This window comes from Ictidomys tridecemlineatus, chromosome 10, assembly GCF_052094955.1.
Source record: "Ictidomys tridecemlineatus isolate mIctTri1 chromosome 10, mIctTri1.hap1, whole genome shotgun sequence".
NCBI classification, from domain to species: domain Eukaryota; kingdom Metazoa; phylum Chordata; class Mammalia; order Rodentia; family Sciuridae; genus Ictidomys; species Ictidomys tridecemlineatus.
In genome coordinates, this window is record NC_135486.1 from 46,022,730 (window position 1) to 46,094,818 (window position 72,089).

The 72,089-nt window shown below is 38.6% G+C and overlaps 1 long non-coding RNA gene across 1 annotated transcript; it reads left to right on the forward strand.

Moving 5' to 3' along the window:
- The first annotated feature begins 7,604 nt into the window (after nt 1-7,604).
- LOC144367022 (uncharacterized) lies at nt 7,605-45,899 on the forward strand. Its single transcript, XR_013426231.1, has 3 exons — nt 7,605-7,836; nt 45,228-45,373; nt 45,755-45,899. It is a non-coding gene; the product is annotated as an uncharacterized LOC144367022 (long non-coding RNA).
- Nucleotides 45,900-72,089: the final 26,190 nt, after the last annotated feature.

Sequence of the window (72,089 nt, forward strand, 5' to 3'; positions counted from 1 at the left end):
GAGATCTGGCATTGTAGAAAGTAATTAGGCAGCAGTGTGGATAACTGATTGGAAAGAGGAAAGAATACAATTTGAAGGTAATTTGTGTAATCTAAGAAAATATAAAGACAATATCTGTGCAGAGGAAAAGTGACCTGCATTTCAAAGCAAAATTGTAAAAAGTGATTTATAAATCAGTATTTAATCCACCAGATTTAATCTGGGAAAGAAAAAGGTCATGGTTCCATCCAAGATTTCTACTCTGAGCAACTGGATAATTGCAGCAAGTAACTCAAGAAAGAATTGAGATAAGGACTTCAGGAGCTTTCCAAAGCTGGTCAGAAGTAGGATGAAGAAATTATTACCATAAGAAGACAATTTATGCCCTAGATCCACTGAAGATAACATCACCACTGATTTTTCCTCAGTAATAAGAGTGGTTTGGACAAGAAAGGTTCTTTCCAGGACTAGAAGGTAATGGCTGTGTATCTTAATACCTCAAATGGCCAGGTACATTGATATTCAAATGAATTGCAGTCAATTTCTTGACAAGATAGTCCTGTCCCGCTACAAATTTATGCATTTGGAAGGCAGAAGGAGACATGTTGACTTACCAACTTCTCAGCCCAAAAGTTAAAGGTAACCATGGCTTAGGTCAGTGCACATATACATTTTCAAAAGGAATTATAAAATGTCTCATAACAAAAGGAATCTCGGTTCTCATAAGTTAATCTTGCAGTAAACGAGGAAAGAGTGGCGAGTGCTCAGAAGGATTGTCAACATTTTTTTTCATCCCATTTTTAGAACCACGTCATTCAAAATGATGTTTTCAATTATTCCTGCTCAAATTGAATTTTGCCTGAAAATAAATACACTACACCACTTTTAGTGCGAACACCCTGTAAAAAGCACTGAGAATATGGAATCGATTTTTAGATTGTGCAGGAGGCCTTGTGTTCACCAAATCCCACCACTCCTTTTAAAACAGTCATCTGCTGGGGAGTGTTGCTTCTTTATTATTGATCTCCCTCCAACCAACAGTGCTAACCTGAATCCACCTTTTTCAGAGTTCATTATTAAATAGATCTGTCCCCTTGCCTAGTTTTTTGATGGAATATATTTCTCTACTCTATCCATGTCACTTAGATTAAACTCAACCTGGAGCTTTTCGAAGTTACTACAAATCACATGATATGGTAATATCATCATGACTAATCAACTAGTCATTGTTTATTACTTTCCAAGCAAAATGCAAAAGAGTGAATTATGGCAATCAGAAAGGAAATATTTTCTGTTATGACTTTCTTCTTTTCTTTTCACTTAGAAATTGGGGGTTGCCTTTCTTTTCTCTACCTTGCCCATATAGAGTGGAGGGAAGGTAAGTAACACAGTGACAGAAATGTTCTTGGATTTGGAAGAGCAGAGTTTCAGTCCACACAAGAATGCTTGGTGAGGGGCTATATTCTGGGCTAGTATGAAGGACAAGAAGGCAGTTGAGGGCTGTTATAGGAAAGGAAGGCCTGTAGCACCTTCCAGCAGGTAAAAATAAAGAGCAAAGATGAATACAGGCAAATGAGCAATTAGATTATTGCCTTGGAGAGTCAGACCTAAGACAGATTCTGATGTTATAAAATGGATAATGTTGTAAGAGCTAACACAGTTCCAGAACATTCTGGTTCTCAGATCATTTTGATTAATAGAATTAATGCAAGGAACCACACAGGGAGCTCAGTTCTGGAAACTGTGCAACCAAAAGTAGCTAAGATTTTGATTTTGCATTGACAGTGAGGAAACACAGGCTGCAGTCTCTTGCAAAAGCCTGTGTGTGACTTTTCTCTTTGACTATAATCCCATTTTTCACTAAATGCAACACAAGCCAGTCAGCAGAAGTCTGTTCCCCATATCACTACCGATTTTCCTTTCAGTAGAGGATTCTACATCATTTATTCCATTGCAAAAACTCTGCCTAGGTTTATTTATTCTACAAATGGTAGAATGACTTCTCCTGGGGGAGGGGAAAGGGGTTGGTTTGAAAGAAGAAGGTAGATAATCAATTGATGCCCCACCTCTACAAGACACATAAACACCTAACTATTCCCAACCTGGATTCTTTGTCAATTTATAATCAAATACTCTCTTCTGTAAAGCCCTCAAAAACTTAAGAATTTGCCTCATGTCCTAGCATGTTTTTTAGACTTCAGTAATTTCTCTTTCCAAATTTTTTTTTCCTTCATTTTTTTTTTTTTTTTTGAAGGGGATAGTTTCTCAGTTTCTTTAGAAACCGAGCACAACCTGGCTTCAGATGTCTTGGACTTTCTTCCCGTGAACTTTCTCTCTAGTGCTAGACAAAAGGTGGCCATGTTAGAAAGCTCTGCTTACATAACTCCCTTTGACAAATATGATACAGGCCAAAAAACTTAACATTTCACAATACAAACATTTTTATGAAGCAGCTTTATGTTTCAAACACAATACAGCATTCAAAGAGCATGTGATCATCCAACCACCTCCCCACATCCCAAGGGTACAGTTAAAAATATATGGGAAGAAACAAAGCTCCTCCTCACAACAGCATCCAATCCTCTGTCTCCTCGGATGCCTTCCTCTTCGCTCTTGTGTTCTCCGGGTGGCCAGCCTCATACCCTTGGAGATTCACTTCACCACCCCTCCCAGGGACTGGGGGAAAACCCCTCCTTTGATCTGAGAATGAGTGTACTGAAATTCTTCTCCAGGGCAGCGGTATTGTGACAGAATGGCCATTATCTCAGATGAGATAATGAATGAGAAAATGCTTTGTGAACCATAAAACCTTAACTGTTGGTGATTGTTTTATTATTGTTAGTAATTTATTTATTAGTATTGTTATTACTAGTAATAAAATGAATCACCAGGCTTCCTGCTCTCCGAGTTCCAATTCAGGATACAATGTCTCAGAAAGGTATGGTATGAGAGAAGCCCTGAGAAACACAGGGAAGAAAGATGTTACCCATCACTGTTCCAGTTTCCGGGAAAGAGTTGCCATGTTTATGAGAGACTCTAAAAGTCACATCTCACTGCTGAAAAGATTCCTCCTCGGTATCATCGATGACGTGCCCACGTGTCCAATACTGAAGAAGGATATTTGCTGCTGAGGGCCCCAGTGATTCCACTGTGAAAAATCATCTCTCCAGATCTGGGGGAAAAAAAAAATGGCTTAAGGATATGGCCACCTTCTTCCTCAGTCTCCTGTCCTCTTCCTCATGGCCTTTACTCAGACCTCCCCCTAAAGTTTCCCAACCAACTCCTCATAACTTGGAATCACCCCCAAATTTTTTAAAATAGAGGGGGAAAAAAAAGATTATGATTCAAGTGAAAATCTGAGTAAGCAAACGTATTTGGCACTGAGAGCCATGGAAAGTTCAGTCTGCCGCCAGAGGTGGTTACCCGACTCTGCCCATAATTCTACACAGACAGCTACATGCAGCGATCCTGGTGGGTTCATATGAGAGTAATGGGAAGCACTCTAGAATTTTTACTTTTGAGTATTTTTCAATAAATAAGTCCATTTAAGCTCCAATGGAACAGACTGCCAACTACTTTCTCAACCAGGACTTTAAAAAGAAAGAAATAAAAAAAAAAAAAGAATAGTTTATAATGATCAAAGATAAACTAAAATATTAGTCTGGAAGAAATACAATTTCAGGTTTAGAAGTTGGTTTTATGAGGGAGATAATCCTCCCCTCTTTTTTCCAGGCCTATAAATGCAATTTTTATTTTATTTTTCGCCCCAGCCCTAGGTTTGCTACAAAGACGGAACATGAGGAAGATTATTTCATTTCTTTTCCAGGGGGTACTTGGCAATAACATTTTGCAGACCCACCTTGTGCTATTTAGGAGCATGACTTGGAAACTCCCTGCCAGCTGCTGCTTGTCAGTGGATCTGATCTTCTACTTTTCCAGTCTAATGAAGACCCAGCCTTTCTCTATCTGGGGAAAATCTGAGTTTGGTTAGTATCTGCCATTATGTGTCTTATTCTCATTATCAACAATTAACATAAAGAACAGATAGGATCGTGGCTATTGAAGCTTTGGGGAAAGACTCGTTTTTTTTTTTTTAAATGCCAGTTAGAATATGAAACTTGATACTGAACCACTCATATTAAAATCACAAGCCACTCTGAAACATGTCCAATACAAACAATAAACCTGGTTTACAACATTGTGCTCAAATCTCTCTTTTGCACTTCAGAGGGTCCCATAAGTGACATTCTAGAACAGGAAGAAGGAAGCCACTCAGGTGTTCAGCTTCACCAGGCTATCCACCAATATCAGGAGAGTCCATTTATAAGAATTCTTTATGTAAATATATTGGGCCACATTTTTAACTATGACTGGAAACGATTTTACTGAGTTCCATGGTAGTTAGGTTTAGTTATACAACTTAGATGACCTGCCTTACTGACTAGAAGAATATAAATGAGAAAAAAATGGCACTGCTCATCGACCGCTAAAATTTGCGCATAAAGACATAACTGAGAAGTAGACACAGAGAGATAGGAAGATAATCTTTTATTCTAAATTAGACTGCCAGCTGTTCTGAGAAGCCATAAAAACTCCTAAACAACAAGATTTGATGAGCTTCTTAGATTGGTGATTGTGTCCACGTAGAAGGAGGGTGGACACTCCAACTTCATGGGAACAGAAGCTCCCACACTCCTGGACCCTTCTGCACAGCCTCCTGTCTGTCTCTTCAGCTGATTGGTCATCTGTATCCATTATGCTTTATAATATCCTTTATGTTAAGCTGGTAAATGGAAGTAGATATTTCTTTGAGTTTTATGGTTCTAGCAAATTTATTGAACCCAAGGAGAAGGTTGTAGAAACCCTTGATTTGCTTCTTGTCATTTAGAACCGTAGGTTTCCTGGACTTGCAATTGGCATCTAACAAGGAAATCGTCTCCAGGGACTAAGACTTTAGTCTATGAGTTCTGTGCTAACTCCAGGCAGCAGTGTTAGAACTGAATTGAATTCCAACATATCAAGCTTGTGTCCAGAGATCTGGAGACTTGCTAGGTATCAGGGAATACACACACACACACACACACACACACACACACACACACACACACAGAGAGAGAGAGAGAGAGAGAGAGAGAGAGAGAATACACATTTGGCATCAAAAGTGTTGTGAATAATGGAACAGTTTTCTCAGTGTAGGGCACAATGTTTTCATTGCCTATATTCATTTCTGGTCCTCTTATATGTCTGTAAACAGATTCCAGTAATAAGTTTTTCCAAAGGGTAAGTAACTTGGTGACCCAGAGCATTGAAAAAAACATTGTTGGAGACGTCAACTCCTCCTCCCCCATCTGCCACCAAATAAAGATAGCTAGAGTCTAAGCCAGCCTCCCACCCCTGCTAAAAATGGCAGGTATGTAATCAACCTTTGAGCATTTTTGGCTTCCTTAGAAGGGCCTTTCTAAGAACAGAGACAGGCTCTGAGACATTTTTGCTTGGTAGAGAACCATGCTGCCAACAGACTTTGAGACCAATACTTCCAAGTTAGAATGGTTAACCAAACTATCAAGGGAGAATTCTAGGAGTAGTATCGGAAGTCCATTCCAAGCATGGCTTTTGAGGCAAACAGATCAGGTTCTTAGATCATGCCGCCACTTATTAACTTTTGATCTTGAGCAAAGTGGTTAACTTTTTCTAGCCTCTTTATCCATTTAGTGTGACCATTTGTCACAGTTTTCCTGGGCCTAGGCCATACTAGTTGTCTCCTGATAATTGATAGAAGCTCCTTTATTACTCTAAAAGAACTTTAGTTTGGACAATATATTTCATGGTCACTGCATTCTTCTGTAAAATGAAGATAATAGTCACTTCACAGGGTGATTATAAAAGCTAAACATACTGTATATCAATTGTTACTACAATTTTTAGCACACCAAAAATGCTAAATAAAAACTAGCTTTCTCTTTACCTTTTCGGTCCAGATCTGCCCTGTCCCATACAGTGCATAACTATTGAACACTTGAAATATGGCTAGTTCAAACTGAGACATACTGTAAATGCAAAGCAGAACAGATTTTGAAGATTTAGCACAACAAAGTAACGTCAAATATCTCATTAATAATTTTATGTTAATTACATGTCCAAATATTATTTGTCATATACTAAGTCAAATAAAATATATTATTAAAATTAATTACACCAGTTTTTTTTTACTTTGTATTAGCATGGCTATTTAAAAAATGTAAAAGTCAGAACTGGAGGTATATCTCCATGGTAGAGCATGTGCTTAGCATGCACAAAGCCCTGGCTTTAAGCCCCTGCACCAAAAGATTTTTTAAAATTTAAAATATAAAACTATATATGCAGCTTGCTTTGTATGTGTTTTGGTCAACAGACCCTAGGGGATCTGTTTATGAATCTATTATTCCCTCATATTCATCCCTGATCTTACCACCAGTACCCTCACTTACACTTTTCCCTCAATGAAATTTTTCTTCCAAAAGTCAAAGAAAGAATTGAGTATATTTTTTGTCATAATTGCCATTTTATGTTTAATTTTTTTCGGTATTTGACAGTAAAAGGATAATAAATTAAGGGGCAAAAGAAAATTGATCAGAGCTCTCAGAAATGGTTTCTCCTTAGGGATAGAAACACTGACCTTGAGTACATTAGGAAAGCAGAAAAATATGGGCCAACACTGGAAAATGTCCATATTGGCAAGAAAGAAGGAGCTTGGTTTGCCAAAAGATAACGCAATCTCTCCTGCCATCAGATGTGCTAACTCTGGAGAATGCTTGTGAAACACCTCAGGTCTCAAGTCTGAATAACTGGACCCTTCAGCACCTCCTCAGTGCTGTTTCTATGAAAAGAAGTATTCTCGCTTCAGTTACGGATACAGAATGAAGTATGAGCGAATTCACTTCAAAACAATTTGATTCAATCAATGCCCATGTCATCCAGCTGTAATTAAAGGCCCAAATATTCAATTAAGGAAATACTAACCTGTTGGATGTTTTTACAAATACCTTTATCAAATAACCTCTTCAACACAATATTTTCAGGTATGCAATATTTAAAATATTTAAAATAAAATGGTTGAGGTTGTTGCTCTGACGTCAGTAATCGATACCTGTCAACCCTGCTCTAGAGGTAAAAGAAAAACTGGTTTCCTAGCACCACCCACAACAAGCTTTAATCAATTTGCTGAGTTTTTTTCCACATTTCAGCCAGTTGATTTAATACTGTGCAGATATGAACGTTGACATGGCTCTTCAAAAGGGCACCGTCTTTCCTGACAACCCTATGGTTTAGAAGGAGGGGACTGACAGACAGTATGTGAAGTAAGTGTTGGGCAAATCTCATATTAATGGGTTCCATAAGATGCCTTGTGTCTGAGCTCCACCAGCTCTCATCAGCTAACTCCCTACCCCACCATCAAACAAGCTCCTTCTCTTTGATAAGGAGCCAGCACACTGGGAGAAGCAGTGGTTTGGAACAATAGTATCTGAGGTGGAAGCAAACACACAAGGCCTCTCACTTTCCCCTCTCTAACCACAACAATTGGAGGAGACTTTGGCCTGACCAAAAAAAAAAAAAAAAAATCTATGTGCTACTAAATGGCACCCAGATGGAAATCACAGCTGCTGTCTTGTACCAGCTGTACCTTTGCCCATCCATCTTCAGGACACGCCTGCAGCTGAGGAGGAGAGAGAAATTGAGTTGACAGAGCAGTTAGAGAGCCTCTCTTTTCTTCTGCATACTTTTCCTTTTATCTTTCTCTCTTCAGTTTCAGAGCTTCTTGTTCTCACCTTCATGCTGTGGTAGTGCTGACAAAGAAAACTGCAGCCCTGCAAGCTGCTGGTGAGTAATGGCCCCAGGCCCTGAATACCTAATGCCTATTGTATGTGTGTGTGTGTGGGAGGGAGACCCACAGGGAGGGGAAGAATTTGGTCAGATTGCCTGGGTAGGAACAGAACCTTGCGGTGAGGACCCTGGATGCATCCAGAGAGTATCTAGAGTTTTGATACCTGTCCCTTAATTAAATCCAAGGATCTAATAGGCATGGCCTTTCGGAATGCTTTGTTCAAACAGATTTGATTCCTGCCCAGGGGCTTTTTAAGCCACTGACCACTTTGAACCTAATTAGAAAAAGCAGAGGACACTGGAGACATTTAATAAAAGGCATCAAGTTGCTGCTTCATCTTCATGACCTGGGATTTATAAGGGAATTTCACTGGCTTTGTAGCAATGTAAAATAAATAGACATTAGATGATGACAGGGAAAGCAAAATTGCTGCCAAAGCTAAAAAGAGCTTGGCAAAAGAAGAAAGGCCTACTACATAGTCAGTCATTATTTACTGTACAAACCTTTTCATAAAGCATAGGAGAGAGATACATAGGAATAATGGGCCCCTGCTAAAAGATGAAAAGAGCTTTCTATAGCTCACATCATCCCCTGACTGACAAGGCACTGACGTGTCCCCCTTGTTACACAATCTTATTGTTCTATTCAGCCATTCAGAAAGCTGAATGCGCAGCCCTGCTCTGGACTTTGAAAGGCTGAAATAAATAGTCCACACATTTCCAAAGAAAAGAATAAAACTGTAACGGATGGAAATAACTAATTAATTTGTTAATCCTTGCAGACTGCCACGGTCCACTGCATAGTTTTAGCTGGTTAATTATTCTGTAGCCTGTAAGACTAACATGTAAATAAGTGCAGTTACCTAACCCGTTAGCTCCTGACAAAAGAATCCAACTGTTCATTGTTTTCATTGAAAAGGAGCAAGGCTTTGCTTTTTGTTGGTGGTGCCCATATTGAGAAGTTCATGAACCAATGTGACCTGACAGGCTTCCATTCCTTCACACTTCATAGAAATGGTTTGGTTCCCCAGTATGTGGCCTTTTCTCTACCTCAAAAAGCTGAAACCATGTGACTTCTCTAAGTAACACTGTGTCTACCCAATCCAACAACAGGAAACAATTTTTAGATGTGAATGACAGAAACTGTTTTTATCAACTTTAAAGTGCTCCTACTGTGAATTACTACAACTATAACCCTGGCGTAGATCAGAACAGAGAAGCACACTAGAAAGATTTAAAGGGCCAAGGTACATTATTTAGTAATGTAATTAATAGTCCATTATCCTACTAAATTTTATCTTAGCCTCTAAAATCCATAAATAGACTTATAAATAGATTTATAGGTAAGACTTTCAAAAATGCATATATGTAGATATAGGTGTGTGTGTGTGTGTGTGTGTGTGTGTGTGTGTGTGTGTGTAAGAGATTGGTGGAATAGGGAAGAAAGTGTTCCTACAACATTTGAGAAATATGGAGATAAAAGGCCCCAAAATGTATCCTGCAGAATACACAAGGGACGGTTCTGGGGCCAAGGGTGTGGCTCAGTGGTACAGCCTGTGCTTAGCTTAGGCGAGGCCCTGGGTTTAATCCCCAGCACCACTAAATATGTTTAAAAGGGAACTGTTCTAACAAAGAAGAAAACATGATCCCATAGGCTGTGCTGAGTGATCCCATAGGACTGTACTGAGTGTTCCCACAGGCTGCACTGAGTGCTCCCATAGGCTATACTGAGTGCTCCCATAGGCTATACTGAGTGCTCCCATAGGCTATACTGAATGCTCCCATAGGCTGTACTAATCTCTATTTCAGTACTCAAAACAGACAAACGCCCATCTAACTAGGTTGGTCAGAAAATAGTGGGCTCTTTATAAAACAGCATGGAGTCACCTGACGACCATCAGATGAATGAGTACCTGCCCTGCCTCTGCTTCTTTATGACAGCAGGGCTTCATACAAGTCACTGTCCTTTCTAAGCCACCATCCACTCCCCCAAGAGGAAAATTGAGGAACTGACACCTCCTGCCTCACAGTGCTGTTATCTCCAAGAACAAATAACCATGACATTTAGGATCGTGTGTTCAAAGTCATGAAGTCCCATGAAAATATGGAATTTAATATATTCTAACAGTCATTGCCCATCTAAGCAATAGATTCACCATTTTTAAAGGACATGAAAAAATATCAGAACAATCTTTAAAGATTAAGAATTTTAGAAAGAAGCATCAATGCCTCCCCTCTACTGTGAATGTGAGCATCAATTACAAAAATATTCAAATGAAATATATGACTGAAATTTAAATTTTGATAATAATAATATATGTGGCTATTAGAAATATAACAGTAGTTAGCATATCCCACTATGCCTTCCAACGTCCTCATAGATTGCATAAGAGATCTGATGCATTTATTAAAACCATTAGTCAACTTAGAGGATTCCTATGAGACACTAAATAAGCAGTATGAAAGGGGACAAAGGGACATGGGCTTGGGTAATATCCAGAGAGTCTGACAATGGAAGAAGGACGCTGCTTACTCAAGACACTTTATTTAAGCCTATAGTAATGTCATAATATATTGCCGTCTGCACATATTATAATAGACATAAACATCTTTACTCTTTGGATATGACCGGAACCCTATGAGCTATGGTACCCTTGTACAGTGCATAACCTTCCCAAACAAGTATGGTGACCTGAGATGTTTTACTTTACTCTTTACATCTTCAGTATTTTTTATTACATTTTCTTCAGGATTTGTAAACTATCATTTGAAATTTGTAAGACATCAAATAGAGAACATTAAAAATGTATCACTAGGCCCCCAAGTGAATTTCAATATTAATAAGAAGCCTAAATCCCATGCAGATTTATGAATGTCTGAATTTAAACAGAGTCTCAGAAGCTGTGATTTCTGCCTTGTTTTTCTAAATAGTACTGGGTGACTTTGTTCCCATCACTCAACCCCTTTGCTCCTTCAAACAGCACTTAAATTTTATATCATATTTTATAAAAGTACTAAATACCTACGATGATGGATAAAATGTTTAATCTATAATCCCTAATTTATATACAATAAATCTGCCCTTTGTAGAAGATCTTCATTTTAAATTTTTACTATACTAATTAATTTTTTAAAGTAAAAGCCATCATAATAAATATTTGAATGGTTAGTCAAAATGATTTTCTCTATTCCTGCTTGTTTTCCAGTAGCACCTTCAATGTTTTAAATAAAAATTAAAGTATATTAGCATTGGAAACCATTCAGATGTCCACTAATGGGGAATGAATTATAATGCAGTCATATACAAGAATACTAGAAAGCTATTAAAATGGTGAGGCAAGTGTATATATTGCTTAGTTAAAAAAGTTTGTAAACCATATCCCTGGTATGCTAGTTAGAATGAATGATGATAAAGGATGTATGTATGGGTATTCATATTTATCTGTAGAATAGAAATAAAATGACACATCATACAATATTTCCATGGTGATGGGGAATAGCTTAAATATGGGTGATTTTCATTTTCTGTTGATATATATTTCTGCATTTGCTGAATCCCATGATCAGCACAAATTGTTTCTGTTCAGAATTTTGTTAGAAAAGCCACGCTGGAAAAATCTCTACCTCCCCACAAATAAGTAGGTTGGAGTAAGAGACACCAAACAACCTGGAAGCATATTCAACATCTAATTTAGACAAGTAGCATCTGCTGGGTTCATGCTGGCAGAGCTGTTTAGAACTCGAGTCTTGCTTTCTTTCTGTATGCATTGAGGATAGAGGTTGATTTGTGTGCCTTAATTTAGTTTTTCAGTCATTTACCCCAGGATAAAGGTGTTTTGGTTTTGTGGTGCTGGGGATGGAACCCAGGGCCTCATTTAAGTTAGGAAAGGATACTACCACTGAGCTACGTCCGCAGCCTCAGGATGATGAATGAAAGTTGTGTCTTGGCCTATTGGTTTAGAATGGATAGAAAGAACCCATAGGGAGAAGAAGGATGGATGAAAATCACACCCATCTTCTCTATGTTATTATGGTCCAGTTTAAATATGCTTCTCTGTACCATCTCTTTATTTTCACCCATATCTGTGGAGCGACATCATAGCCAATTACATTCCCAACTCTGTGTTCAACCATGGAAATACAAAGTTGGGAAAGATCCAGGGCTTCCCTCAAAGAGCTTACAATTCATTCTGTGTCCATCCACACCTGGAGTTTCAGGCACAGACTGACAGAATGAGCCAGAAGATCAACTAGTTTCAAAATAAACACTCATTTTACTAAAATCAACAAATAGTCCACCTAATTTACAGGCATCATGGATGACATCCTCTGGAGGCACTGGGAAAACAGTTGACTACTAGTTTGTAAATGAACATGAAATGTGGTGTGTTGGTGGCCTCGTGGGTGTCTGTCTGCCCATCTGCCAATTAGCTGACATAATCTAGGTGTCTGGGAGGTGAGCTGAGAAACAGCAAGGAGTAGGGGCAGCCCTGGGAAGCTAACAGGGACATTGCTTAATGTGGAAGCACTCACAAAAGCATTGACACAGTCACAAAGGGTCATTACAGGATGGTTTATTCATTGAAAATAAATGTTCTTTTCCTCATGAAATGGCTTAATATTGAAAAGCTAAAAATGTGATAAAAGTGCATGCACAGTCGCCAGAGAAACCTCAGCTTTGAAAAACCTTCCAGGAGGGAGAATGTTGGGAATGGATTTGTTGTCTGGCTTCTCACAAAAAATAAATAGATAGATAGATAGATAGACAGACAGACAGACAGACAGACAGATAGATAGAAAATCCACCAAGACACTCCCCAAGGATCTGAATAAAATCAATTTTCTCTCTCTCTTTTTCCCTCCCTCTTCTCCTTCTCTTGAGGTAACACCTGAAAAGGAAACAAACAAAATTAAGAATTTCACACATTCTATACCAAAGAAATAGGGGTATGGGCTGCGGTTGCAGCTCAGCGGTAGAGTGCTTGCCTCCCATGTGCAAGGCCTTGGGTTCAACCCTCAGCATTGCAAAAACAAAGCAAAGGCCAAAGAACTAGGGGTGTGTTATAACACAAAATTAAAACTTAGATCTCTGGTTTCTGAGGCACGTTTATTCCTGTTGTTAAATCAATATCATCAGCATTCAACAACTGTATGCATGAAGTAAATGTGTGCATAAACTTCAGAATAGGTTGTTTAACCTATTTTATTCGCACTCTCAGATCAGGATGCCAATTTGCACATTAAATGTGGCTGCATTTGACATACCTAGCCAATATGCTGACCAAATTCTATGTGAATAAATTTAAATTTGCTTATGGATACTATAGTAAAATGGGTATGGTCCAAGAGACTGCTTTAAGCCTTATCCTTTGATGTTACTATAATTATGATGACAAAATATCATCTGTCCCTGAAATAACATAGTGTTGGGTTCAGACAAAAGCCATAGATACACACAAGAAGCACTATGAGATCTATTATCTCCAAATGTTCTCTCTTCTCCTAGACAGGTATAATTTTGTGACTTGGTGTATGTTCAAGTCAATGAGGCGCTTTATGTCGATAATATTTGTTTGTAAGTGGTATCTAAATGTATAAGAAAGGACTTCATCCTTCCTCTTGATAATTGCTTATGCATCAAGGAAGGGGCAGGAAGGTAGTGTGGTTAAAAACCTATATCACATTTTCCTCTCTTGAGTAAACCAGCTCTCTCTGCATGTCATAAAGGGAAGCATGTTCTGGAAATGACACCTTGCCAAGAAGTCTTCTATTCTTCTGATGTCTGAACAACTTCAATGGTAATAAAGGGTTTTTTTTGTTTTGTTTTGTTTTTCCAATCAAGCATGAGGGCTCTGGAAAATTCTTCCTGAGCAACATACAGAACAACTGAAGGATGTGCTTTTAGTTTCTACAGTCCATTTGTCAGTCCAATGTTAGTCCCCATTTTTTAACTTTTGAAGTCTGTAAGGACATCACTGGGCTTCCAGGGTGAGTTCTCCACAACAGTGAGCCATGAGGTAGATTTTTATTCATTTGTTCCAGCTCTTCCAGTTACTTCTATTTTCTTCTCCGTGCTAACAGAGAGGAAAGTAAATCCTTTGAGGAAAGTTATGGACCTGGCTTGGTGGTTTTAAAAAGATACAAATGACTTGTGAAAAGTGAAAAAGAAAGAGAATATGGAGCTAGGGTAGAAAATGGAATGGGATGAAGAGTCAGAGTGATACCCAGGATGCTGGGGACGTCAAAGCCACCAAGCCACCCAGGGAGCTCACCACAGACAAGCTCAGGTTGCCTCTCTCTGCATTTTATTATGAAGTCACCTGCAATACAGATTATTTTATAAACTTCAAAAGCCAATTACCCACATTCCTAAATTCATACATGAATACACGACCAGTGTAACTCCACCCCGGTTACAACCACACAAATGAGAAATGATACTCCATTAATGTACGATAGGTCAAAATACTTTCTACTGCCATGTATAACTAAAAAGAACAAATTTTTTTTAAAAAAAAAATTGTTAAAGCCAATTACCCTCCCCTCTCACGTTTTAAAACCATAAATGGCATTTACTTTTTGTTTTAAAATAATACATTTTAAACAAAAGATAATGGTCTTTTAAAACGTGCACAAAATCCAAACTGTGAATCCCCTGATGCTAGAAACAAGGTTGGACAACATGAAAAATGGTTCCAACAGCTGTTTCTATATATGAGCTATTCAGGAGAGACTCTCCAGTGTCACTTAACCAGCTGCCACATTGGGAAGAGTGAATGCACTGATTGACGTAATGCTCCTGGGAGGAGGGAGGAGTCCTGGTTCCTTTGAGCAGAGATTCAAGAAGGGTCAAGGGTATGGCTTTAACCTGTGAACAGTGCTTGCATTATTTGGAAAGTTGATTCAGGATCAGACAAAGGCCCCATTATCCCTATTCTCCTGACAAATGGAAACTGCATCATTAGCAGACCTGCAAGGAGAGTTCTGTAGCTCTCTAATGTATGCCAATGTCAAGTTTGATAGCCTGTGCTCCCAACCCCCGCCCCCAGTTCTCTCCCTATTTTGATAGCTGCCTACTATTTAAGCAAAGCACTGGGCTTCCTGACAGCTGATGCCCAGGTGGTCTCAATATCAATCTGAACAAGTTGACATGAAATTGATCTTCCAGTGTTGGGACTAAAGGAGCTGATGTCAACAGAGCATTCCACCTTCAGCAAAGGTAATTCTTTCATCATCAAGCACAAGGTGGGAGAGAAGAGCTGACACAGGTGCTCACAGTGCCCACTTATATTTACTTTTGAAATTCCAATTATGGTGACATCACCATATCAAAGGACCATGTTTGTTAATGTTTATTTATGTAGGTTGTCAGTATATAACTATGCACAATTACAGCTGAGGTCAACATGCTTTATTAAAAAGATGGAAAAATTGAACTACACACACCAAAAAGAAAAAAAAAAACTATTTGGGCAGAGAAATGTTGATGGGAGCAAACAAGTAAAATGCATCCTGAATGGAAATTTCCATAGTTGTAAAAACAATCTGGAAGTGTGGGTGGACTCAGGGTTCAGAAAAACATAGTTGACTCTTAATTGTGCCCATCAAAAAAAAATTCAACTAATAGAATAGCTCATCCAGAAATAATTCTGTATTTAGGTTTTCAAATCAATACATGAAATTTTTAGAAAAAGACGTATTTTGTTAACTATGTTTGGCTTAGGATTCACTTGGCTTGGCGTTGACACTTCATTAATCTTTGAGAACAGGTATAGAAGTTAAAAATAGAAGTCAGAGTCAGAGTGTGTTTGTATGAACCAGGATTGTGGATGGGCAGAAAACAAAAACTCTAGAGAGAAAATAAGTCACATACACAGGTTTAATTTGGTGGCATGAATGGGGCATTTCTTTCTTGAATGTCAGTGAATTGGAAAGGCTGGAAATGAGGCATGAACTAGAGTTGCCAGATGCAAATGATACCAATCCCTTATCTATCAGAACTGTCCTGAGATTAGGCTGATCTTACAATCACCACAGAAACTGATTGGAAAATAAAAAAAACTACATTTAAAAATACTAATTCAAGGGGCTGGGGTCATTGCTCAGTGGTAGACTGCTTGCCTAGAATGTGTGAGGCACTGGGTTCAATTCTCAGAATCTCATATAAATAAATAAAATAAAGATCCATTGACAACTAAGCAATATTTAAAAAAAATACTAATTAAATTCATTCCAGAGCATCCTTTAATGTGGAGCAATGTGAAATTAGAATCAGAAAATAGGAAGAGCTGGTCATTAGTAGTATAAGATCTAAAGAGACACATTATCCCAGGCCTTCTCTATGATCTTATGTGTCCTAAAGTAAACCAGCAAATGTTTGTCTGTGAAATGCAAAGGAAATACTAAAGAGCACTACCAATGTAAGAATCTTGTTAAGATTACTAGGGAAACTGATGGTTCAGCATGTTAAAGAATAAAATAGAGACAGGATTTGATGTCTTGCCCTTATACATAAAAAGAGACTGAATACACACTACTAAACTTGAAATCTAACCCTATATCAGCTAAATCTTTCAAAAATGAGGTGAGAAAACATGTTAGACAAAGGGAACTAAATTCATCTCACTTCTGACCTCTAAACAGGTGGCGCTTTATCCTCTCTACATCAAGTTGCATGAGATTTTTCCACCCCAACCTGGAGTACCAGAAACCATTTTGCTGACCTCCCTAAAAAAAAAATAAGATAATTTCATCGTGCAGTTCTGTTCTGGAGAGATGAAGGGTCTGAGCTCTCAGCACTGTACCTAATTTTTTTTTTCATCTAATCTGTTATCCACAAGAAAATTCAATTTTTCAGAATAGTAAAAGCCCATATAATAAATCACCTTGATGCAGTATTAAATATTTTTCACTGATCACTACTATAAGGAGGACTTGACCCAGAACTGTACTCATTTTAGACCAATGCACTTGCTCTTCACATGTATATAATAAAATGTTAAGATGTCGTTTCTTTGCCTCCACAAAGATATGAAACATGGAATCTAAGGTGACCTTTCAGATAATATACCACTATCTTCTAGAATCTAGTTCACTCCTTGGCAAGTAGTAGATGTTCCAAATAAGTAATTCGAGCTTTGTCTTTTTGGTAGCATGTGTTGTTTTCTCTTCTAATCATTTTTATCACATGCATTTCAATCTTAAGGAGCAGGACATTCTAAATATAATTCCATTTTTTATTGATAAATCAAGTTTCCATGGAATACCTCAATTATTTAATTGTGTATTAAGAGTGATGAGGCCTTCGGAGAAGGGCTGAGGAGGATGAGGCACTCTTTCTCTACTCTGATGGTCCCTTTATAACATCAAGCTCAGGAAGCCTGCTTCCCTTGGGTTCTGTTTCTCTCCATTCATCATCCATTCATTCCACAAACATTTATTGAGTGCCTATCTTGTATTACATCAATGAATAAAGTCCTAAAACTTCTACAACCTTTATTTCTTTAGAGAAAAATGCTTACACTCTATTAGCACATTTTTAAGCACATTTTCCCATGCTGCTCAGAAACTCCTTTAACTTACGTATGATTTTATGCCTACTTCCTAAAATACTGCAGCTTCCAGATTCCCACATTCTAGGTTAGAAGGGCATCACTGAAGTTAATCTTCTCGTTTTCTATCTTTGCATAGTGCTGGCATATTGCCCTCCATCATGTTTTATGTCTTTGTTTCTAATGACCCATAAATCAGGAGACGGCAAAGACACTCCCTTATTTTGTAGTGATCAGCATGGTTGATCTTGAAAGTAGATCTCAAAACTATTTCAGGATGGTAGAAAGTTATAACAGAGTTGGATTTGTATTTTGAAAAGCCTCAGGCTCTGCATTCATATAACTCAAAGAGTAAAAGCCTAGCTCTTTCCAAATCGTCGCTCTGATTTCATTCTCTGTGATGTGTGTCTGCTCAAATCAACGTCGATTTACTGTCACGCTTACACCCAATGCACGCCAGGCCCCAACAGGAGGTGCACGCAACAGTATAGAGGGGCCAGGCAAATTTGAAACAGCCCATTGCCCATTATCTGGTCTTACAAACAACAATGAAACAGGAAATAACAAAGCATGATCCTTGAATTGGTACTTCAGCAAAAATACTCAAGAGTTTTTCCACAGTCTGTAAATTGCTCCAGCTGTGTTTTCACGGTTTATGAAATTGAGAGAGGCAACCTCTGGAGACAAATCAAAACCCTGGATCTGGTCAGAAATGATTTTATAGGAAAGGTGCTCAGTTATATGACATCACCTATAGATGCACACAGAGCTATAAGCCAAGCTCTACTGAAAATACAGTTTACCTTATACAATGTCCACCCAGAGGGATAGGGACTGGCATATATCAAAACACAGATCAACCAAGAGAATAAGGTCTGTTTTATTGCTATGTTTTACCAGGAGAGGATGAGGGTATAATATTTTATTATGAAACAACTAATAGAAGGAACAGAACACATGGAGATGTCCTTACTGTGGACAGGAGTGAACAGTGGGTGAGGAGTGCCACCTTTTGGCTATTGGATGCTTCCACATTCTCTGTGTCAAAATTATTTTGGGCTTAGAAAGTATCAAGCTTTGCAATTCAATTCAGAAAAGACTTCTAAAAGTACTTTCCCAGGTATCTCTGAGTCTCATCCCGCTTGGAACAAGTCTTCTCAGACTTCCTCATGCTCTGCCCAGTCAGTTATTGCCCAAATGGTTGGTGTTAGCTATCATTACTCCCGGGAGTACCAAAGAGTAGCCAGAGAACCAGGAGAATATTGAGATGCAGAGTACATTTTTAAATTGCAATGCATCCGTGGTTGGGTTGGCACAGAAGGAATGAATAGAGAGTCTGATTGATCTAGCACAGTCCTTAGAGTCTAATAGCCCTGAATTTAACCCAAGCCATGACATTTTGGAAGAGATTTATGGTACCTGGTTGGATAAGCATGGAGTTTTCCATAGAAATAAATTAAACATACACATAACACAAATAGCATGCAGGCATTGATGGGAGTCACAGCGACTCCCCACCTCGAGAAAAGGGAAGAATAGCCACACTGGTACCCACGAACTGAAATAAAATGGGAACATTCTGGAAATTAAGAATTGACCAAAGACATGAGCCACCAAGCCATAGAGGGACAAGGAATAAAATTCCATTCTCAAAAAAAACAGGAAAAGAACAAAGTGAAAAAAACAATTCTTACTCTCACCCCCAACAAAGCACAGAGAGTCAAAAGAGCCAAGATTTTTAAAGTCTTCTCTCCAAGAGCTTTTTTTTTCTTGGAAGCTCAGGAGATTTCTATCATCACTAATAGTTTTGTAAGAGGAAGCAACAACTCTTAAGTTTGTTCCCACTGCTCAGGGGGAAATAAAGTCCTGGACTCATCTAAGCAACTATTAGACTATGTTTCCATATATCCTTATCCTCAAGGGCTAAGTTCCTACTGTTGGTCCTAGGTACCTGTCCCTACCGTGTGCCATGAAGAACACAAAATAGTGGCAGTTTCAAAGGTCTGTCCCTGTCTTCCTGTAGGCAGGCAGGCAGAAACAACACAGGAGAAAATCAAAGAATCAAAGAATAAAAACAAAATGGAATTGAGTGCTGAAGTGCTGAATACAGACCCCCCCCCCAAAAAAAAAATAACAAGCTAAGGGACTTAGTCTGGCGTGCAGCATGTATCACACATTAGAAAATGTTAACAGGCTATTCTTTCCTCTCCTCTCTCCCTCCTCTCCTTCCTCCCAGGAACAGTGACTGTCTGTTCCCCCTTTATCTCTGAAGCTTGGCTGCCACACACAGGTCTTTGATGGACAGTTATTGAAAGGCCATCTGAGAATTCTTATCAGGTGACACTGATAAGAGCTTTTTCTGTAAAGTTCCTTAAGTTCAGCCCTCCTCCTAATGATGCTGAGAGGCACTGATAAGCCACAGGAGGCAGCCTACATCACCTTCTGCCCCATTAACTACAAGGAAGTACCCACAGTAATATAACCAAGAAGAGGTAGGCAAATAGTTACCTTTATTCCCAATTCCATTGTGTTTCTACAATGTCCTCTTTCTGACTAAACGGACCCGAAAATGACAAAAAAAAAAAAAAATATGAACGATTTGGCCAGAACTGATCAAGAGGATACATTTGATCTTCTCAATGCCATCCTAATGCCATTCCAATGACCTCCTGTGTTGGCCTATCTCCACACTCATAGGCGGAGGGCATGGCCCCTCTGAGATGGTAAAAAAGTGGGTGAACAATCAGAACCAGGTGAACATGCAGCCCAGAGGGACAGTGTGCCTGGAAATCCATGCACTTATTCCACAAATGAAGGTCCCTATGAGACTGTTCCCTCAAAAGAACCATATCAGTTAATCACCCAAACAACCAAATGTGACAGGCATTACCATTATCCCTATTTGACTAATGAAGAGGCAGAAAGTCAGAAAGATGAAGTCAATATTTTAAATCCAAAAATACACTTCCTTAATGTGTTGACAGAATTGAAGGGGTTGATGAGCAGGAGAAACTTAAACAAAAGAAAGTATAGAAAGATGCCAGGTAGAGGATTGACAGGGGCCAGTGCTGAAAGGGAAGAAGAAATAAAAGCCCAGACACAAGTATTCTAGCTCAGTGAAAAGTCATTCTAAACCTGGTGGCACACACTTGTAACCCCAGCCGCTTGGGAGGCTGAGGCAGGAGGGTTGAGAATTCAAAGCCAGCCTCAGCAAAATCCAGACACAAGAAACTCAGTGAAACCCTGTCTCTAAATGAAAATACAAAATAGGGCTGGGGATGTGGCTCAGTGGTCAAGTGTCCCTAAATTCAATCCCTGGTACACCGGCCCCCACCAAAAAAAAAAAAAAAAAAAAAAGACATTCTAAAACTTCTTCAAAATAAATGATAGGGATTGAGGTGGTGGCTCAGTGGTAGAGCACTTGCCTAATATGTGTGGGGCACTGGGTTTGAGTCTCAGTACTGCATATAAATAAATAAAATAAAGGCCTATTGATAACTATAAAATATTTTTAAAAAATAAATAAAGGGCTGGGGTTGTGGCTCAAGTGGTAGTGTGCTCGCCTAGCATGCGTGAAGCACTGGGTTCGATTCTCGGCACCTCGTAAATGTAAAATAAAGATATTGTGTCCACCTAAAAAAACTAAAAAATAAATATTTAAATATATAAATAAATAAATTGCAAAAAAGGTAATGTGTTACTAACAGAAAATGTTTCTAATCACAATCACCTTCATTTTGTACTTTATGATTTACACAAAATTTTGCATCTTTTACCTTAATTATACCTCTCAACCAAATATGGAAGATGGGTGAGAAAGAGAGCTGGGACAGTCACCATTTTGCTAGTTAAGAAACCAAAGTTTGGGGAAGCTTGAAAGTACTGAGTATGGGTGTGGGGCTCAAAATGAATTCTGCACTTGGATTTCAGTATTTTTATAATATTTATACTTTCTGGAAAAGTCAAGCAAGCTCAAGGTTGCTTTTCTCAGCTAAAATAGATGGTTAAAAGGAGACTTAGCCGGAATGAAGCTAATTTTGTTAACACTCTTAATTTTGTTGTTTTTCCGAAAAACAAAGCACTGAGAGTAGGAGATCAAAGGAGAACAATTGAGTCACAGCCACATGCTAAGGAATCAAAGCCAAAGAATTTTTTTTTTTTGGATGGGATTTGGTTCAGTATCTAAAACATAACAAACTAATTATTAATTTTTATTTCAATTGTAGTTTTTCAATTGACGAGTTTTGTTCCAGAGGAAAATGTGCAATGTAGAAGATACAAAGCTCCATGTAATGATATTATTATTCTCTTAAAAATAAAAAACTTGAGAGATTTTAGACATTTGCTTCAAATGTGCTAGGTTAAAATTATACATAAGTATAGATTGTGGGTCACATCAGAAACAACCTACTCTTCTAGAAGATTGAGACAAGTCTACAATTTTATGACCAAGAGAAAAGAAGAACAGTTTTAGAATAGGTTATAGAAAAAAATGAAAGTTATTGAGAAAAGGGTAATAGAAAGCCTAAAAAATAAGTAGCAGAATCATTAATTATTGCATGGAAAATGAAAGAGTACCTCAAGAGTGAAATATCAAAAATGGAGAAAAAGGTGGTGGAAGAAAAATGACCGTGTATTTCTAAATTTAAAAGGAGTTCTGCTGTTGCTGGTATCAGGAGATTGATAGAACCATCTGGGTAATCATTCTTAGAAAGCTGGTACACTGCCAATTGGAACTGACATTCAAGATACAATAATGTCCTCTGGCTTCCTAACTAATGTAGGCTTAGATCTATTTTTTTTTTTAACTGGACTTTTTTTTTTCTTTTTAGAACAGCTTTACATTTAAAGAAAAGTTGCAAAGATAATGCAAACAATTCCTTTATATTCCACACACAACTTCCTCTTCAATTACTACTTCATGTTAGTATGGCACATTTGTTAAAAGCAACCAATAAGGATGTGTTATTGTTAACGAAAATCCACAATTTAGAGTTTTTAATTTCCCCCCCCCCCCCAGGGTCTTGTTCTGTGACAGGATCCATCTATGATACTGCATGGCATGTAGTTGCCATGTGTCCTTAGGCTCCACTTGACTGGGACCGTTTCTCAGATGTCCCTTGGTGATGGCATGGATGGTTTTGAGTACTGGCCAAGCAGTTGGTCAAACATCCCTCATCAGAGCCTTCTCCTGGGATTCATCTAATGTTCTGGTGATTAGTCTGGGGCATCAGGTTTGCAGGGGAAACCACAGAGGGAAGATACCCCTTTTGTCACCTCACACCGAGGGCACAGGCCACAGTATCACCAAAGCCTGTTAATGTGGACTTTGAACCACATTTGTAACTTGTAAGGTTCTTCTCCTGTCTCTCCTCTTTGCATTCTGTACTCTGTGGAAGGAAGTCACAATAGCCACCCAGGTATACAAAAGAAAGAGTTGTGCTTTCCCATCTGAAAGATAGCATATCTACATAAGTCATTTGAAATTTTTCTACAAAGGAGGTTTATCTCTTCTCTCATAGTTATTTAAGAATTTATTCACTCATTTACTAGTATCAGTATGCACTCATGGATCTTTCTTTTATACTTAATGTTATAATTCAATAATTCATTTTGGATAAAATTATTCTGACTGGTTATTGGAGCTTGATCAATAAGCTTCTGACATAGCCCCAGCAATGTAGGGTATTTTGTTTTGCTTGTGTTTGATTGTTTATTTTAGTAAGTCCTTACTTTCTGGCACTATAAGCTCATTTGGTGTATGTTTTACTGCTTTGGTTTCTATGTCTCTCTAAAAGCAGATGTTAGAAATCGAATCCCCCATGGAATGGTGTTGAAAGACGGAATCTTTAAGAATTTATAAGGCCATGAGGGCTTTGCCCTCATGAATAGATTAATGCCATTATTAAAGGAATGGGCTGATTATTGCAAGACTGGTTCCATTATAAAAGGGCAAATTCAGTCTTCTTTTTCTCCTTCTCTCTCTCTTTCCTCCACTCCCTTCCTCTTCCCTCCTTCCTTGCCTTTCTGCCTTCTACCATGGGATGATGCAGCAAAAAAGGTTCTCACCACATCCCAGCTTTCACTCTTGGTCTTCCTAGCCTCCAAAACCATGAGACTATAGTTTTCTGCTCATTATAAATTATCCTGTATCAAGTGTTCTGTTACAGCAGCTCAGAGACTAAGATAGAAAATTGGTATGGAGAGTGAGGTGTTGCTTTAACAAATACCTGGAGATGTGGAAGCAGCTTTGAAATTGAGATGGCCAGAGGCTGGAATAATTTGGATGATCAGATAAGAAAAAACCCTAAAATGCCTTCAACAAGATATTAGGGGCCATTCTGGTGAGGGTTCAGAAGGAGAGAAGAACAGCAGGGAAAATCTGAACTTCTCAAAGATTACTTCAGGGGTTGTGATCAGAATGTTGGTACATAATGGCAATTCCATTGGGGTCTTAGATGGAAATGAGAAACAAGGAATTGGAAACTGGAGGAAAGGCCATCCATGTTAAAAAGCAGCATGAAAACATGACTGAATTGTCTTCAGGCCCAAAAGTTTTACAGAAGGCCAAATTTAAGACCAATGAACTAGGGTAGCTGGCAGGAGAAATTTCTAAGATCAAAGGAGCTTACATGGCTTTGTAAAACTTCATACAGCTAAATAAGAGAAGGGAGAAATTATTTAAAGATGGGATTTATAATTAAAAGGAAAATAGAATGTAAAAAATTTGGAAAATCCCCAGTTTGGCCATGTAAAGAATAAAAAAAGTTTGTTTGGGAGAGAAAACCAAGAATGTGGCCAAGTGAACATTTGCTGAAGAGATGAACATGGACAGAAAGCAGCCAGGGGCTATTCATCAACACAATGGGAGAACTGACCTCAAAGGCATTTCAGAGATCTTTGAGGCAAACAGAGATCTTGAGGACAGGGATTTTAGAGAGGTGCCTCAGTATTCACTGTCTCAGCATTCACTGCCTTAGCATTCTTTGCTTCTCACCTCAATTCTCTGCTTCCACATTCATCTTCCCCATCCCATCTCCAGCTGTGGCTCCAGTGGGTCCAGACACAGTCCTGCCACTCTTCTTCCCCCACAGTGCTGATTTTGCTTGTAGCAGCTTTCACAAGCTGTGGAGGTATGGTCACTTCTGTCTCTATTTCAAAGGATGTGTTTGGCAGCCTAAAGGCCCAGGCAGAAACCTGATACAGGGGCTGAAGCAGAGCAGAAAGTCCCCACAAGGACAGTGGAGCCACAGGAGTCGAGTTGTCCCTGGGACCCCAGAACTGTAGAGCCACTGCATGCAGCCCCGACCTGGGAGAGCTGCTTTATGAGCTTTGCCTGGCAAAACCACAAAGGGAGAGCTTCCAAAGGCCATGGAACCCAGCCCCCTCCGCAGCACGTCCAGGAGGCAGGACATGGAGTAAAGGGAGATTATTTCAGAGCCTTTAGATTTGATGTTGTTGACACTGTTGGATTTTAGACTTACTTGGGGCCCATTACCCCTTGCCTCTTGCCGATTTCTCCTTTTTGAAATGTGAAGAGCTATTCTATTCCTGTCCCATCACTGTATTTGGGGAGCACATGACTTATTGCATTTCACAGATTGACAACTAGAAAGAAATTATCCTCAGGATGAACCCTGCCTTGTGTAGTCACCATTGGATTGAGATGAGACTCTGGACTTTGGAATTGAGACAGGAATGAGTTAAGACTTTGGGGGCTATCGGCATGGAATGAAGGTATTTTGTAGGTAATAAGGATAATTCAGGCAGGGTGATCTGTATCCTTATTACAGACCTCAACTCTCTGCTTCCACATTTATTTTCACCATCCCATCTCCAGCTGTGGCTCCAGTGGGTCCAGACACAGTTCCTGCCACTCTTCTGGAGGGCATAAGCAATAGCCTTGTTGGCATCCTCTCAGTGATAAGTTTGCAGCAGCACTCACAAGCTGTGGAGGTATGGCCACTTCCACTTCTATTTCAAAGTATGCATTTGGCAGCCGGAAGGCCCAGAATATTGTATATATGGATTATGCTTTCAACTAAACTTCCCTTGCCTTACCTTCCTCCATTACAGCATAAGGCATAAAGACTCTCTTGTTCATTTCTGAAACTTCTTTCAAAGCTAGTGATGACTTGTGCTAGCACAATACTGATCATTTGATAAGGACATGAGTTGGGGAGACAGGGGTGAAATTTATAGTTTGAACATGTCCCTCCAAAAGCCGACTTGGGGAACCTTATGCAAGAGGAGGGACCTTTAAGAGGTGAACAGGACATGAAGGCTTTGTCTTTGAGTGGGTTCATTATCATGGAACTGAGTTACTCATAAAAGGACAGATTTCACTTACCACCTCCCTTGTTCTACTCCTCTTGCCCTTCTGCTTTTCATCATCAAGAGCACAACAAAAAAGTCCTTGCCACAAGATGCCAGATTCTGTCCTCTCAGTCTTGGGTCTCCCAGCCTCCAGAACCATGAACAACAAACTTTTGCTCATTATCAGTTACCCAGGGTCAGGCATTCTATCATAGCATCATGAAATGGACTCAGACACCTACTCATTCCAGGATATAGCCATTCCCAGGATCAGCCTTTTTCACAAAGAGCCTTCCTTCTTTATTTTGGAGAATGATATTAGAAACTGATCTGATATGATCCCAAAGCACAGACAAAAATAGACATATGGGATTATATTCAACCAAAAAAGCTCTGCTTAGCAAACTAGAAGACAATCTATGAAAAGGTAGAAAATACTTGCAAGCTACATATGCAATTAGGGTTAGTATCCAAAATATAGAAGTAACTCAGATGACCAAATAGTAAGCAAATAAACCAATTTAAGAGGAGCAAGATGCCTGAATAGACATTTGTCAAAAGAAGATACATAAATGGCCAAGAGGTACATGAAAAAAAAAAAGCTCATATATATTAAGGAAATGTGAATTCAAACCACAGTGAAATGTCACCTCATGCCTGTTAAAGTGACTATTACCAAAAGGGGAAAAATAAGTGTAGTAAGGTTGTGGATATTGTTGGTGAGAACATAAATTAGTATAGCCATATTATAGAAAACAGTACAGAGGTTCCTCAAACTCATAAACAGAACTATCACATGATCAGACAATCACACTACTGGATATATATCCAAAGATTTGAAATCAGTATGTCAAGGAGATACCTGCAACCCTGTATTCAATGCAGCATCATTCACAATAGCAAGCATCAGGAATCAACATAAATGTTTATAAATGGACAAATTGGGGGGGGGGAGGAAGGAAGGAAGGAAGGAAGGAAGGAAGGAAGGAAGGAAGGAAGGAAGGAAGGAAGGAAGGACCAAGACTTGGAGGCTAAGTTCATGCATTGCTACAGAGGTAGCTTGGCTCTATTTTTAATGATCATGAATTTTTAAAAATGATTTCTGAACATCAATAGGTGTCTGACACCATATTGGACACTCAGCCAGGACTAAGATACCCAGGATTTTCTTTCATGGGGCTTTTATTTGGTTGGGTTTTAAGGGAAAAGGTCAATTAGTTTATTGGAAGTTAATGAGTTCTCAGGGGCACTTAACCATTGAGCTACATCCCCAGGCTTTTGTTTGTTTGTTTATTGTTAAGACAGGGACTTGCTAAGTTCCTCAGGGTCTGCCAAGTTGCTGAGGCTAGCTTTGAACTTAGGACCTCCTGCCTCAGTCTTCCAAGTCACTGGAATTATAGGTGTGCACCACTACACCCTGGCCAGGAAACTACCATTTTAAATACAGTTATCAGGGAGGAGTTCCCCCTGAGGAAGGTAAGGGGATTGAATGCGTTCTACGGGTATTTGGAATACAACATTCCATGAAAGGAAGGAGCTAATGCAAAGGCCCTGAGGCAGGAGTGTGTCTGACATATGCACAAGGAATAAAAAAGAGCTCTGCCTGCCTGAATTAGTGAGAGCAGAGTAGAAAAAAAAAAAAAGAAAGGTGAGATCATAGATGTAATGGGCGGGAGCTGTAAGAGATAGGAAGGAGGTGCAAATCAGGTGAGGCAAGGAGGCCTTGTGAGGCCTTTGGGTTTTGCTCTAAGAAATATGAAAGTGACACTGGAAGATTTAGATCTTCTTAGCTAATTATAAATGGAAAGTGCCATTCAAAATAAAATACCTACATATTTCATTTTGAACCTACACCACGGATTCATGAAAATACATTCTGATGCCAAACCAAAGAACACAACCAAGAAGAGGTTCTATATGTTCCAACAGGGCAGGAACAGAAAAGAGTACCTGTACCTGAGGAGTCCCATGTGGTTCTTTGCCCTGGGGTATTTGGGGAGCTCCCAAAGGCAGGCTGGGGAGCCCCCCTAGTGGAGAATTCCTGGATGCTGTCTTTAAAGTTCTGAAAAATAACAAGCATCCAAAACATTCCCCCAAGCTCCTCCAGGGTCCTCAGAAAAGAGGCTTCATTATCAGCCTTATCATGAGAGTGTTTGGTAAACTGACCTAAGATTAAGAGTGGGTTTAATGGGTGTGGGGAAAGCCACTTGGGAGTGCTAAGTCACTTTTCACATGAGGCAGCAGCTACAACCCAGCCTTTAATCTGCCCTTGCTTGGATGTTTTCCCTTCCTAGCTTTCCTTACTTTTCTCTCACTTTTGCAAGACCACACCTATTCTCTATTAGGCATTTCTAGGGCTACCTAGTTAACCATTAATGAGAGGTAAAAAGAGTTTGGGGTCCTTGATCTATAATAAAACCCTCCATAAATTCTGAAACTAGAATAAGTTTCTCTGCCCTCTTCTTGCCCTCTGTTTCCCTCTATGTCTCTTGGGATGCTCCTAGGAAGGTACTCATTGCTAATAGGAAAGGGGAGAGCAGACTCATTTCCATCACTCAGGGGCTTGTACCCTTGGTTAGGTGACTCAAACTCTTGGGCTCAAACTCCTTAACCACACAATTGAAAGAAAAGGAAAATAAATATCTACTTCAAAGGGTTACTCTATATAATTTAAATGAACCAAAGAATGTACAGTGCCCAGAATATTGTATGTATGGATGATGCTTTCAACTAAACTTTCCTCGCCTTACCTTCCTCCATTACAGTGTAAGGCATAAAGACTATCTTGTTCATTTCTGCAACTTCTTCCAAATCTAGCAATGACTTGTGCTAGTACAGATTCAACAGCCTTTGGCTGGATCCAAGCATGCATTGACACTTATAATCATCACCTCATCCTTGTTTAGGGGAAATCACACCCCCCAAAACCTACTCTCCTTAGCTTTCATGAATCAAGGTGCACCATCATCCACATGTTAGGGACTTAAAAGCTAAGGCTCTTCACAGCTAAGTAACAACTATGAGCTCAATAAATGCTATTGATTGACAGCTCCAAATCCAGGAGAGATGGGGAGCAACTAAGTTCAAGAGTTACCACCTCTGGTTCCTGGAGCCACTGCCTCTGTCCTCACACCAGGACACTAGGAAAAAAACCAAACACTCAGTGTGCGGTTTTGTCAAGGTCACATAGATTTGACCAGGACTCACACTGTGCTGTATTTCTGCCTCATCATGCACTTTTCACCCCCTTCATTAAAGGGGAATTGATTGTGTTGATTGTAAATGGAACAAAGTCGAAATGATGGATGGACTGCCGCTCAGAGAATGGCCACTGTGCAATCATTTGATTGCTCTCTCTTCAAGGGGATTTTCCAAAGGCTGGCTCAATGGCTGGCAGAATGTGGCGGAACAGGGACTGCCTGGGACTACCCACAGCCAGGCTCTCAGTGAGTAGAAACATGGCAAGTTTATTCCTCCTGCTGGATCTACTCTTTCAGTATGATAAGGCAAGGGAAGCACCTCTGAAAGTGGCCCTTAAAGCACAACAAATGAGGCTTCAGACAAGGACTGAGAGGGAGTTGAAAAAAAGCCCTAATGGCTCATAAGAAGTCATCTTGGTCCTGTGGGCAGGGCCCTCACGTGCAGAGATGTGATGCTATCTGCCAGAAAGCACCTTCTCCTGATGACTTCTCCTGGATAAAATCTGGCAGCTGCATTCAGGACAAGGGAAATATTGCCCACCCTGTCTTCATATGAATCTCTGCATTACACATACTTCATGGAAAATCCTTGAGGATTATCAATGTATGTCTGAGTGGTCAAGCCAAGGAAAGCAATCATCAAACTTGGGGGTTTGGGAATATATACCTTCCTAGGAACCGGTTTTGCAATTCGACCAACAACCAAGGTCTGAGCTTGACCTCTTCTGTATTGGCCTTGCTGACTGCTGCCTTTTGGATTTGCAGCATTCCTCCAAAGACCCATGTGATAAAGGCTTAGTCACCAACCTGTGATGCTATTGGGAGGTGGTGGAACCCTTAGGACATGGGGTCTAGTGGGAAGAAGATAGATCATTGCGGTGTGCCCTCAAAGGGGATCTTGGCACTCCTGCTTCTTCCTGTCTGTCTTTGCATCTCAGCCACCATCAAATGAACAGGCTTTCTCAGCCATGCACCCCCACCATGATTTACTGTGCTGCCACAGGCCCAAGGCAATGCGGCTAAACAATCATGGACTGAAACTGTGAGCCAAAACAAACCTTTCCTCCATTTGAATTGTTTATTTCAGGTACATTGTCACAGAGATAAAAAAAAAAAGCTAACTCACTGACAATCAGAAAGAAAAACAGGGAAATAAACAGACCCAGACCAAGAGACAGGAGGTTCGTGGAATGTGAGGGTTAGTAAATCTCATGTTGTTTCCACTAGAGGTTTTTTTTTTTTTAATATTTTTTAGTTGTAGTTGGATACAAAGGTATTGTACCTTTTTTATTTATTTATTTTTATGTGGTGCTGAGGATCGAACCCAGGACCTCACACATGCTAGGGTAGCACTCTACCGCTGAGCCACAACCCCAGACCCACCACTAGAGTGTTTGAACATCCAAAAAATGTCAGTGGCCACGTCCACATCCAATTAAATGAATCTCTAGGGGTGAGTTCAGGTGTCAGCATTTTTTTAAATGTCTCCAGGTGATTCCCAAGTGCAGTCAAGTTGAAGAACCAATGGTCAGGCCTTCAGCATCCACTGGAAAGACAGAGGCAAAAGAAGGGAGCCGGACTCCTGAACCTCCTCAGCTCCAGGCCTGCAGCCATTGAAAGCCAAGTCAACAGGCACCTCTTATCCCAAGGTGGACACACATATATTCCTTCTCCTTCCAGCGTTGCCTGGAGGGATTTCCAAAGAGTACCGTGTCAGTATGCATAAGCGAGAGGCTGCAGTCACATCAGCCGAGTTGATTCTGTTTCAAGACAAGAAACTTTAATAAGAATAGATGAGAATGAGTCTTTGCTCAATTTACAAGGGCAAAAAATCAATTGCCACACAACCACCAGTGTGTGCCTCAAATGCCAAAGGTTTGGTAAAGGCTAGGTTTAATTGTTTCTAAGGAGAACAGGAAATATTTATTTAGGATTAGTGGCAGCTGCTCCAGGGGTACAGCTGGGAATGGAGGAAGATATAATTAAGAAAATTGTGTGAGGGAGGTCTGGAAAGCCACCAGAAGGTTTGGGGCCTTGGTAGAAGTTGTTTGCAGAGGCTTTTTTTTTTTTTTTTGTGGGGGCAGCTGAGCCTTAATAGGCACTTAGAAGGAGAAAAAGATAAATATGCAGTCTAATTAGCAGCTGACTTGAGGTTGCAAGATCAAATACAGGTGGAATCCCATTATAGCCTACACCACAGGTCCTCAAAATTGCTTTGTTGAGTGATTGCATCATAATGAATACCTGCTAGAAATTATCACCCATATCTCCCTGTCTTTTCTCACAATGTTCCCTTGCCTCCCCTTTTAGAAGGGAATGTTCCCTTCTAAAAGAGAAGCATTCGGGAAGGGAGTGGCAGTTAAGTTTATAATCACCATCAAAAATGTGCTAGAACGATCAAAAGTAAAAGAAATGAGCTCTGTAAATAATGAACAGAAGTTACAGTGCTGTTTGTTCTCTGGTCATATAAAGTTTGAATTGTTTCAGCAAGATAAAAAACAAAAAAAAGCATTTCTTTGTCATCCCACGCCATATTGTTTGTAGGTACATTGCCCATTTATTTTATTCTGTCCTGGTTTGTAGTTGCTGTTTTACCTGTGTCCTCGACCCCAGACTGGGAGTAATTGGGAAACACAGAATTTATTTTACCTTTCATGGGACTTTGTTGAGAGTAGCTAAAAAGAGTGAGTGTTCATGATTTGAATTACAATAGCCCCAGTTCTCCCAAGAGGGAAGAATTTTTCTGACTGCCATTTTCTCCTATTTCAACAATACTAATATGTTGTGACACTACATTGTGTACAACCAGAGAAATGAGAAGTTGTGCTGCAATTGTATACAATGAATCAAAAGGCATTCTGTCATTTATACCTAATTAAAATTAATTAATAAATTAATTATACAATAGATACAGAATAGCCTTTAGATCTGCCCACCAGGAAAAATTTAATTACAATGGACAGGTTACCTTCTTTCAAAAGATATTGGGGTTTTAAAGGACCTGGGTTACTCAGCTTTTTATCCCTGTGACCCAAATTCCCAATAAGAACAATTTAGAGGAGGAAGGGTTGATTCAGCTTGCAGTTTCAGATCAGTCCATTTTCAGCTGACTCCATTGCTCTGGGTCAAGGCGAGGCATAACATCATGGCAGAGAGGAGCACTGTTGTGCTTATGGTGGCCAAGAAGAGAACAGGAGGGGCCAGGGACAAAATATATAATCCCCAAGGGCACAACCACAGTGACCCATTTCCTCCACTTATGCTCTTATACCTACAATTACCACCCAGTAACCCATTCAAATTATTAATCCGATGAATTGATCCAACGATTAGGTCACAACTCTCATAATCTAATCATTTCACCTTCTGCATTAACACAGGAGCTTTTGGGAGACACCTCACATCCAAACCATAACAGGACCTTGAAGAAAATGGCCCAGTCCAGTCAAGTGGCTTTTCCATGATACTCAGTAGGTTAGAGCCAACCAAATCTACAACTGGGATTCAAATCCCATGACAAAGAGCCTTTTCTGAGTGTCCTTTACCCCGACTCCTAAGTTAGATGTTAGTCATTCTTAACAGTTGTTCACTGAGTATCTTTGTTCAGTAAATACTCACTTATTAAATTATATGATTTCAAAAATAGCCCAGTTTTCTGTTGTAATTAAAATACAATTATCAGGATCTCCACCTCTATTCTTCCTTTGCTTCTCTGTTAATCATCAATAGTAAAGAGCTATCATATGTACTGGAGCCCTTCTCCTTCCAAAATGGCCAGTAGCAACAGGAAGGCAACCCAAATTCAAATTTGTTAAAATGAAATGAAATTTATAATCCCCTTCCTCACTTTCCATAACTACACTCGAATGCTCAAAAACCACAAAATTAGTGCCACCATATTGGACAACACAGATATTATTTTCAACAATGCATAAAGTGGTTACTAGAGATACTGGACAAGGGAAAGGAACCCTCTAATGAATAAAAGGAAGGATTCTCTTATAATGTGAATCAGTATGACTATATCTGTCTGACTTGTTAAGAGTTCTTTCATTGACATTTTAAGTAAGCAAATTTGTGTGTCAGTTTATGAGTGAATGCCAATAAACCTAAATTTTAGTCTCATAGCATGCCTCATTCAATAAAGACCCATAATTTGCCACAGGAAGACTTTAAGAATTAGTTAGGCAAAGTCTGGAGCTCTCTTGTTGCCTAGAAAAGGGTTATTCCTTGTCAATATCAAACAGTTTATCAGATCAAATTCAGTATTTCCTAAAGCAATTGGTATAGTTTTTGGTCTGAGTCTCTCAGTCCACTATTTTACAGCCAGGGTAAAAGTTATTATTTGAAGTCAATATTTTCCAGTTTCTCCTATGATCCAGGTATAAAGTGTAACTAGATGCCTTTAGTTTGTTGCTTTTAATACTCACCTTGTAGAGGTAAGTATTGTTCATGTTTTATAGGTAAGGAAAATGAGCTTCAGAGGGATTAAATTCCTTAACCATTTTAGGGTTAAACCTAACTATCCTGTTTGCAAAGAACACAGAGATTTTTCCAGCATTTTCCAATGGGAACGTCTTAAGCAAACTGAGATAACCAGTCTCCACATCAGGTCACAACACACATAACCTCAGAACAAATATCCAACTGAAGTCATCCTAGTCCTAAAGTCCAAGTGTGGATACACCTAGAAAAAAAAATTCACATGTGGTTATATAATAAAACTTTCCCTCTCTTACAGACCTTGTAATTTTGTCCTTATTTCCTTCCTCTGTTTCTAGTTATCATAGGATTGCAAATCCAATTTGAAGATTTAGAGTCTACGTGATCAGATTTTCTGTTTTTGTTCATTCCCAGTTTTCTTCCTACATAAATTAAGCTTTGTGTTGACATTCCTGTTATAATAACAATCCCATAGGGTTTCAGGAGTTTTGTTTACTGGCTTGGCAAGAGAGTTTGTTTACTGGTTTGGCACTCCCTTTAATACAATCCAATGGTTCTGACTCATTCCCTCATATGATTTGGCTTATCCTTTAAAAGACTCAGGTGAGCACATTTTTCAGTTCACTTCTCAGAGTTCTGTGCCTTCTTTGTGTGTAGGAGACAAGGAGAGAGAGAGAGAGAGGTGGCAGGCTCCTCCAGAACTAGCTGTCAGTACTGTTAGCATCACCTAAAAACTGGAATGAAAAGCAGATTCATGAATCCCACCCGAGACCCAGAGAATCAGAATGTCTAGTAGTATGGATCAGCAGCCTATGGTTTAACAAGTCCTCCAGGTGATCTGTATGCACAGACAGGTTTGAGAAGCACTGGAATGCACTAGACCAAAGGTTTCCAAACATCGCTGGACTTTAGAATCACCTGGAAATGGGATAGGGGTATAGCTCAGTGGTGGAACACATGTTTAGTATATCAAGGTCCTGAATGCAATCCCCAGCACCAAAAACAAATGAATAACTTGGGGAGATATTAAAAATTCTAATGCCCCACCGCACATGGACCAATAATATCAGCCTTTGTGGGCTTAAAACCCAGAAATGAACATAAATTTTAAAAAATTTTCCCAGATGACTCCAACATGAATCCCATGTATTATCTTTTGGAATGATAATGAACAAGGAAGATAATAGCAAATTGTCACACCTTTGAAATTTTGAGTGAATAAAAGTCTCTTCCAGGAGTGGTAAATACCCCAACACAAAAGTTGGGTTCATAATAAGTTTCAGTCTTTTCAACAAATGAATAAACCAATGGCACCATAGGCCGAATATTTTCTTCCTAAGGTCCAGTGAGATGACAAGGATAAGTTGGCAATCAAAGGAATGACTTTTTGATATCTGTTTTCTATTACTCTAATTATGGAAAGTGATGATAGTCCATTTGCTATTAGTGTTTCTACAACTCTGGGATTTGTGGCCAAATATTGAAATTTACTTGATGGTGTGGTGATTTTAAGTGGAGCCAAATGATCAGAGATAAAGGGAAAGTGTTGAAATGGGCCATTTTTTGCAACCCTGGGAGAGCACCGCTCTCCTCTTTGGCAGTTGTAAGTGATAGTGTAACCATGACAGCCCGAGGCTGTATTCATAAGCCCAATCAGCTTGACAGTATTTGATTGAATGAATAACTGGCCAATTCATTCAGCCAATCAATTTGCTTGAAGTTAAATTTGATGAAAATAAATTTAATCAAATCCATTCTCCCAATTGACCAGTCTGTTTGTTTTGTTTTGTTGTTTAACTTGAAGGATAATGTGCTTCTTACAATTAGAAAGATGATGTAAAGATCATCGCGATTCAATTCTCTCTCTCAGGCAGTGCTCATCATGGTGACATTACAGTGTTTTCGTGACTGCCCCCACATCAGTAATCCATATCAAGTGGGAACTGAGATATCAGTCGCCTTTTTAAAGACAAGAAGGAATGAAAATCATGTAAACTCTGAGCTGCTCTAGCAAATGGTTCTTACAATCCTAAAAGAGAGAGTTCTTCATTATAAAAGTGAGTGTTTTAGTCAGTTTTTTTTTTTTTATTGCCGTGAACAAAAGACCTGACAATGTTTATTTGGCTCATGGTTTCAGAGGTCTCAGTCCCTAGAAAGCTGGTTCCATTCCTCGGGGATCAAAATAAGGCAGAACATCATAGCAGAAGAGTAAGGTGCAGGAAAGTAGCCCAGAACTTTACCAGAAGCTCAACCAGGACAAAATACAAACCAAATGTATACTTCTCCAGCCCCACTTCTCCAGCCATACCCTACCTGCCAACAACTGTTAACCACTCAGTTAATCCCTATCAAGGAATTAACACACTAATAGGGTTCAGGCTCTCATAACCCAGTCATTTCACCTCTAAACCTTCCTGCATTGTCTCACATGGAGTTTGGGGAAATACCTTATATCTAAACCATAACAGTGGGAAACTCAAAAAAGAAAATACCTGAGATGAAATAAAATCATAAGGAAGAAAGGTTTACTTTGACACCTGGTTTTAGAGGTTCCAGTCTATGATCAATTGGCCCTGTCATTTGGGGGTCTGTAGCAAGGTAACACATCACGGTGGGGACTACATGATAGAGACAATCCTACTCACCTCATGGTAGCTAAGATATGAAACAGAAAGGGACTGGGGATCCCATATTCCTTTCAAAGACATCACTTAACTTTATCCCACTGTGTTTCTAAAAAAAAAAAAAAAAAAAGGTGTCCACTACCTCCCCATAGAGTGACAGGCTAGGGGTCCAGGCTTTAACAAATGGGTCACTGGGGAACATTCCAAATCTAAAATACAGTCCCAACCATGATAGCACCCATGTCTCCATGATCATAGAAAAGAGAAAAGTCATGATAAATGAGCAATAGAGCAAACTCTATGGGGTTTAAAGACCATATATTCCAGTGTATCCAGAAGAGTATCACATCTAAGACTTACATAAGTAGCAGAAGAATTAATACACATGTCCTGGAGGTGCTCTAAAGCTTAGGGGTGTTTTTGTTTCTGTCTTTCTTTTTGGCTAGAAAAACAATACTGTTTTAGAGTACGCCCCACTCTTGAGACTAGCCACCATCTACCTAGTGCTTTCCAAAGAATAGCATTCATTCATTCTTCCAGAAAGCAAGAGAATTTAAAGGATATATTTTAAAATATGAGCTCAGGATAAGCCCTGGAAAGGGGTATAGAGGCCCCCTGGTCCCCCTTCTCTTCCTACCTTGAAGTCCTGAGGCTTCACATGCAGGTCCATGAACTCAACAACCCACATATTTAATCAAATAACATCTTTCCTCCCCAACAGTCTTCCCTAGTTATTTCTCACACCTAGGAGTGTGTGCACACCAGCAGCACAGACAGACCATGCTCAGGACAACAAACATGGAAGGCACCTCAAGGTTGTGGGTGTGAGAATGAGCAATGGATGTCTACAGTAAACAGGGTGTGGGAGGACTTGTCCCTTTGTCCCTTTGTCCCTTCCCACAAGTGGGGTACAGCTGGAAAGCCAAAGTAGGGACCTCTATAGAAGGGACCCAGGAAGGGACTCAGTGGCTGGGTCCAAGGATATATACTGCCCACTCTTTCTCCAGCAAATGTTTTCAACTGGTTTGAACCCTCTGAAAGTCTAGGGTGCTCATCAATCACTTCTTAGGATACTCCTGTATTCTGTAAGTTCCTCAAACTCCACAAAAGCTACAAGAGCCAGAAACTCACATAAATGAGTGAAGGAAGCTAATGCAGGTCCAAAGAAAGTTGTGAGGAATGTGGTGAGTTGGAAACTTACATGTCCTGTCCAAAGGAAACAGCCTGCAGGTCCAGGGAGTCTGAGTTCAGTGCTGCTGAATCTTCCAATTTCAAAAAAAAAAAAAAAAAAAAAAAAAAAAAGCCGGAAATCTAAAATGTTGTACTTTTTTTTTCATCCTGACTTGTTGGCAACTAATTCAAAATTCAAACCCATTTTAAGACCAACAAGCCACATCTGCTAGTGGGCTTTAGCTTATGGGCTACCATAAGAAAAATAAAAGCCTTCATTAGATTGTTGAAATCAGCTTCCTTGAGAATCGGCACATCTGGTGCAACCAGGAGTCACTATGACTCTTCTATGTATCTTATTTTTGAAACAAAAGCACATTTCCCCCAAATAGCACCTCTTTGGGGGACAACTTAACCAAAACACCGTCAACTGCTGCTTCGAGAAAAACAGCTTCTACAGCCCACAGTGTCCCAACCACCCACCTTGGGAGCCCCTTTCACATCTGTTCCATGAGAGGGCAACACAATAAGCAAAGCGCTTCACAGATGATCTCTGCTCCTTGCTAGAAACTACTTTTCTTAGTTTTGTATGGTGGGGTCCAAAAAAAGGAAATGATGACTCAATCCCCTCGCTTCTTGTACAAGGCTGGCAAACTCAGTAAGTGGGGGGAAGGCAAACACTGCGAACAGCACTCTTGATTAGTCAGAAAGTACCAAATGAGGTGCGTATTTGATCTACTGTCACAGGAGCAGATGGAACACAGCAACCATGACATGGTAGAGGTAGGACTTAATGGATCATCTTGAAGTGCCTGGGACTGATTAGCCGCGGTGCAGCTACATGCAGTTTTTTAATTGATTGATTTGAGTTTGTGGTCAGAAAATGACTGTCGGCTCCAGCTTATCTATAATTATCAGTAATCAAAACCAGACCTCTCGCTCCTTAATAAGGCAGGGCTCCTCCATCCTGCTCGACTTCTCTACTTCTCAGACTTTCTATACCCACTGCTAAGAGCTTTCAGAGCCATAACAGGATACCTGGTGACTCTTGGGAAAAAAGACTTTGGGGGAACGGATATAAAAGGTAATGGGAATGCTGCTCCTTTTTAGCTTCATGTTTTGACTATTTGGAGTTCAAGACAGTTTCAAAATTAATAGATGGTCTCTCATTCACTATCTAGCTAGTCTATTATAGGCAATATGAAGTAAAGGATTAAAATAACAATTCCTGTAACTCTAACCCAAACCTCTTTTTTTTAACTAAAAAAAAAAAAAGAAAGAAAGAAAAAGAAAGAAAAAATGATCAACACTAATTAGAGGCTGCAACTCTTTCTAGGAGTCAGAATGTCCCTATCCTGGGTAAGGCACCACTCACTGTCCAACAGACCACCCACCTCGGAAACCTGGAAGTCATTCAAGACCTTCCTTCTCCTCCCAGCCCCTCTCCCCAACCACGTCCGATCACTGAAGCTTGCAATTCCACCTTTTCGGATCTGTGTGCCCTCAGAACAATTGTCTTGGAGTCACACAGACCTGGGTTCCAATCTTGGTGCCATCACTTAGGAGTTGTGAGACCTGAAGCAAGTTACACTCCCGTTATGTCTCATTTTCCTCAGCTCCAATCCAGAGATACTACACTTACCTTAAAGAAAATCAAACAATAATTGAATGAGACAGTATCTATTTGGAATGCAGTTTTCAACATGCATGTACTTAAGAATGTATTTAAAGCATTATTATAGATTTGCTAGGTCTCTGTCTCCCACAATGAGATCCATTGTCTTGAATGACAACCTAAGTTCAGGACAGGAGATCTCAAGGCTAGATGAAGAAGAAGGAAGAGGTGGGGGGGAGTGGGCAAGAAGGATGGGGAAGAGGAGGAGAGGAGCAGGAAGGCAGAGCATAGATGGAGAAACAGGAGGGAAACTGAATTGGAAGAAGAGGACAGAAGAAAAGGAGAGGAAAGGAGAAGTAATGTTGGCTCCACCTCCAGCCATAGCTCTAAGGTTGAGTTTCCTGTGTGGCCTCCTTCGGGAAGGACCAGCCACATCAGTTGCCAATACTGCTGTTTACTGAAACTACAGGGTGTGACTGTTGAGAGCCCTATCACCATCCGCTAAGGCAGAGCGACAGTCCATTCAGCTGTGCTAACTTGTCTCTGACTTCCAATCTCTTAACTTCATGCTTTGTCACTTCAATCCCAAAGATGCATCTTTTTTAAAAATCTCTCTGAAACTCTGAGAAAATAGATCCTTCAGCTTCTTAGAGAATCTGGTCTTCTATGACTCTCAGGGAAGGATCATTAATTCCATTTTAGAAAGCACAAAAACAAGAGAAAGAAAGGGGGAAAAAATCTTGCTCTAAGTCACATAGCAATGCCAGGATCCTCTAACCCAAAGTCCAGGTGACTTATCCATATGCAATGGTCTCTTCACCTCTCTCTTATGATTTCACTGTTACAGATGTTGCAACTCTGTGTTTTCTCTTCTCTCCTGAGAATGGAGGACAGCAGATGTTGGGTTGATCTTTTGAGCAAAGGCCCTGGTTTTGATTCTTTGTTTTATTCTAATCTCACCAAGAGGTGAGCAAAGAGGATTATCGGAAATGCTTACCTCACTTCTGATATTGTACTGTATGTTCTTTCCTTTAAGTGGCTCTGAGGACTCAGAACGCAGAGAGGAAAGAGCTCAACACTCATTAGGGGCTAGAACTGGGTCCAGGATAAAGACATGAATTGGAACTCTGGCTCCTTCCCTTCCATCATGAGTTTACACATTTTCCTTAGTCGTCCAAGCTCTGTGTTGGGTCTAGGGAGATTATACAATGAATAAAGCAATGTCTCCACTCTCATGTAGTTCTCATTCCTACAGAAAAATAAAAGAAAAGAAAACAGAAAATAAACAAATGAGGAAATAGATATGTCAAATGAGTAGAAATACTATCCAAAAAAATAAAACAGGGTAAAGGATAAAGAAAGTTGGGTTATATACAGGGTAGCCAGGGAAATGGTTTGAAGGGGAAGTAATCTTTAAGCAGAGGTAGGAATAAAGTGATAGATCCCAGGCAAAGGAGACAGAGCAGGTGCAAAGGCCCTGAGGGAGAATCATATCAGGCTTGGGTGAAGAACGGCAATTCTGAGTCCTGGGAGCAAGAGCGAGAAAGGTAGGAGTAGAGATTAGGGTAATTGGAAAAGAAAGGGAGGGGGGAGGGAGTGGGCAGCTCCTTTAGGATCTTAAAGACCATCATAATTACTTTGGATTTTACTCAGAGGGACATGTCAGTGAAGGGTTTTAACAGAGGAATGACATGATCTGCCTTATGTTTTTGAAAGGCTCACTTTGGCTGCTCTACAGGGGCCAACGCAGTTAAAGAGCTTCTGCAACAAGTCAAACAAAAGATTATAGTGGCTCAGACAGAGATGGTGGCAATGCTGATGAAGGTGTCAGTGACAGGCTATTTTTCAAAGGGAGAGTCATTAGCAGCTGGGCTACTTCAACCAAGATACTCAACTTCTTTCTTGGCCCAGTTCCATCATGGGTAACATGAAGATAAAAAGAGCAAATTCATGAGACCACTGCGCAGGTTAAATGATATCATTTACAGGAAGGCGATACCTGTTGTTGGTTTCCACTGTCTCAGGTCCAAGTGTATAACTCCAGACAAAACTTCATATACATTTAGAGACCACAATGAGAGAGAGAGAGCAACTTGTCTTCAGAGCAGAAAAAAACAAATTTGAGCCTAGAGCAAGATTATTTACATGCATCTATCTCATCCTTCCAATAAGAAAACTGACGGCTACCAATATGTCTTCCAGCTTGTATCCTCCATTTAGGAGCTCAGAGCATCAGAAAACACAATAATGAGCTCATTGAGGGAGAAGGGACTCTTGAGAGAATTTAATTTGTAAAGTATAAAAACTGGGAATAATTGTGAAAATATATTAATAGTGCTTGTGATTACCAGGTGATATGGCAGCATATTTTAATGTCTCTTGTGCTTTTCAACATTTTCCAAATCAACACAATTCAATGGGTATTTCAAGAGAATTGAGTCCTATAGCCATTTAGTAAAGGAGAATTAGAATCTCTGAGAGGAAAATGTGAGACAAACAAAAAATTAAGTTGAAATTGCAAGGGAGAAAAGGAGGAAAATAACATTTTGTGGGTGTCAACTATGCAAGGGAAACATCAAGTAGATGTTTGATTTACACAATTTTATATTTATGCTCTGCATTAATGATACAACAGGTTCCCAAACTCGTATGAGACTGAAAATTATAATAAACATTGAATATCTTTTATCCAAAATACTTGGAACCAGAAGTTATTTCAGATTTCATAAATTTTCAGAATTGGGAATATGTACATATAAATATATAGATATCTTGGGGAGGGGACCCAACTCAACATGAAGTTCATTTAAGTTCCTTATATGCCTTATACACATCAACCTGAAGGTAATTTTTTTAATATTTATTTTTTAGTTGTAGTTGGATACAATACCTCTATTTTATTTATTTACTTTTATGTGGTGCTAAGGATCGAACCCAGGGCCTTGCACGTGCTAGGCAAGCACTCTACCGCTGAGCCACAACCCCAGCCCCTGAAGGTAATATTATACAATATTTTTAGCACACCTCTATTTTGACTGCTCCCTGTTGCATGAGAACAAGTGGGAATTTCAACTTAGGGCATCATGTCAGTGTTCAGAAAGTTTCAGATTTTGGACTGCACTGGATTTTGCATTTGGGGATTAGAGATATTCCATGTGCATTTAGGAATTTGGTTTATTATAGGGAAAGAATACAATACAGTAATAGCATTCAAGCAACGATGTGCTTAATAGCAAGGGATCTGCAGAGCCAAGCTGACATTTCAATCATCCTCCCTGTGGAGGGCAGCTACCAGAAAATACTTCTTTTTTAAAGGAAAAGGCATGAAGCAATGCAGAACCAGTATGCCCACAGCAGGGTTTGGCCTGGATTTCTCATGCCCCATTACTCACACAAGTATATTCCTGCTATGTAACCAGCCCTGGTGGAAGAGCCCTTGAGGTGTAGCTGAGGCCAAGTCGAAAGCATCAGTCTCACTGCTATCTCTGAACATTGCTGGCCAACTGGGACATACTACCCTGAAAATCCTCAGACCAGTAATTACAAGCAGCAACTATGAATCCATATTTCATGCCTTGACTCCTCCACAGTCCTCATCTCCCTCTGGAAGGTGACTGTGCCTTCTATGTTCCATCTGGTTTCTCTCTTTGTGAATTTTTCAGAATAATTATCTTATTCCATGATCATATCTTAGTGGGAGGAAGCTAGGAGGGAGCAGAAAAAAGAAAATGATCTTGCTACATGAATAAGGAAAAAGGAACTCAAAAGGTCCCAGTGACTTGCCTACTCTGCAACCCTAAAGAAATCTGACAAAAAATCTTCTCCTTTGTGAACTTTCCATCTCCAATTCAAATCAAATTTGTTCATTTCACTTGGCATCCCATTGCATCTCTCATTAGATGGATTTCTAGACAATGGCCAGCTCACCCACATTTGTGCCAGTCCAAGGTGCTTCTTTTTCTTGGCAGAGGCAACTTGGCCTCCATTGACCCCGGGCACAATGCCTCCACACTAGTAGTGGCCTGCAAAACTGTACCTTCATCCCCTAAATATGGCTACACAACTATGGTGGCATCCAATATGCAGAAATTTTCATTTAAGTATCTTACCTACATTTTAAATGAGAGATTTCAAAACTTGAGGATATTATCCTTTGCATTAACCTTTTTGCCCTTTCCTTCAATCCTGTCCATGACCCTCTGAGATGCTTCTCTTGCCAGCCTTGGGATCAAATGTATTCTAGCTGGCTTGTCTTCCTCCTCACATCCAGGTCGACACCAAATCTTTCCAATTCTCTTTTGAAAAATAAGTATAGTTTTCCCTCCAACTGCAACCCTCTCTTAGGCTGTGGATTTCATTCCTAGATGCCTGAAACAGATTTCCAGTCTGTTTTATATTTTAGCCTCTTACACTTCCAGGCCTTCCAATACAACAACAAGAATCACATTTCTTGGCCACCATTTTTAATCATGTTAATCCCTTTCTCAGAATACTGCCTCTGCTAAACTTTCACACTCTTTATCAGTGTTAACCCCACAAAAATTGTTCCCCACCCCCAGACTTACAGAGCACTGGTATAGGTTGGGTTGTCCAATAGTAGAATTGAGATAAAATTTAGAGTTTGTGTATTTATAGGGCCTTCTCTTGGGATGAACCCCCTATGAAAAGGGGTGTGGAGAGGTTGAGAAAGCAGGATTGAGCAGAAGGAGAAGCCATCCAGGTTGTGATACAGACTTGATAATCTTAGACAACCCACAGGGAGCTCCAGAGCTCTGGGTCCCTGTAGGAGTTCAGTCATGGGAGCCTAAAATGGCCCTGCATGGGTCATTGCATGCATTACATGCAGACCATCTGAAGAAGAGTATGCGCTTGAGTAAGGCAACTCTCTGCAGCTGATGGTCCCACTGGGGTTCAGCACTAGAGCTATTTGTGCTCCCAGCAATTAAGGACACCCTTTCCTGAACAGATATCTGTGGTGCATAACCCCTTGTACCACTTCTTCATATACCCTCACTGCTCTGGGATTCAAGTCTTTCTGAGAAGGGAAGTGGGTGGGATGAATGACAGCCACAGTTCCTAGTCCCAGGTCTGCAAGTGACACTCATCATCCCCTCGCCCATTATTCACCTCGATTCTTCTCAGGCTAGCACCTCCGTCTGTCTCAATGGTTTCCTGATGGCATGGTCTAGATATTCACCTCTGAAGGATCTGCTCTCCTGGTCCCCATGCCCTTACCAGGCTTAATGTGTTCTCCTCTTCTCAGTACTCTCAAATCGATTCCTTCTGGAATCTCTTAACTGGCTGACTCTTGGCCCCAATTCTACCTCTCCACTTCACCACACTCAACTTTTATTCTCCCTTATTCTCTTTTTCCTGTGTTGCATTAAGTAGCTCCACTTAATCTCACCAGTAAATTTCTTTCTCCATGAGTACTGTCATTCCTTTCCCATCCCCTGCTCTGTTCTATCTCTAGGCATCACAGAGCTATAGAAAATCACTTGTAAGACCTGGATTCTCCTCAGAGGGTACAGGAGCAGAAGGAGTGGGAGAGATAGGAAAAGTAACCCAGCAAAAAAAAAAAAAAAAAATACTTCTCTTTGAAAAGTGGGACAGATGAGGGAGGAGGGAGAAAAAAAGGCCCAGATGTAAATTGTAAAACTTCCCAGAAGTAAATAGGAAAGCATTTTAGCTCAGTTTCAATGACCACATCTAGCTCAAAATATGGAGTGAATTCAACCAGAAAAGTAAGCAGTCACCTATTGAAGAGGCTGCTTTGAAGGGGGAGTGAGGTCTTGGAAACACCTTTCTTAGCAGTCCAGCATTATTCTTTCTCTAGCCATCATCTATCTGTGTCATTGATGGAACAAATATGCATTGAGGGTCTACTATGTGCCAGTTCAGAGAATGTTCCATGCTTCTTTAGGAGGAGTTAGCTTGTTTAGAACTTCACTTTGATAAACAAATATAGTTCAACATCATTTTGAAAACAGGAGAAATAAGGTCACGCGTCAGCACAATAAATGTAAATGCTTTTAGTTCTTCAACAGAAAGCTGAAGACTGTCACACGGGATGAACAAAAATCCAAGTTTTGCTGAATTTTAAAAGCTTAAAAATGAAATAATGTGTCATATAAATGTCTACAAATCAAAAGTGAAAGGTAGACAATAATGTCAGAAAAATAGAATTCACAACAAAAATATATTATCTAGATCAGTGGTAACTCAACTTCAAGATGACCTACAATGACTCTGCCTCCTATCCTTCACATTCTTCTGTCATCCGCTCTCACACTGTACCTGTAACAGGGTTGGTGTGTGGGATCAACAGCACATAGATAAATGATGATACACGATTTCTTAGTGTGCGAAAGGTCGCCATTTCCATTTCCATTTTGTTCTTTCTCTCTGTAGATAGATTAGGAAATTGATAAATATAGATAGATATTTTTATCTGTTATTTTTTTATAAGGGAGGAGTGTGGAGGCATGAGGGGTAGAAAGCAAGCTGAAGTTGCCATGTTGTGGACAGTCCTGGAGAGAGGCCTGCGGGACAAGTTAATGGTTAATGAAGCTCCAGTCCATGTCCATCAAGGAAACGAACTTTGTCCAAATCCCAGTAAGTGAGCTTTATGAGTGGATTATCCAACCCCACCGAGCCTTGAGATGACGGCAGCTCAGGAAGAAACTTGAACCAGAACAACCCAACTAAACTGCTCTCAGATTCCTGTCTCAGAAACTGCATGAGATAATCCATGTCTGTTGTTTTAAGCCTCTAAGTGTTAGGAGTAATTTGTTTTATAGCAATAGATAGCATGAGCATGATTTTATAAAACATGCAGACCATAATAATGGGAAAGAAGATCATGCCGAAATTACACATATAAAAAAGAATTTAATAAGAATTGTTTAAATATCCAGTGAGGAGGGTCACTGGAGGCACGTCTTCCTGGGTCCCTTCCACTTCCTGTTTCCTTCTCCCCTTCTCCCCTCTCTCCAGGTCAGCCATGAATGGAAGAACACTCCTCTGCCATGTTCTTCCTTCATGATGCACTGCCTCATCTTGGGCCCAGAGCAATGGATTAGGTGCACCATGGACTAAACCTCTGGAACTATGAGCCCCAAATAAACTTTCCCTCCTCTAAGTTGTTCTTGCGGGTATTTTGGTCATACTGATGAAAAGCTAACACACATATTAAAATTAAAACTTCTTTTCAATACAACCACCATTTATGGAATGTTAAAACAAGCCATACTGTGAGAAAAGATAGTTAAACACACATACCCAACACAGAGCTTGCATCCAGGTAAATAGTTTTTTTTTAATTCTACAAATTAAATTATAACTAGATATATAATCTAATACAAGAAAAGAGCAAATACTTGATCAGACACTTCAAAAAGAACATCTAAATATTCTTTTCTGTAGTTAAAGAAATAAAAATGAAAAACTCAATGAGATAGTACCACATACCCATGAGACTGATTAGAGTGAAAAAGAGAATCTCAGTGGCAAGCAGACCTTAGCAGACCTCCCTTGTACTGCTGATGAGAGGTAAACTGGAACAATGATTTGAGAGAATTCTGTTCATCATCTAGTACAGTTAAACACATACACACACACACGACAGCATTTTCACTACAATGTGTTTACCCAGCAGAAAGCAGCATAAAACAACAAAAAAATATTTCCAGTGTCAAAAGCAGCATGGTTGTTTGTTTTGAAAACCAAAAAGCTGGAAACAATAAATAAATTCATGCAATGGGATACTACAAAATAGCAACAGTAGATGAATCACAGCTATATTCTACAACACAGATGAATTCCATCAACATACCATGGAACACAAGAAGACAGACCCAAGATTTACACAGAATTATTTCATTTATATAAAGTTGGAAAAGAGGGACAACCAAGCTACATACAGTGTTTGAAATGAGAACAGTAGTGACTTTAAGGACCAGGGAGGAAGAGGTAACTGGGATGGGGCTAAGATTTCCAGATGCTGGGATATACTTTCTTGACTTGAACAGTGTTACCACTGTGTTTACTCAGTGATAATTCACTGAGTTGTATGCACTAGCATATTGTGGAATAGTCTGTGTATATATTATAATTCCCTAAAAAAAATAACAAAAATTATCTCTGAGATAGCTCATACTTTCACCCTACATGGTATTTAAGAGGAAGAGTCAAATAAAATCAGAATGTCTTATGAGTTAGAAAGCTCTAAATAGAAGTTGTAAAATATCCCAATACATTGAACCACCAGATTTGAGATACATTATACTATACACCAGGGATCTATAATATTCAACTTAGTATGAGTCGTGGGTTTTAATGCAAATTCCTATGGCTGCAGAAGACAGAGATGACAATGGAGGCTCAGTGAGATGCCATCCATTTGGAAGGATGTTCCGTGAAAGAACTCAGCAAATTCTGTAATTACCAAGCAGTGGGTGGAACATGCTTTGCTGATGTGATTTTTACCTAGAGTTATCAGTCAAATAAATCAAATTAGACAAAGCTGCCTTTAACCAGATTTTGGAGAAACATAAATAATTACCCTTTAGTATGGGATATTTAGTTAACACAGGACTGAATTTTTACCCTGATAAATAGACCATTAGAAGTTTACTTCACGAACTGCAATCTACGTGAGTAAGCACTGATCCAGGAAATGTCCCTGTCATCACTAGCTATGTCCCTTCCTTTGTATGAAATGAAAGATCTTAGAGTTCAGTAGATACAACACAAGATGTATGAAGAACTGTCTAGAACTCTATTAATGGTCTAGCTCAGGGAATTAGGTCTTGGCTGAAAAGAAAAAGAACAAGAAAAAAAGTCAAACCAAAACTAACAACAACAACAAAATAAAAAGAAAAGTTGAGTGCTTTTTTGACCCTGTAAGAATTACTGAAAAGGCACATTAAGAAAACATTTATGATGTTCTTATCCTGTTTTATACATTCAATGAATATTTCCTGAGTATTCTTGTGCCAGGCACTCATCTAAGTGCTAGGAATACAACAGTGATGAAAACAGATGAAAATCCTTGATTTCGTGGAGCTTATGCTTTAATTGAAGAGAGAAAAAAATATACAACAAACATTGCATGTTACAGATAATGAATGATATGGAGAAAGATTCAGATGGGGAAGGAGTGTGGGGGCAGGGTAAAATATTAAAGAGTTGATCATGGAGAAAGTGACCTTTGAGAAAATATCTGAAAGAGGCAAGGAAGCATGTACACACATACACACACACACACACACACACACACACACACACACACACACACACACACACACACGGGGGCAGAGCGGGTGATCAGGCAGATGGAAATGAGGAAGTCCTGAATGAGGAATGTGACTAGCTTATGTAAAAAGCAGGAAGGAGGTCAGCATGGCTGGAGCTGAGTGATCAGTGCTAAAGTGTTAGAAGTTAACGTTGGAGACATAGCAGAGGGTCTCATCAAGGACTCCCTCGCTGGCCTTTGTAAGACATGGGCTTTTATCCTGGTTATATGTGAGCTCTTAGAAGTTTAAGCAAAGAAGAAAATGTTCTGACTTAGGATTGAAAGGACAGCTTTGGCTGCTTCCTTGAGTATAGACAGAGGTTATGACAGAAGCTGGGAGACCAGTTTGGAGGCTATAATAAGACCAAGTAAGAGGTGAAGGGGCTTGGACCAGGCATTTGCAATGATGATAATGATAAAGAATCAGATTCTGGTATATTGTGAAGGTAAATACAAAGAATGTTTAGTAGGTCTTAATTTAGAGATTTAGGATATGTGACATGGGAGTAGGGAGGAATCAGAAGTAACTATAAGATTTTTGACTTGAGACACTGGGCAGATAGAGTTGCCATTTATTAAGATATGGAAGACTTCAGAAAGGGGAGATTTAGAGGCAAGATTAGGGGTTCAATGTAGACACACTATGCTGAGATACCTAGTGGACATCCAAGTGGGCAGTTGAAGAAGTTTTGAGTCAAGTGAGAGGTCTGGACTGGTCCTTGAAACATGTATTAGATCATAATACTTCTTTAAAACCTCTACTACTTCTCAGATATGAACCAGGGCATTGTCAGCATTTTAGTGGTTTTTAAAGCCATCACAAGTGATAAGATCACCAAAGGACCGAAAGTACCTTAAAAATATGGTCTAAGTACGAGGCCTAGGAGATTTCAGCATGATTCCTCACTATCCCTACCTCCAGGAACCTGGATGTACCCCCATAGAGAGGACCAGGGTCATCCGGACTTGTATTCTTCATTGGGTGGTCTGAGGAAAGCTAGGGCTACTCTTAGGGTCTGTGTCCCTGGTGTTCCCCCAAACTTTGGGAAATTTCTAATGCCCATTCTGAGGAATGAGGACTGGGGCAAAGAATTACAAGCAGCTGTTAAATTTGAGGATGTTATTGAGTTTAAAGATTATATAATCTGAAGATCCAGGCAAAGAAAACCAAAGCTTCTACCCAGAGAGCCAGATTTCACTTTAAGATCGGTGTGAACCACATCTGGTTACCAGGATGTGGAATTAGGTGAAAAGCACCACCCAGTGAAAAGCGATCCATTTTATCATTGGATTTCCTCCCCATTATCCCTGAGATGTAACAACTGTGACCATCAGGAAAGGAAAGAAGCCAATAAATGAAATGAATCAGGTCATTGGGGACCTAAGTCAGTGCAAGTCTAAATGTGAAACACTCGTCTTGCCAATGTGATCATTTTATCTAGAAATTATCCAGAGCAGCAATTCTCTAGAGCCTTTGTGCTAGACACTTATCGCTAGTCAGAGGGTAGAGATAGCCCCGGGTTTTTATGGAGACTGAAGAATATACAATTTGATAAGCCTTTTTTTTTTAAATTAAGAGAACTCAAAATTAGGTATAGGACCTAGGAAGTGACCAATGCAACTAAGGTCCCCAAAGATATAGCTATATTAGCCTCACAAAAAAGACTACATGTGATCCTGAAGCCAGAGGACAGAAACCCCGGGAGCACTAACTGATCACTAACTGTTGTAACCGAGTTCATCATACACATGCCAGGAGACATTTAGAGGGAGCCAAGCTTCATAGGAAAATCCTCATTGATGTCTGTTTCCTACCCAGAGTCACTCAAAGGGGTACATATTAAAGTCATTTAGATGAATGGAGATATATAAATACTCTGTGACATAGGGATACTATCTTCCAACAACCTCAACATATCCAAAAGCCTGAATAATCTAAAGGTATTTCATTGACACAACAACACTGTGATTTGAGCAAAAAGACCATTGATGGGTTCATGAATGATATCATTGGTTATATCCTACAGGGAGAGTTACCAGAGAGGATGCATGATATTCAGCTGAACTTGAATTTTAAATAAGCAATACATAATTTCCCAGCATAAGTATGTCCTAACATACCCGTGCATGGAATATACTTATACTATAAAACACTCTAATTTATCAGAAATCCAAATTAGCTGGGTATTTTTTATTTTTATTTGATAAATCTAATAATGCCACCTACACTGATTTCTGCTCTGAGATAAATATTAAGTGAGAATTTAGAGAGCCCTACTAAGCAGCAAGTCTAGAAAATATACTGTAAGTTTTGTATTAGTAGCTCACCTAGTTACCCACATTTGTCCTGAAAGGTACCATTATTCATATGATGCTAAAATGTGAAATCAGAACCTGTAATAGGGAAGTGGGGACTTACATAATATGTCTGAAGTTAGTTAATACAAAAAGTCACGAGTAAAATTATTCCCTTTTAAACAATGCAAACGATAGAAACACTGCTTGGGTAAATAGGCATTATTAGAAACACAGTATCCCACTGTGCTCTCAATACTACAAAGGGGTAAAATATTTTTTTAATTGCTGGAAGTGCATTAGCCTGTCAAAAGTGTGTAAAGCAACTCATTGTGAAATGTAACAGATCATTTCATTCACCCAGGTAAAATGCATTCATTTTCCTTTAAGATAGAAAATAGAATTAAATATAAAACTTGAGTCTTAGCTCATAGAGATACTTATCAGCACCATGTAAAGTCACTTTGTGTGGTTTCCAACCATATAATGACTATAAATACCTGATAGTTTGTTCTTTTTAGTCTTCAGGTATATATAGATATACCTATATTATCTTATTTATTCCTCACAAAACTTTATATTTTTTATCATGCCCATTTGTAAATTATTTATTCATTTGACAAACATTTACTGGATATCCATTGTGTGTTTAAAATATAATAGTGAGCAAAACAAAGTCCATCCTTCCAGAATATACCTTCTTGTAAGGAAGAAATGTTAGTTCAAGTAAAAGTAAAATTTTAGATGGCAATGTTGCAATGAATAGAATGAAAGAATCTACAGGAAGTCAAAGACCCACTCATTCAGAAAAGGCAGTAAAAGCCTCTTTGAGCTGGTAACACTTGAACTAGACATACAACTTGCATAAGAAGATAGCCCGGGGCTGGGGCTATAGCTCAGTGGTGGAGCACTTGCCTCACACATATGAGGCACTAGGTTTGATCCTCACCACCACATAAAAATACATAAAGACATTGTGTTCATCTACAACTAAAATTTTTTTTAAAAAAATTAAAAAGAAGAAGAAGATAGCCAGGGAAACAGGAATCCTTGTGAAAATGGAGTCACCCTTTGAGGAAGAGATGAACTTAGCAATCAGCTGCTTGCAAAAAAGCAGAAAGAACTAGATGCCTAGCAGAGAGAGTAAGGTATGGAAGGAAAGGTTGGTCAGACATGATTGGAGATGAGCTAAAAATTGTAGACAGGGAAAGGTCACAGGAAGCTTTGAAGGGCATGGTCAAGAGTTTGTATGGTATTTAAGTCTAGCAGGAAAGAAACGGAGGAGTTTGAATAAGGAAGTGATGTGATCTGATGCATAATATAAGGGTCAGTCTGACTACTGAGCTAAGAAGAGACTATCAGGGGTAAAAGGGAGGAGGATTAAAAGTAGAAGTTTGGGCAAAAGAGACTGGTGCGGTAACAATGAAAGGGAGAGAAGTGGTCATATTGTTGAAAATAGAGCTACGAAAATTCACTGCTAAGCAGGAGAAAATAACACGTAAAAACAAGTTTACCTGAAAGGTTAGATGCTATTAGCTGAGATGGAAACTGCTACTCTTAAAAATTAAAATACATTCCTATAATCACCCTTTAAGTAACAGAGCCAAGATTTATCAGATCTTCCTAAATGCTCTAATATTTTGGCTTGGGGACTGATTGATGTCTACTAATGTTTTTATTTATTTGAAAGTCCCTCTTTCAAACCATAAGCTCTTAATGACAGGGATTTAGATTCCTGATATCTAACCAGAGGCATCTACAGCACATTAACAATGCTTTTTACAAAGTATTTTAACAAAATATGACCAGAATAAATACCAGGTCCCATGCTTCTCATCCCTTTTGCTGAGTCGCAAATCTAGTTCTTTCAAAAGGTTGTATATTCTTCCCATCTTGTTGCCTTGGATCCTGCTATGGAATCTAATCTCATTTCAGAGGGCTGCAAACCTTCCCCTCCTAAGAAGATGTATGGGTGCAATTACAAACATATGTTCATGGAGATAAAACACATGCTGGTTATCATCCTACAGGCAAAGTTGTCTTCATGGAATCAACAACAGCCTTTATTTATTTAAGAAAATCAAACAAAACAATATCTCATCCGCTATCTCATAACATTCTGTACTTGATTACCAGCTGAAATACCCCAAGCTCCATATTAGCTTATTATAAATTTAAAAAAAAAAACTTTTAGAGTTTCCAATATCAATGCACTTCTTATTCAGTCTCTGCATAATTTTGTTCTTCTTGTAAATAATTAGGAACCATGTGGTTCTGTGGATTACTCAACCAGCCTTCTGAAAATACTTAAATTTGACACGTCAGAAGTTTAATTAACACAAATACATTATTTCATTATTCAGCTGTTGTGTGTGTGTGTGTGTGTGTATGTATGTGTGTGTGTGTATGTATGTGTGTGTGTTTTCCTAGTCTTGAGTCTTAAACAATAGCTTTCTCAGAATTTTTTTTTAAAACTTCTTTTTGGCTTTGAAATAATCTTACTTTGCATGTAACAAGAAGCCCTCCTAAAGCTATCTTGAACTGATTTACCAAACGAATCATTTGTTACTAACTTGCCTCTGCAATGACAATATATAACTCATATGGTATTACTCCATCAATTCCAGTTTTTCCAAGTACGTTTCAGAAAAAATTCAAAGGACTCAGGGTGAGCGAGCGAGAAGGAGACACATGCCCCTTGGCAACCATTCTCCCCACTGTTGGACTCTACGCCAGGTATCCAGTTCCATCTGAGGAGTTTGGCACTCCTAATAAACATGAGGAAACTTTTCTGAAAAGGTTTGTGAAAACAGAGATCTTTCTCACTCCACATACTGATCAACTTAAAATACCCTGGCTCAAATACCAAGATCTTACCATGTGGTTAAGTTTTACAGTATTAAAATAACCACTAAGATATATCCTAAGGAAAACTTTTTGGAGATTTTTATTATAGCACACCTGGTGGGAAAGTCATTTTTAACTTGTCAAACAAGACATAATCCAAAGACTCTTTATTCAACAAACTCACATATACCACCATGCCCAGCTTATTCTCACAATTTTTATCTCGAAAAATAAGTGGAGGGGGGAATGGAATATTTAGCCCTACTCAATGAAGCCACAGTCTCAGAGAAAACAAATCCTACTAATTAATAATAACATTATTGATGGTAGTCTGCAGAAGAGGAATGATCTTATAAAGCCATTAAAATATTCCTAGTGACCTGTGTATGTATTTGAGAATGAGTGGATTCAAGTTCCTGAAAACCACTAAGAGAAGCTAGAGAAGGAAATAGGGATTGTGCTGAATAAATCCAAACACAATTAGAGCAAGATTAGAAACTACCACTTCTGAATTTGATTGAAAAACTAATACTAAATTTGTCCTCCTCCTGTAAACAACTAGGACACCGGGAAAATACAGGAAACAACTGATTTCATTAGAGAAAGAAAGAGCATCCTGTGTGCAGGAAATAAACGGTACAATCAGCATGGCCTTCTGGCTGGAGGTATTTTATAGGCTGCAGTAAAAGAAGTGGAACTCCAGAAAATCATATTCAAATAATTGAATTTAGAAGACAAAGATCAGAGTTCAAAGAGGCTAAGAGCTAAATGTGAGGAGAGAAGAAGCAGAGAGGAAGAACTCCAGAAATCTACATCATGGTTGCCATCATCCCATGGCAGATGATTAGGCTACCTTTGCATGTGATGAGATTTTAAAAGTTCATGCAAAAGCAACTACTGGAAATTGTGAACCAGTAGTTGGATCATTGCCAGTCAGAATGGAGAGACATTGCAGACCACTTGAATATTCATTGGAGCCCCCTGACAAGCCAGTCTTCAAGAGAATTAAATTAACCCTACAGTAAAATTTACCCTCAACTTACCTTAAGAAAGCTTTAAAACAAGCTTCAAATGAATTCAGTTGTACTGCAAACTAACTTAACTCCCTGCCAAAATGAAATTAAACTTTCTGAAACAAGGTTACAAAATTCATATTTTTTAACAATGTAGCATTTAAAATGTCTTTCATCCTAATAAAAATTATTTAAAATGCAAAGAATCAGGCAGATAGGGCCCAAAAATCAATTTAAAAAATTATCAATACAAACAGATGCAGAAAGGGAGGATAGAGTTAGGAGATAAAAACTTTAAAGCAGCTATCATAGATATGCAGAGGCTTTAAGGAAAATATGAACATAATGAAAACAGAAATGGATTCACACAGAAATAAAAAGCTGACTCCTTTTTAAAAAAATTAATAAAATTGATGAACTATTAGCAATATGGAAAAGAAAAAGAGAAACAAATTATCATTATGAGCAAGGTTAAAAAGGGGATTTCACTACAGAGCCCGCAGACATTGAAATTATAATAAGGGAATTCTATGAACAACTCCACACACTTAAATATGATAACTGTGATGAAATGGACCACTTTCCCAAAAAACACAAAATACCACACCTCACCTAATGTGAAATAGATAATTGGAACAGCCTTATAACTATTAAGGAAATTAAATTTATAATTTTAATACTTGAAAAGTTCAAACCTCCAGGCCTAGTGGGTTTTGCTGGAGAATTTTACCAAATGCCTAAAGAATTAACACCCATTCTCCACAATTTCTTTCAGAAAGTAAAGTAAAATGGAATACTTCCTTAACCATTTTGCAAAGTTAATATTCTCTGGATATTGGACCAAGTAATAACAACGTGAAAAAATTACAGGCTGGTATTTCTCATAAATACAAATGCATATATTCTTAGCCACATATTAGTTAAAATAATTCTGCAACATATAAAAAGAATTCACATCATGGCCAAGTGGGGTTTATTCCAGAGATGACTCAATATTAGAAAATCATCCAGTATAATCTTCCATATCAACAGGCTAAAGAAGAAAAGTCATATGATCATCTTGATCAATGCAGAAAATTTTATGATAAAACTCCACACCTATTTATGATAAAAACAAAAAAATTCCCCCAAAATAATCAAAGGAACATCCTGGACTTAATTAAGAGCATCAGAGTTAAACATAAAAAAACTAAATGCTTTTCCAACAAGATTAGAAACAAGGGAATACTCACTCTTGTTAAACACAATGCTGGAAGTGTTCACCACTGTAATAAGGAAAGAAGAGAAAATAGGCTTACAGACATAAAAGGAAGAAATAAAACTGTCTCCATTTACAGATAATATGACCTATCTACATAAAAACTCCAAAGAATCTATTAAAAAAAATTCCTAGAATTAACAAGTGAGTTCAACAAAGCTGAAGGATACATGATAAACATACATTATATCATTTGCATTTCTGTGCAACAGCACTTAATATGCAAACACCAAAATTAAAAGAGCAATATTATCAATAATGATTGTAAAACCAGTGGCTCAGGAGGCGGAAGCAGGAGGATCATGAGTTCAAAGCCAGTCTCAGCAATTTAGCGAGGCACTAAGCAATTCAGTGAGACCTTGTCTCTAATAAAATACAAAACAGGGCTAGAGATTTGGCTCAGTGGTGGAGTGTCCCTGAGTTCAATCCCTGGTACCCCCCCCAAAAAAAGAAAATAACTACTTTGGTATAAATCAAAAAAAAAATTGTACAGGACCTATGTGGTGAAAACAATAAATGAAGATGGAGGCTATCAAAGAAGACTCAAAGAAATAGAGAAATTTACCATCTTCATGGATTAGAAAATTCAACACAGTAAAGATGTCAATTTTCCCCAAACTGATACACAGGTTTAATGCAATTTCATAGCAAAACCCCAGCAAAATCTTTGAAGATAGAGAAACTATTCTAAAATTTGTTTTTTAAATGTCAAAACAACAACTAGAATAACTAAAATGATTTTTTAAGAAAGAAGTTGGGAAGAATAAGTCTATACGATTCTCAAGTTTATTATATAGTTATAGTAATTCAGACAGTACTGTATGAACAAAGGGATAATCACATAAATCAATGGAAACAGAGAACCCAGAAGTAGCACCACACAAATATCCCCAGCTGATTTTTGATGAAAGGACACAAGCAATTCAAAGGTTGAAGGACAGCTTTCTCCACAAATAGTGCTGGAGTCACTGGAGACCCTTACACAAAACTCTAAATTAACTTAGAATATATCATGACTTGAAAGTAAATTTTGAAACTATAAAACTTAAAAAAAAATAAAGTAGAAGAAAATCTCCAGGATCTATGATTACGCAGAGTTCTTAGACTTTGCATCAAGGCACAATCTATATAAAAGGAAATATTGCTAAATTTGACTTTGTGAAAATTAATCTTTTTGAATCATTAAACTCTGTTTAAAAGATAAAAAGACAAACTGGAGATTGGGAAAAAATATTGGCAGGCTGCATATCTGACAAGAGACAAGTATCAAGAATATAAGAACATATTTCTAAACTCAATAGTTGAAAAAAACTCCAATTTAATTAGAAAACAGCAAAAGACATGAAGACACTTTTTCCAAAGAGGATATACAGATGGCAAATTTCACTCTTTTATTATTACTACATTTTGTACACAAATACTGATAGCAGTCTTAATCATGATATCTAAATCAGAAACAATCCAAATGTTCATAAACAGATGAATCAATAAAGAAATTGAGTAATGCAATGAAGCATTACTCAGCAAAATATATGGAGATAATATCACAAAATAAGACAAAAACTCCTCCCTCCAAGAGATTTTAGATGAAAAATATCGTGCTGAATTAAAGAAACCAAAAACAAAAGACTGTACAATTCTATTTATATAAAGTTATAGGAGAGGGAAAACTAATCTACAGTGAGAGATTTGTAATTGTCTAGAATGATGGTTATATACAACTATCATGCTGAATCCACTAATATGTACAGATAATATGTGTTAACAAAAAAATATTTGATCAATTTTTTTTAAAGTGTAATTTAGGTAGAGACAGACTTCAAAGAGGCTTGAAAAAAAAATTGAAGTAATGTTCTGAATCCCAGTTGTAGTTGTTGTGCCTTACACAGGAGCATATACTAGCCAAAAGTCACTCAGTAAGGATATATTTTGTATGTAAATGTTACCTCAATAAGGTTGATGAAAAAGTCCAAAACATTCAACAACAACAAAATACACTCAGGAACATATTTTTATCACAAGGCCAATTAAATTCTGTAAAATTTGTTATCGCCATAACTGAAGATTCACTTTAAGAATATGATAAAGCTGACTCTTCAATAGACCATCTGCATTTTTTAAAGAAAATAAAAACATAAACTCAGAATCTCTTAAATGTGACCTTATTGTTTATAAAGTCCATATTGCAGGAAATAAAGAGGGTACTCACCAGCCAGAGGCTGGGGGATTGTCAGTTCTTTAATTCATGAAAATTACAGGTTTGCTTTCATTCAAGAGTTCAAATTAGGACCCTTCCAAGAATTTTTTGTGTGTGTGGTCAGGAGGGGAGGAGGTTCCCCCTGGGAGTCGGGCATACAGGGAAAATTTTGTGATATTCAGCAGGGGTGGTGGAGAGCTGATTTGTAATCTCAAGAAAGGAAGCTTCAGGAGAGTTATTTTAAGGGGGAAGCCAACAATGCATACAGAGAGAGCTGAGAGTATTTGTCCATAAAAGAAGATGAATACATAAAAGAGTCACACTGTCTGACAAGGATTTAAGAATTCTTGGTTGAGACTTGAACTCCCATGGAAACTAGAGGCATGTAGAGTGGTCTTATTATGCAGGAGTCGATTACTTCATTTCTTGGTGAGTCTGAGGCCATTAAACCACTGTGTGGTCAAAAATGTTTTCAAGGTAGATTTATTTATTTATTTATTTATTTTTGTGTTGTTGTTGTTGTTCTTTCAAAGAAATGGCAGGAAAGAAACATTACAAAATGTTTAACCTGGTCATCTTAAAAATGCCAAAAATATGGACATATTTTCACTAACTTTCTATATTTCCAGATATTGTTTTATAAGTATTACTTTTGCCATGGAAAAATACAGCAAACATGTTATTATGGTCTGCATTTATTGGTAATGATAAAAAAAATTCTGGGACAACAAATTGTTCTGTTGTATGCTTCTACTATAAATTTCTGTTTCTTTTGCAAGAAAATTGCTGCATATTCTAGTCTTTTCTATTAATAAACAAAATGTGCCTTTGTATACCACAGACTATTTTATGCCTGTTGTCGTCTTTTTCCACTGCACGTGCCCAATACGTCAATGTTCCTCCTACACCCTGCAAGCCACACTGACCACAGCCACCTGGGGAAGGGAAAGAGTCTCCTCTGATGTTGCACACCTTCAGAAAGAATGTGTTCTGCCTTATCTCAGCCTAATATGCTTAGGGTGTTTGTACTCAGGAGATGTTTTCATTCAGGAGGAAAAGAGCAAGCATTCCAAATAAGCACAAGAAATACAATGAAAAACATCATATGCAATTAAAAAAATGTTCCTTCTTTCCCAGATTAGGTGTATCTTCTAAACTGGTGATGATTTCTCATAGTCCTTGATTATCACACAAAGACACTAAGCACAGAAGGCATCGTTCGCAGCCCTTCTCTGGCAAGAAAAAATTTTCCCATGATCCCTTTACACCTTCTTAAAGATTAATGAGCTTAAACAAATGCCAATATGCTGCCATGCCAGAATTCAAACAGATGTGCTCAGGAGTGAAACTTAAAAGTGTGGGGTTTGAAAATACTTTTTCTTTCCCTTCTCATAATGGAAAACTTATTGTCCTTATTGTCAAAAGCATACCTGGTTGATGGCTTTAGGCCATCCTGTGGAGTGTCATGAGCTATCTCTGTGTTGGTGACAATCATACAATCATCTCAGTTCTTTAAAATAGCTCTCAGAAAACATCCTTTTACTTTTATTTTATTTATTTGTTGGTTGGTTTGTTTATTGGCAAGTCTCTTACTTGCTTCTCAGCTTAGTGAAGATACAGTAGTTGTTTGGGAACATGGAAGCAGGCATCCCCTCTGATCTGCACAATTTTTCTCACGTTAGTGCAACTAGGATGCTATCACTGAGAGCCAGAACCCTGACTCTGTCACATGCTGGTCTCCAAACATTCTAGTACCATATACAGAGTTTGTGTGTGTGAATCATTTTAATGTGCATTCTGTTGTCTCTGGGCCAAATAATAAATTGAGTACATTTATAATGGATCCTAAAATCAAGTGGAGAGCAGAGTGGACACACTATTCAGGAGGAAGAAGGAAACAGGAGTTTGTTGGATGTGGGCTGTGACCCAGGCATTTGATGTACATGACAGCTCTGCCATTCCTGGTAACCCTCAGAGCAGCAACAGCTGAGAGAGAGATTATTAGGAATTCAAAATCTTGGGCACCATCCAGACTTATATTTTAACAAGATCCTCAGTATTGCTTTATATCATTTGTCTTCATCAAAATCATTTGTTCATCTTAAAATGCCAAAAATACAGACATATGTTCATTAACTTTCTATATTTCCAAATATAGATGGTTATAGATAGTATTTTGTCCATTTTAAGTTAGGAAATTAAGGATCATAAAGGTTAGGGGAGAAACACATAAAAGTCACCAGATAGTCATGAGGAAAACTGGATTGGGTCTCATTTTAAAACTTATTCTATTTCCACTCTGCTAGGCTAAATCCTAAAGCCAGAAGATTTAGGTTTCAATCCAGGCTCTACAGTTAATCTTTCTAGTCTCATACACTACCTACCAATTAATCTAGCTGAGATTTACATTTTCTGACCTGTTTATTTCATGGAATTGCTACAAAACAAATGAAATTAATATATGTAAAAACACTTTTTGAAGTATATATCATTGGCCAAGATTAATCTATTAACACAATCTTTTGCATAATTCTTTCTTACTCTGTTTCTGCCAAGACATAAAGACTAAGAATAAAGCACTGTATTCCAAGTGCCTCCACATTACACAGGGGTGGCTAAAGTGCCTATGTGATTATGAATCAGGCTAGACCAGCCTTAGTTCACTACCACTTCAAGGGCACAAATAGTTTGAAGTTAAAGGGGGGAAAGTATGTTTTCTCTAGAAAGTATTTTTATGGATAATGGGAATACAGATAATTTTTTCTTCAATTCCATCTACAGCAAGGGGCTCTAGTATGACCAAACAAAGAGCCCATTTTCCCAACAGAAAACAACTTCTGGAAGAAGAAATCTACCACATACCTCCCCTCCCCTTCTAGCTTCACAGACTAAAGCAGTACTGCATTTTGAGGTTGCCATGCTGATTATTAAACTGGACAGAAGATTTTAATTGTGTGTCTTGGGGAGAAGAAGGACTAGTATTATCCTAAAGTATCTGAAAAGTTAGGAACTTGCTCAAGCTTTCAACCAAATGGCAGAAGGAAAACATCCACAGATTTGGTTTAAAGGCACAGTGAAAGAAAATTAATAATAATAGAGTTTGCAGTTTGATCTATACAAAGAGCTGCTCTTCTAACACTCCGGTTTATTAGGACCTTAAAAGCCAACACTACATCAAAAAAGAACTGTTTCCAAAGCACAATTATGGTTTTAAAGATAGAGGTCTCAGGCAAGAGGTAAAGAAGACAGGTTGGCTTTCCCAAAATTACCTGTTCTTATCCTAAATCCAAAATGCTAAAAGGCGTCCTAATCCACTCTTTTAAGACTGCTAATCATACAGAGGTGGGTGAAGCTCCATAGGGGTATAATTCCATTTTTCTGCAGGAAACCACCATCCTTTAGATCCTTTAGAAGAATGAAGAATTATCCTTCCTACAGCCAAATGCCAACCCAACATATGGAAGAAGGTCGCACAGCAGCCTCTTTGTCTCACACAGAAGTACCCGGTTGAGGGTCAAGATGTTAGTCAGACTTACTAGGGTGAAATCCAGGAGCAGAAGTTTAGGCAAACCCAGACAGTTGGACAGAAACCAGGGCCCTGAACATAGGAGAAAGGGAATGGGTTGCTGATTCTAGAAAAAAAATCATTCAGAATGGCTGGTAAACCAGGAGATCAGTGTATATGTTGGAGAAAAGAAACTAAACAGACTCAAACTGACCAGCAGGTACAATTTCCCACTGTCAGAAGGGCTTCAATGCATTTCCCCACAGCAAACCCTTGTAAGAAGCTCAACACCTGGGTGTTTCTCTTTCCTCCCTGCCCTCTGATTTCAGCCCTGGTCCCAGTCTGCTCTTGGCCTTCCAAAAGTCTAAAAGTGAACTTTTAAAAGTAGTCTTATCTGCCTTCCTTAAGTACTTCACTAGCTTCCGCAGCCTTTAGATAAAAGTGAGGGTTCCTTGAGCTGGCATCCAAAGTCCCTCATGATCTGGCTCCTGCTTATCTCATCTCTCACCAAGTCCTGTGCCACCCCATCATCCAGCCAGGAGGAACTGCTCACAGTTTCCAAACATGCCTCACCTTTGAGCCTTAGTGTTTCCCATAATATGGTCTTCCAAATTTGCTGACAATAAATATCACCTGGAATACTTGTTAAACTGAAAATTTCCATAAGTCTGTAATAAGACCTACCAACTCAGCATCCCCAGGGAAGGCATCCGGGAATTGTGTTTAACCAATCTTCCAGGTGACATTGATCATCTGGCAACTATAGAGTAAGCTGGGTGAAGGCAAGGACTCTCTTGCTTTTACATGGTTTACCCAGAGTCCAGAGTTAAGTGCCATTCCCCTTGCCTACAACGATTCTCACCTGGCTAAGCGCCATCCTGTTCAAACATCTAGTGCAGCTTGTGTAACATGATATACAGTTGATAGATATTGAAAAAATAAGCCGAAAAGTTAAGAAGAAAATAAGTAAGTGCATCAAATGAGTAAAGCAGAAAATTTGATGGAGGGAGTAAGGTTACAAATGGCAAGCGACAGATGTACTCCAGATTGTAGATGTCATCCAGGAGACCCAGGCATAAAGACTGCAATGGCCTGAATGTCTGTGAACACCCCCCCCCCAAATTCATGTTAAAATCCTTCTCTCCAAGGTGATGGCACTAGGAGGCAGAACCTTTAAGTCATAGAATGGAGTCCTGATGAATAGGATCAACCACCATATAAAAGAGAACCAAGAAATAGTTTTGTCCCTTCTACCACATGAGGACATAAGACAGCTATCTGTAAACCAGAAGCAGTAGACACCAAATCTGCTGATGCCTTACTCTTGGACTTCTCAGCCTCCTGAACTGTAAGAAATAAATATCTATTGTTGATAAGCTATCTCATATGCAATACTGTATTATAATATTTTGAGTGGACAAAGACCGAGAGTCTGAGTTCAGAAACAATCAATCCAAGCTCTAGGGAATGGGCTATCCAATGAGTGCCCAAAGGACCCAGGTCACACCACAGAAATTTTGCCATTAAGAAAACAAGAAAAATCATGGGAAATTTGTTTACTAGATAAGTTATTAGAGGGTAAAGATTCAGCCTCCCAGTTCTTGGAAACAAGAACCCAATAACTGGAAAATTATTGCTAAAAATTCAGTAGCATCAGATTAACATGTTTTTAATAATGAATTACTGAGGTGCCCTGAGAAGGGAGAACTGGGGCTGGCTGGGCACATAATTACCATATACAAAAGAAGGTTACAACCCATCTCTAAAGATTAGAAGGATACACAGGGTCCCAAAGCCAGGCAACCACTTCTACCTGCCACTCTCCCCCTTCCTAGGGAACAAAAGAAATCGTCAAATGTATTGAGCTTTTCCTGTATCCTTATCAACTAAGGAGGTGATTTCTAGAGCTGTAACTCAGGAAAGAGTAAAATTGACTTAGTTATACTTTATATATGAGTGAACATAAAAATTGAAAAGTCCAAGAAAATTTAAAATCAGAAAAATAGAGAAACAAGAAAGAAATGGAGAAGACTTCTGACTGTGTTATTTAGACATCAGACTCACCCAGAGAAGCAGGGATTGCTTCTAGTTTTCCACACATCTGTTTATTCATATAACAAATAATTATAATAATCCATTATGCCTTCATGATGGTGAGAAGAAAGTCAGGTAGTTTTGAGGTTTAGTGGAACTCTCAAACTTTTCCTCATCCTTTCCAGGCATAAGGGGAGGGATTAGGAGAATCATAAAGAAAGAAAACTCTGAAGCTTATAAGATGTAAACACTTTTCCATTCATGCTTAAACCGTGTGCCCTTGAGCAGAAATGTAACTCATGATACTGATTCATTTACACTGTAATCATCAAAATGTTGTTTTCCAGGAGCAATTTAATGTCCACAAAAATTTTTGAACTTATTCAGGAAGGTTTTTTAATTCATTTTCCTTGTAAAAACAGGAAGCTGCATTGCCAACTGTCAACTGATTCAATCATGAAGGAAAAGTTCAGATTTCCTTCACATTTTCAAGACCATGAATTTTAGTGGATTTTCATTATGGCCAACAGGTTCCCAAAGCCCACAAAGAAAGGGTAGTGTTTACCCAGATGGGTGGGTGGATTTCCCGCAGGTGTTCCTAAAACCTGACCTCATCCAGCAAGTCGGGTTTCTGTCCCCATGTTCTTTTTTTTTTATTATTCTTTTTTCTTAATTATTTTTTATTTATATATGAGAGCAGAATGCAGTACAATTTATAGTACACATATAGAGCACTATTTTTCATATCTCTGGTTGTATATAAAGTATATTCACACCAATTCGTGTCTTCATACCTTTACTTTGGATAGTAATGACCATCACACTCCACCATCATTTCTAACCCCGTGCCCCCTCCCTTCCCCTCCAACCCCTCTGCCTTATCTAGAGTTCTTTACTTCCCACAGTAGTCTTGCTCCCTCTCTTTTCCTCCCCTGAATTTATTCTCTTCCTTTCCACTTTTATTCCCAAATTGAAATTCGTTTAATATTTTATTTATACCAGTATCTGTTCTATTCAATGTTGTTTTCAGTGACTTTGATGAACATATACAGGTGGCTTAGATACTCATCAAGTATAAGATAACATCAAAATAAGAAAACAGATTTGTCCATTCGATGAGAGATGTCCGATTCTTTAATGAGCTGTAAGGAAAAATGAAGTGAATTGCTTTCCTTGATATCAACTACTTACATGTAGATATATAAATGTGCAAAAAAAGAGTATATATTTTTAAAAGTCAGAGTTTAAGAAGAACCTCAGCAAACTAAAGAGGTTTCCAAATGAAGATAAATCTAAATGAGAAAGAACCTAAATATCTTGATATAATGGTAATTGAGATCATTAAGCCTAAAGATGAGAAGACTTTGGAGGAAGGAGAGTATTCTTTAAATACATTAGATTGACGACCTGCACATTGTACAGTCAGATCCATACAGTGACCTATGGACCAGACAGTCCTCAAAATGGCTTCTGGGTTGGAAATTCTGTGGGTTTTGCCCACTGAGGCCTCTCCAGACCTGGCCCAGTTTTAAAAAATGTACAAATGCTAACAGATGGTTTGGAATGACCCAATACAAAGTCTTCAACTTCAGAAATGGAAATGACTTTGACATCAACTTTTTTAATGATCAGTTTTTACTTTCTCCAGCCGATCTAGGGAGCTTCGAATGAAGCCCAGGTCTGCACTTGAAGTATGTTAACAAACCCCTCTCACACAGGCACATTCCCCAAGTCCTCTTAAAAATGCCTAAGAACCAATCTTTCCCCTCCTTTCAGGATTTTTTTAATTACCAAATTGAGTAGAAAGAAATAGGAAATGTATTTAACGATGGAAGAATACGAGTCATAGGTTCTTATGACATTTAAGAAAATGGGAAAGTAGCATAAGCTTTTTTAAGTAACTATTCTAAAGGTTGAATATTTGGCCATCTTCCTTTCCAGCACAACCATTAACAGTTGGGATCTAGGGAGTTCCAGGACACAAGGCTGGGCGTTTGAATGACAAGCTAAGAGAGTGCCTGTTGATGAGCACTCACTGTGTACTCCATCCAAAATGTTTCATTTGGGAAAACTAAGACAAAAAAGTCAATTAACTTTACAAGATAAAAGCTGGGGGCGGGGGGTGGGGGGAGTCCATTTTTCGTTTCAGTTTACCACTGTAAGAATTGAAAAGATTCCACTTCCAAGAAAACTATTAATTTTTACAGTGTCAGCACACTTTTTATAAATTGCATTTTTATGATACCATGCTTGATGTTGGAAACATTTTATACTCAAGAGGAAAGTCTGAGCTTTTGCAAAGTGGAGGAATAGTATCATATTTAAACCATTTGATCTATTTTTAAAAGCACTGTAGTTAAGCCTACAGAACATCTTTGTAAGGTCTTTTAAATAGATTTCTTTTTCAAGACATAAGTGCAGTATCCTGCTGTCTTTTCTTTGTCTTACCTCCTACCATATTCTGTGCATTCCAACAATGTGTGCAGCCTATGAAGTCAGATTGCTAGGTGTCCAATGCACAACCCACACATATCAACAGAGACTCCTAAAGCCCCGGTACAAATTAATCCTCTGCCTCCCACATCCTCTTTTGGCAAAAGAATAGCAGTTGATGTGATGAAAGAATGGGAAAGAATTCTTGCAAAGAAAGGTTAATGGAACTAGAGGTGTTTTACTGACAAGAGAGAAAGAATGATGAGAACATAGTTCTTAAGTCTGTTGAGATTTCTTTTCTAAAGGCAATAAATAATTAAATGCATAAATAATTGTGCTTCATGTCCACATAGAACCAAAAAAAAAGAAGTATGTTTAAGTTATATTCAGAGAGTTTGCTATTGGACAAAAGAAGTTCTTTTCAAGGTTCAAGTGATAAAGCATAAAGTGATCTATTCTGGGAGGTTATCGAGTTTCTTTTCCTGCAGAGCTCCCAGGAAAGAGTTACTTCTTTGTCTTGGATGATCTAAATAAAGAAGGTCTGTGGCTAAAATGCACAATCGCAGCCAATAATGCAAGACAGAGATGAATCCATGCTGTTATTAAGACCTATAGGAAAGTGTTTCCAGAACTTGCCTTGGTAATCAATTCCAGTCCTCTGCAACCTTCTTATAAGGGAATTCCTCATCTTAAGTTTGAAGTTCATCTTTCGACATGGGAGTGAGAATACACAACACACTCTTGGGGTAAGGTAACAACTTTCACCCTGGCATCTTATGGGTCTACCCAGGCTGATTTCTGATGTGTCCACCATGGAGTCATGAAGTCAAGCCCTTCAAAGAGCACCTACCTGACTCCTCTGACCATGAGTAAAAGTCACATGGCTGATCTCAAAACCTACCAGCATCCAATTCAACTGAACTCCATAAGTTCATTTTCAGTGTCTCTTCTTTGCCCAGCTCTAGGCTAAGTGCTGTGCATGTATTTAAGAAAAAATGGAAGTCATAATATTGGCTTAAAATCACTGAAGTATTTTGATTAAAATGCAAAGTGCATATGAAAGAGATAGAGACCTAAGATCTCCCACTAGGCCCCATCTCTTAAAGGTTTCATCACCTCCGTATAATACCAAACTGGGATGAGGCCATGAACACATGGACCTTTAGGGGAGACGCTTAATAGCATCTGTCTTGAAAGAAGCTGAGACAAATGAGTTGCTGAAGAAAATATCCTTCCATTTGGGTATTGGTGAAACAACTGTCAAGACAGGTAATTTGCTAAAATTTGAAGAATTCGGCATACAGATTGCTTTATAAATGTCTTTGTGTTCTTGGTTCACTTTAAAGAAATCCAACTGAAAATCATGGCTTTTATAAACCCAATATGAGCCACAAAATTTCATTCTTAGACTCACACTAAGAGAATATATAATTAATACAATACCATGTTTTTTAAAGTTATTGTGTGTTTATTTATGTGCTTTTATGATAAAACACAAAGTTAAAAAGTTATTTCAAACAATTCCCTGCTTTAAATGACTTAATGAACCTATCAAATACTTTCTCCCATATAATTGATTAATTGAATTTTTATTGACAAAAGTGACCTAGGAACCACTGGACCAGAGGAGTAAGGACATGGATTCTATCTTTTCCTCTCCATTGGAACTTGATCAGACAATTCCTTGCCTGACCCCAATTTTCTTTTCCATAAAGTAACTGAGGTAGTCTATGTATCCCTAGAGCCCTTTCCAGGCTTCTTTATCATTCTGTGAATCAAGGAATCTAACTTTACTCTATGCATGGCAAGCCCATCATGCATACTCATTATCTAACAATTATTCACACTGTTACTGTTCCACCTAACACATCTTTGAATGTTTTGGAGCTCCTGTTCCCCTAGAGCTGGTCTTATTTCTCCTTGTGACTGCTTTTGCTCAGCTGGAAATTTAGCATCTTAATTTTGACCTTCACTGGGGTTTGCAGCAGAATAGAAAGCAAGGTATGTTAGAAAGATACTTCCTACAAATGGAAAAATAGGAAAGACAGTTATTAGGAGGCATTAACTTTGTGCAAAAACAAACCTTTGATGCTTTTGGCATGTGCTTCAAGAAAAGACTGAAGAAATACAGTAAGTTCTTTTCACATAGTGCCAGGATGCCTCTTTTCCAAGAAAGAAACACTACTACATCCACCCTGGGAAAATATAAAAGAAGGACCTAAAAATGCAAATAAATTGAAGAATCTCTAAATGGAACATACTGTCCTGAATTGGAATCTAGAAATAAACAGGGAACTCACAGAAAACTTGGTGAAATATCAATAAATCTGTAGTCTCATGAATAATAATGCACCAAGGTTAATTTCCTGTTAAGACATTAAAACTGGGAAATGTTAGACATAGGATATACAAGAACTCTGAACCATCCTTGAAAATTTTCTGTAAAATCAATGGTATTCTAAAACAAGATGTTTATGTGCACTCACACATACAAGGGGTACAAAAAAGAACAAACAGAGACCTACAGAGGGAAAATAATTTTATAGAAATAAAAAGAAATTTTAAAAGATATAAAGAGACAGAAAAGGAGACAGAGAGAGAGAGAGAAAGGATAAAGAGGCAGCAAATTGATAAACACACTGTAAAGACATATATAGCTCATTCTCAGTTTTCATTTGTTTCCTCTGTACTCTTGTTAGTCTGTGCCTTTAGGGGGTCTGAAGCAGTGGTCTCTGGGAAGTTGGATGTGACTCTCTGGCAGTTTTCTACTAACACATTGCACTGTAACAAAAGCAGCTCCTCTCCTACCCACTTGTTGCTAAACACATGCCTAGAATGAAGAGAAATTCTGCAACTTACACTTTGTTTGCATAAAAACAAGATTTAGTAACCAAGGGCATCCCATGCTCTTACACTTGCCCAACCTCTCACTAAGGAAAATCATTTTTCCAGCACAACTGGAAATCCCCAAGGCACCCTCAATCCCTTGTTCTGATACTAAATTTTCTCTGAAAAGTATCTTTTTTCATGAGCCTGTGACCTCTGTGTTAAGACATCACCCCCCTGAGGTCCAGAAGAGGAAAAGTTCAGTCCCATTCTCCTACTAACAAGGATTTGAACCCTATAATCATGAGCTTTTGGCTCTGCTTTTATTGGGATGACTCTCTTCCAAGAGACCTGGATTACGCCTAATACCATTGGATTTTCCTGTGAACCACTACAGCCAAATTTGGGGCATGAAACATTTGCCAAAGTCTGCATAGTGCAAGACCATCAGCACAGGAAGGCAGTGACTACGTAGCTCACACATAGGCCAGTTACAGGATAAAGTCTTTCCATCAGAGAGCAAAGAGATAGCAATGGATAGATTTTTCATGAGTCTTTGGCACATGTAGAGTAATAAACCTTCAAGGCATTTTCAGCTGCCACCTTTCTATCTGAGTCTCTCTTCCATTAAGACCTAGTAGAGTCAGAGGTGTGGTATAAGGAAAAAAAAAAAGGAGAAGCACACCCAAGAAAATAGAATTTTTGGAGTCTCTATACAAAATTAAATGCTTCAGGAGTCATTTTGTGTCTCAGGATATTAAACCTAAGCATATTGTGTATTCTATCACAATGGTTTAATTTAATAAAACAGAATCCAATAAAATTGAATTCTAGTGCTTGAGTTTTTTTTTTTTTAATCTCTTTCAATTTTTCATTGTCTGGAAACTTAGCCTCAAAAATAGTAAGAAGGGTAAGTACATATCAGCCAGAGAAATTAGGGAGAGGATCACTCCTCATAGAGTCATTATGATCCACAAGTGAATACTGACCACAGACCAAAGCTGCAGGAGCCTGGGAGAATGAGTCAGGGACTGAGGGACTATTGAATGGGGAGGGATGCCCAACAGACCATCAGCACTTTCCTAGGAGAGGTAGCCACAGACAAGGTAGATACGCAATTCCACACTCTTGGAGAGAACTGAAGGAACTACAGCCAGCTTCATAGCTTGTGTTCTAAGATATTGACCTACTGTTCCCCCTCACAGATCGTTCACTTCAAATGACCTGAGAAAGCCTATGTAGCTTGAATTCCAATTTGAAATCTTAATAAAGACTTTTACATCTTAATAAAGACTTTTACATATCTCATGGAAATATGTGAACTACAGAGCAATGATCTGTTGCTGCACTTCACGTGTGATCTTTTATGTAATCACTTCTTCATTGGAAATGAAAAAGGTGAGTCATGGTACAGTAGGATCATACATCAACAGACTCAAGAAAGCCATAAAAGAAGGGGAATGAAAACAAGAGGTGGGGGAGGGAAAACCTCCCTCTTCACAATGCTTTTCAAAACTATATCGCTCCCTCAGGAAGCCTTCCTCTAAAGTGAAATGAAGCCCCTACAGCAGTAGGCATATGGAGGTGAAGGTGAGTGCACCTGCTTTGGGGAGCCCACCTGTGACTGCTTATTGAGTGACTGATCTTCTGAAAGCATGTGAAGACCAAACTACTTTGGGGGAATCAGGGAGGGCCATAGGCCTGGTTAATCTCATTTCTAAGGCAAAATACAATCAGAGGTGAGCTCTCAGCTACAGGGAATCAAGGAAATGAATCAATTACCTGTGTGGGCTGAGTGTAAGCATTTCAGGACAAAAGAAGAAACTAAAATGCAATAGAGTCTATTTCTTCTTCAACCCAAAAACACTTGAAAGAAAAATAATATGATCCTTGAGTTTTATCCCTCCGAGAAAGTAGCCCTCTATGTTAGGAACATCGTTCTTCATAATATCCCCTTGAGGTCCCTGCCTCCTAAGTAGAACCATGTTGTAATAGGCTAGTATTTGGGTCTTTAGCTCCTAACTCTTCCTTAAATGGTGTCCAGGGTCAGCCTACTTTAGACTAGATTCCATTCAATATTAAGACAGCCTAGTGATGTTCTGGCTTTTGTTTAAAAGGACAAAGAAGTCATCTATCTGCCTTTAATAAGGTATTGTAAGTTCTATCCTTTATAATCAGAAAGCATCTATTCTGATCATTTTATGATATCCAGCCACTTAAACTAGTATAATCAACTAGACAAGCTTAAGTAATCATTGAACCCAGTTTGAAATCTAGAGAGAAAAGCTGACTCATTTAAATATGAGGAAATGTTTAGAATAAGCCAGGGATCAGAAAGCCATGACCCAGGGTACAGATGACTGATTTCATAAACAAAGTCCTATTGGAAAATAAGCATGTACATTCATTAACCTACGGTCTATAGCTGCTTTCATAATATAATGGCAAAATTAAGCAGCTTCCATAGAAGCCACATAAAGCACAAAACCAAAAGCATTTTCTCTCTAGTGTTAGTAAGAAGTTTGCTGACCCTTGGACAAGCTATAACTTGTTTTCCAAATAAGGGTTTCTTGATTCCGAAGAAATCAAGAAAAATATCCCTTAAAAGACAAAACAATCCTCCGAATGATGCTGGACAAAATATGGCTACAGAGATATGTGCCATTTTTCTGCATAATAGAATTTACTTCCTGTCTGGTAGTAACCTGCCATTCTACCATACTGGAGCAAGGGCAAAGTCATGAAAGCACTCAGCCCTTGTTTACTGCAGATTAAACTTGACTCTACAGTGATTTTGGCATTGTTTAAAGACATCATGCTTGCTTTCATGAGTGTATGTTTTTCTTCAGAACTAAGTGCAAATCTCATTAAATTATTTTTATTTTTTTAGAAACCATCTAAAGATTGTGAAAAGACTGTCATGGCTTTTAATATTTATTTTTCCCCAAACAGTTCTCATTGTAACAAGGGAAAATAAAAAGAATTATACTCTAACCCTCTCAACATAATTCCCTGGAGACCAAACATCCCAACTGACTCCCCTTTTTGACTTAGAAGCATTTTATGTGTCTCTCTACATTATCTGTTTAGCTAAAAGACACTAATGAAAAGTGAATAAAATTAATTCTGTTCCAGTTCAAAAGTTTCTTTTCAGTTGTTTTTACTTAACCAAGTCCCTTGGCCTCAGTCACCCCAGTCATGGGAGCTTTGTCCGAGCTGGATACCTTTCACTCTAATCCCCAAAGCCTCATATCCTGTTTTTCACTCTTTCTCTTGATTTTAGCAGATGTTGTCTATTAATGTGTCTGAGAGTTTAGGATGTTTCAATTATGGACCAAAGAAACAGACTATTTTCACTCCTTGTGCTTCTACAAAATAACTGTTGATTTGTCACTTGCAAAAGTGTAACTATCAAAATAAATAAATTGTAAGGTACAGAATGAACAGTCTATTCAGATTTAGATTCTGTGGATCAGAAAGCAGCAATGCTACAGTTATCCCATGTCGCTCATCACGGCCTGACTCAATTCCTGCAAAACTTCCTTGTTTTTAAAAATCTGCCGTCCATCTGACCTTCCTTGTGTGGATGTCAAAACACAGTGCCAATCAAGAGCTAAACTCTGAATTC